This window comes from Ascaphus truei, chromosome 2, assembly GCF_040206685.1.
Source record: "Ascaphus truei isolate aAscTru1 chromosome 2, aAscTru1.hap1, whole genome shotgun sequence".
NCBI classification, from domain to species: domain Eukaryota; kingdom Metazoa; phylum Chordata; class Amphibia; order Anura; family Ascaphidae; genus Ascaphus; species Ascaphus truei.
Genome location: NC_134484.1, coordinates 490,237,307 through 490,301,400, shown reverse-complemented (window position 1 = coordinate 490,301,400; position 64,094 = coordinate 490,237,307). Strand labels below are relative to the sequence as shown.

Sequence of the window (64,094 nt, the reverse complement as noted above, 5' to 3'; positions counted from 1 at the left end):
GGGTTGTCATGTTATCCTCCTCCTCAACGGCATACATGTACACAAATTCTTCTGGTGGAGGGGTGCGCTTGGTGTTGAAAGGTGGTCGAAGGTCCCATTCATCACATCCATGCCACCCTCCTGCTCCGGCGTCAGGGATACAGGGGCATGAACACCGAGCAAATGATGTATGCCCGCTATGTCAGTCTCCATCTTCTCCATCCGTTGATCCATCTTCTGCATCCGTTGATCCATATTTAGCATGGTCTCTAAAAGCAGATCTTTCTTTACCAGCATAGTAGAGTTCCCGGGGATATCGACACTCTGGCTCTTCCATGCAGCACTTGGGCGTCTACCTACTGTTGGCTAGCCTAGTGCAGATCCTCTCCAGAATTCCTGGAGGCGCTGCACCGAGTAAGTGGTTACTCATTAGTATATCATAATTGCCCCAGGTTCCCTTGGCGGAAGCTCAGCCCTCCTGTGAGCCAACAGGTAAAGCACCACACACACTGGTAACACTGTATGTCCTCCGCACCCACACTATAATCTGCGATTGGGTGGGGGAATACCCGTTACATGTTTGAGGCGCTGCTGAGATACCTGTCAACAGGACAGGCTTTTGCTAGGCACACTAGGAAACAGGGAAAGTGTATGCTGCCACTTTGTGCTTTGTTGGGATGGAACTGCAGGGACGACCTGGGAACCTGAGAGGAGTTAGTGGGTCTGGAGAGGGGCTATAGCTGTCCTAGTCACCTTGAGGTAGCGCTAGGGGTAAGATGGCTGAAGGGATAGCCTGTTAACGAGGTCAGGAATTCTGGAGAGGATCTGCACTAGGCTAGCCAACAGTAGGTAGACGCCCAAGTACTGCATGGAAGAGCCAGAGTACTTTAGTCCATTCCAGATCACTTACCGAAGGGAGCACAGACTGGGAGGAAGGAGATACAGCAGACACAGCAAGAGTGAGCCTAGCCTGAGGTAGTGCAAACACGAGTCAGATCTACATTAGGTACACAAGGTGGTGCACATGGCATGTTTGTTGTATCGGTGTGGCAGCTGCCCCACAGAGAGGAGCTCCATATCCAATCAGAACAAACACCGCAACCAAAATGGCGATGGCGTTGGAGTCAGGAGTAATGGCCACTCAGTCCGTTGCGTGTGAAGAGGACATAGGACAGTTGATGAAGTGGTACTACAGTCTTCGTCAGAAAGATGGAGAGAAGCTATCTGATTTCCTCCTGCGCATTAGAAGAGTCTTATGGTCGATGCGGGAAAGGGATTGTATTACGGACACCGAGATGAATGTGTACTGTTGTGATCAATTTCTGAGAGGAGCGATACCTGACCATCCTATTGTAGTCAGGACGAGGTGCTCCTGGATGCGGGGTGAACCCCTTTCCTGGGCGAAGCTAAGGGATGAGATACAGAAACATGAAGTTACCACTGCTGCTAATAGGGGTTGCAGATCGATCCAAAATGGCGGTTCCCACCTCCCTGGGAGACTGCTTGGGCCAGTTGCAGAAAATTCTGCAAATGCTAAAATTGCAGAAAGTTGGCCGGGATTGGCGCCACAAGGAAAACCACACCCTGCGAGGAGGTATGGCGCGAAAGCTGTGGCCGCGCCCTCAGGGACTGTGACGGACTCAGAGCCAATTAGGGGCCATGACGTGAATCTGTGTGACCCTCCCCAAATCTTCACCAGGGGGAGGGGTCCATATCTCGGCCAGGCGGGAGCAGACACAGCCAAGCTGACGGCTGAAGCCTCGCCCTTGGTCAAGCAAGAACCATTGATCCTGGAGAATGGGGATCGCTCCTAATGATTGCAATGGAGCCTCAGGAGAAAGGGGTTGGCAACCGCGGTGAGAACCCGGAACCTCACTGTCGATCCCCTGCAGGAGTGCCCCTTCCCGAGTCGGAGTTCGGCTCCTCGGCCGAGGAGATAGCGACCCCAACGACGGTGGTGATGCGCCTACCGGCGGACCACTACAGCGGTGCTGGAAAAGAACCGGCACTTACCTGTGTAGCGGCGAAGTGGGGTCTCGTGTCGCCGATGCAGAAACAACCTGAGAGGTGGGGTCCCGCGGCCGTGGTGACTGACGGAACAGACGGTGGAGAGGAACCCATCCCGAGCCGACGGAGCGGTGAGATACATCCGTACCCTCTACAGGCGCCAGTGGTGGCAACGGCAGAGAAAGGCCTAGTCCAGGCCCGAACGGAGCGGAGAGCAGAACCATCACTTCCGGCGGTGGACGTCATTCTGGAGGAAGAGGTTCCGGTTGGGAACCCAACGCAAGATGGCGGCGAGTTTCGCGAGATGGCCGCATCCCCGCAACCAAGCAGCTGTACCTGGTCGCCGGGGTCCGGGAAGAGCCGGCAGGCCCTGCGGAAACCTGGGAACAATGACACGGATGAACCGGAGTGCCAGTCCGATGGTACTGGGCAAGGTAGCGAGAAGCTGCGGGTCGTAGCCCCGCGTATGCCGGCAGTGTTTCCCTATGCCCAACCCCCGGCCATAGTTAAAACCCCTGCCCCTGTCACTTTCTCATCTGGGTCCCAGTCTAGCCAAGGGTTGTCTGGGGAGTCCCGAGCCACTTCTGAAGAATGGACTGGGGAAAATCTGGACTGGGGTCACTGTTTTGCCTACGATGAGGGATTGGGGAGGGAAATGGCTATGCAAAGAATGTTATACTGCACTAATGATGACAAGCGTACTGTTAGTGTGGGGTGTGATCCTAAGAGCCATGGGTCAAATTTTGGGTCCCCAGGAATATTGGGAGTTTCATCTGGGAATTTGGGTAATGTTGCTCATATTGTGCCTATTGCCCGGGGAAACCCCTATGTGCCTCCAGTGTCGGCTAGAGTTATTAGGAATCGCCAAAAGTGGTTACTTGATTTTCACCATCCATGGGAGGGCGAAATTACGTTCGAAATGGGGTCCCTTGATGCAGAAAATTGGGATCCTGGCGGGTTAGACGAGAAGTGGTGTAGTCAAGAGGGGATAGGCTACATCTCCAGGAGATGCATTAAGGAAGTGTATGGGCATGATCCTCTCAGTCCATTAGCATCCATGCCAGAATTATGGGCTGATTGTGGGTGTCCAGTATGTCACCCAGAGTGTTACCGCATTGATGCTCTAAGCCCAGTGGACCATGCTGTACGCAAGCCACCTTAAGAGGGTATAGGGGTACCAGTAATGGATACTACAGCAGGGGGTAATTCTGGTTGTTACACATCTACGTTAGGATGTATCTGTTATTATGTTATGATGAAGATATGTACTGTAATGTGTATTGTTGTGTTTTGCAGTGCTACCTGAAGGAAGGTTCCACAAATTTAGATCCCAGCCGGGTCGTTGGGGTTTTACCAGGGGGAGAATGCGAGCCAAGTGTAAGATTGGTGTACATATCTCTTTCTCATGCTGGCAGTAAACCTGGTAAGTATGCAGGATTGCCAGCAACAATCATGAGGTTTGCCCTCAAACCCTGGTGAGGTGTCATATGTCCCCAAAGGAAGTGACAACATGCATTGTGCCCACATTTAGTGGTACAGAGCTGGTTTGTTCTCTGGGGGGTGATATAAGACACAGCACTGCCTAAAGTTAGGAGTTCAGTTTCCTGTTGTTGTGCTGGCTCTGTTCAGTGAGAGGCACGTGAAGGTCTGCAACAGTGTTGCAGTGTCTCAGGCTAGCTGTGAGTCAGTGAGCATACGCAGCAGAGTTAGAGGAGCTGAGAGAGACAAAGCAACTCAAGAGAGGAGCTTACAGCAGCCAGAGAAGCTGGGGAATCTCTCTGAGAGGATAGGTGGAAAGCAGCTCTATTAGGGTAAGGGACCTTCCTAATGGAATGCTGCAAAGAGATGAGTGGCTGAGCTGTTATCTGTGAGGGGCAGCTTGCCCATACCACCATCAATAAAGATGCCCTGTTTGAATATACCTCCACTGTGTGAGTGTGAAGTTACTCAGCAGTGGATGGCACCACCAAGAAGGAGTTCCTCACCAGGACCATCTCCCTGCGGAAGCACAGATCCTGATGAGGTGGAGGCTCTTCACTGGATATAGGTAGGACTCGCACACACTACCTCAGCTGCCTGTCCTGATGACATCCACTAATTCCATCAAGCGGGAGACTCAGGAGTCCTGTTACTTGCAGGTGCACCACCATACACAATCATGTAATGGGGACCATTTAGACCACACGGGCCAATGTGAGATTGGGGGGGTCAGACAAGGGGGGTCCACCCGTTACATATGTATAACTTCGAAATACTGTGATTGTGCATACAAATGCATCATTCACTATTTCACGTACGTGTATTACCATATACACATATATTGATCAATTTTATAGATTGTGAAATATAGTAGTGACAATCCATGTTACAGCAAAACATAGACCATGAGTGTCTGAACATGTCTTGCATGAAATATTGTGCATTCAAATGTGAGCACAAATAATTTACACAAAAACACTGTAATTGCTTTTGAAAAATATATTGCTTCGAATAATATAGTCTCCTTTGTCCATAAATAGGAACATGCACCATATGGTTGTAAATTTGGTTCATTTGTACCTCATTTCATATGTGTATTTCACTTACACTGCCGACACAGTTTATCCGAGTGCGGCTCATTCCGCAAGCCGGGAAATGACCCGGCTTGCGAGCCGCACTCCCTCAGCGTGCCGCGCATCACCGATGCGCGGTCACGCATCATCGGGTGCCAGCGCCCCCTGCACGCGCGTCCAGGGCTCCCCGAGGGAGCCCTGGTGTCCCGCGATCGCAGGACGGCGGCAGGGGGTTCCGGGGGACCCGGCGGACCCGGCAGCGGTAGGGAGAGCGCCCCGATCGGAGGGCGCTCTTCCGCTGCTTCGGTGCGCGCCCGTCACCCTGCGGCGCGCGCCAGAATACTGCTGCGGCCAAGAACGGGCAAATGCTCGAATAAACTTGGCCGCAGCAGTAGGTTACGTTTTAACAAAACTGCTGCAATTAACATGCAATCACACCATATAGGTTAATACAGGGGGGTGGGGTTTTTGGACACAGAGCAAGATCACACGGTCATGGTATGGTCAAGTGCAGTGGTAGTGCTTACAGGTGGTACAAGTTAATCATAGCTCAGGGTGTGGTCACGTCTTGGGGGAGGGACTACAGTTGCTAGAAGCTGACCAGGTTAACACAAGTACATCACATTATTTGTAAATGCTAATTACAATAATACTTTCACCCACAGCTGAACTATATATGTAAACGTACGTTACACATTCGTTCACTCATAGATTCTTAGAACGTTTGTGAAACGCCAACATTATGACACCAGTACCATCTGTGAGCGACACAATGCATGTGTTGCTGAGTGCCAGCCACATAGAGTGCTACACAAGCTTATCTTAAATGTAATGCCACATCTGTGAACACATTCATAAACATTACCACAATTAGGTAATGAATGCTAAGTAGAGTCAACTTTGCTTTCCTGCTAGTGATCTACTAATTTGGATGTAGATTAGTACACAACATATTATGTGTATTTTCAGCATATACATTTGTTTAACTGCGCATTCCTGCATGAACAATGTCTGCTTATTCAACTAAATGTGCTGACTATGTTCACTTATTCATTTATGTTAATGTAACGGGTTTTCCCCCCCCCCAATCTCACATTGGCCCAGGTACTCTAACAACCAACCCCCATTACATGTTCGTGTCTGATGGTGCACCTGTAGGCAACAGAACTCCTGAGTCTCCCGCTTGATGTTAGTAGGGGATGTCATCAGAACAAGCAGCTGAGGTAGTGGGTGCGAGTTCAACTTACATCATGTGCAGTGCATCCACCTCATCAGGGTCTATGCTTCCGCAGGGAGATGGTCCTGGTGAGGAACTCCTTCTTGGTGGAGCCATCCACTGCGGAGTAATTTCACACTCACACAGTGGGGATATCGTTAACAAGGTCATCTTTATTGTAGACGGTGATGTAGCAGACTGCCCCATGCAGCTGCCGGCTCTAGCCGCACATCTCTCCGTGCTGTCCCTTTGCCAGGTACGCCCTCCCATATTGAAGTGGGATCCCCTCTTTTCCTAGGGAGATCCCCTCTGTGCCAGGTCCCTGGACACAGAGTGGCTCAGACAGACTTGATTGGTCAACCTGGACCGCTAGTTACGTCACTAGGGTCACAAAGTGTTCCTACAATCCCTTATGCAGGAAACTACAACTTCCCAACAGCTTTCCACAGCTGCTAGAACACACTGTAACTAGCTGTGTTGTGCCTTATATACTTCAGGAGGCAGGCGCATCCCTGATGTCACTATCCAGGGACTCAGAGCATACAGCCACTCCCCTCCATACATAGGGCACCTCACCATGGTGTGAGGGAAAACCTCCATAACTACAGCTTGCATACTTGTACTTACCAGGACTTACTGCCAACAGAGAGGGAAGCAATATACCATTATTATGCATGGCTATATTAATATTGATTCTATTCAGATTACAATAACAATATTATTGTTATGTTGTTAATTGAAGCGTAATTTCCACGAAATATACTTTATGTATATTATGTTCAAAATACAATTAACATCTTAATTTAATCTTCTATATAGTTGCTGTTGTGTCACCTGGCAAGGAAACAGTCTCATCACCTGGATCATCAAGCTCATCAGCAATGTCATCATCAAGAATGGAAGGTGAGTGTAGGAGGTGAAGGCCATATATTGTGTAAATGTTTGGTAATACAATAGGCATGCTAAATAAATGCATTGTAAATTACCTTAACATCATGTATTGTCACTGAACATGTAATGTTGACTGTCCACATGTTTTGTGTGTTTTGTTAGTATTCTGCTATGATTGTGAATGTTACAACATCCTTTCATTCATTCTTCTTTCACACTGAGTCCACACATAATTGTTAATTAAATCATCATCTTTTAATTAGACAACAAATAATGGACTGATGATATGTGTTACACTATGGTTCCAAAAAAAAAAACATGATCAGAAAGTGAAAGATCCATGCCAGTTCATCGTGTGTTTATTTTATTTTAGAAAAAGATGTTGGCGGACAAGGCCAAATTCAAACAAGTGAACATGAAGATTTGCACACTCCTGCATTAACACCGCAACCACGTCCTCCTGCTCGTGACACGTACGCAGCTCTTGCAGCTTCAAAAGAAATAATCTTGGGTGAAGACAATCGTCGCCATTCTGAATTGATGACAGTGCATGAAAGGAGGATTACACAGAATGAAATGATGATGTCACAGAATGAAAGGATGTTGACACAGAATGAAAGGATGTTGGCACAGAATGAAAGGATGCAGGAAAGGTCAATATCAGAAATGACACAAATTAAACAACTCCTCATCCAACTGCCAAAAGAAATCCAAAATTTAAACAGGACATTAGAAGCATTAGTTCTCAATGTAAGCCAAGCCAATATGTTGCACAGTACAGCAAGAGAACAATTCCACTTTTACCCATCACAGGATGGATCGTTGCATGGTCCAACTTTCTCGCCACAATCATCAGTTCTTCATTCCCCAGTTCATGATGATAACGGTACAGTAGCTGCAACTTCAATCCGTATCCCTGACAACCTTCAACCGCTTACATCTGATCAACAAATAGAGAAAAAACCTACAAATGAGACACAGAAAAGAAAGTTAGGCCAACAAATGCTATTAACCAGCTACTGGAAAAAGAGTAAGAAACAAAAATTGGACATTGGGCCACCATCAATCATGCAATGTTTCTCAAGTGCTTCACATCTTCCACAACCCACACCCCTTGCCCCAGAAGTGCCACAGGCCACACTACTTCCACAACCCACACCCATTGCCCCAGAAGTGCCACAGGCCACACTATTTCCACAACCCACACCCCTTGCCCCAGAAGTGCCACAGGCCACACTACTTCCACAACCCACACCCATTGCCCCAGAAGTGCCACAGGCCACACAACTTCCACAACCCACACACATTGCCCCAGAAGTCACACAGGCTACACAACTTCCACAACCCACACACATTGCCCCAGAAGTTACACAGGCCACACAACTTCCACAACTAACACACATTGCCCCAGAAGTGATACAGGCCACACACAGTGGCCTTGAAGTGCCACAGCCCACACTTACAGGCATTGAAGTGCCACAGGCCACTACAAGTGGTATTGGTAAGGGCAGAGTACTTGGCAGAGGGAGGAAGAAAACACAGCAGCCAACAAGCAGGCCTGTTACTCTGTCTCAGAAGTCTACAGATAAATAAACAAAAACATTATGCAAACTTTTTTTTGTACTGGTGTTTACTGCAGAGTAGATCATGCATAGTGTATGTATGATCGTTTACATATGCTTCTTAAGATTAAAATGTGTCATTGTACACATTAATTTTATTCAAGACTCATTACATTAATTAAGGCATATTGTGAAACATTTAATTATGTACTATTCATAAGTTTAATAATGGAATTACATTATTGCACACTTGTCATGATTACAGAACATGACATTCACTTACCTATTGTTAGAAATGAGATGGCATTGGTCTTTATTTTAAGGTACATACTCATTTCTGGGTAATATGATTGACATTAAAAGTTATATACTTACACATAAATAAATGCATTACAATTGGAATTTTCATTGTTTCTTCAATGTAAGACATCAATGACCTTATTTGTATTGCAAAGTTCATAATGATGGCATCTTAACAGGTATGTTTTTGTTTATGTTACATTATTGTAGGCTTAATTATCAATTTATCAACAGTGTCTCTGTATCTGTATCTATATATGTATACACACACACGGTGTGTGTATCTAAAAAAATATATATATATATATAGATAGAACTTTGAAAAAGTTGGCCGTGACTGACGAAACGCGTCAGGGAGCGTCATTACGTCAGACGCACTGGCATTGAAGTCAACACGAAGCGCTGGAGCGGACCTATGCATGCGCAGGTGCTATAGAGATTTCAATACACGGAACTGATTTCTTGGACTTTTACCAGCACACCAGCCCTGGAAACCTGCGGGGACGTTGATCCTTCACCAACGGAGCCTGGGACTGTCCCAAAGAGCTTGCAGTTTGAACCGGATGGTGGTGATTATTATCACATATGCTTGATTTTATTGTACTTTTGTAAGTGCATTTTTTACCCCCCTTCCCCCCCTTCCCCTCATTAAATATACAATTTTACGCTATGGGCGTGCGCTCTCTCCTCTTTCTTTCCTTATATATATATATATATATATATATATATATATATATATATATATATATATATATATGTAGCGGTCATGTAAAATGCCTACAGTCATCTCTCCTGCTGGCAGTAAGGCCTGGTAAGTATGGGCATGCCAGTATTTATCATGGAGGTTTTCCCTCACACCCTGGTGGGGTGCCCTGTGTATGGCTGGAACTGGTCACATGCTCTGACTCCATGGTTAGTGATGTCAGAGGTGTGTCAGCTTCAGAAGCTTACATAAGGCACAGCACTGTGTTGCAAAGTTAGTTGCTGTCTAGTTCAAGTCCAGTTGAGGAAGAGTTCTGTCAGTTATGATATAGTAACTCCATGGGAGACTGTGTCCAGGGACCTGGCACAGGACAGTGATTCCTGCGGGAATAGTGAATCCCTGATCTAGGTGACATACCTAACTAAAGGGAGCACTGGCGAGATGAGCGGCTGAAGATACTCCTTGTGGAGGGCAGCTGCCCTGCCGTGTCAATAAAGATGAGTTCAGCCAGAAACCCTCTCGTGTATCTATCTGGAATGAGTGTACAGAGAGGAGCACCACGGAGGAGTTCCTCGCCAGGATCATCCCCTTGCGGACGCAGGGACCCTGGTGAGGTGGAGGCGCTGCACCGGAACTAGGTGAGACTCAGCACACTACCTCAGCTGCCTGTCTGACGGGTCCTCCCCACACACCATCATGCGGGCGACTCAGGAGTCCTGTAGCCAACAGGTGCACCATCAGGCATATCTACACTGTAATGGGGTCCGGTTAGACCACAGGGGCCAATGTGATATTGGGTGGGTCAGGCCGGGCCACAAAACCCGTTACATTTGGAGGCGAGCTGCTGAGATCAGATCTGTCATCAGGACAGGCTTTTAGCTAGGTCACTTGGAAACAGGGAGAGTGTCTGCTGCCACTTTGTGCTGCGTAGGGACGGACCTAGGGGTGGTCAGGGGGCTGACGGGATATTGTCAGTTCGCAGGGACAACCTAGGGGCCTGAAGGGAGTGAGGGGTCTGGAGCGGGCTATAGCTGACCGAGTCACCTTGAGGCAGTGCTAGTTGGTAGGATGCCAGAAGGGACAGCCTGTTAACTTGGTCAGGAGTCCTGGAGAGGGTCTGCGCTAGGCTGACCAAGACAGGTAGACGCCCCAAGTACTGCATGGCAGAGCCAGCCAGAGTACCTAGCCATTCCAGACACTCACCGTAGGGAGCACAGACTGGGAGGAAGGAGTCACAGCAGACACTGAGAGAGTGAGCCTAGCCTGAGGTAGTGCAACACTGGGTCACACCTAGATAAGGTACACATGTGGTGGTGCATCTGAGCTAATCTTTATTGTACCGGTGTGGTGGCTGCCCCGCAGAGTGGAGCCTCATGTACGACAACTGTTATGAGAGAGTGGAGGATCCGCGTGGTGCGGAGAACGTAAAATGGCGGACAGAGGCTGATGGGGAGGGCACCCGTGGCGTGCAACCCACTGAAGAGCAGACTGTCGCTGAATTGTCCTTAACGAGTTTGCTCTGGAGCGGAGCAAAGGCCGTGGCTGCCCCATTTTTATCCTGCCTGGGACAGCGAGGGGCCACCTTTGAAGAGTGTGAGGACATTGCAATAATTGGGGGAGAACCCCGTGAGGAGAGCGAACGAATGGACTTTTTGGGCGCCAAAACCAACCAAAATGGCGGTTCCCGCTTGCTAGGGAAACCGCATGGGCCAGGCGCCGGAAAAATGGCTGCTGCAGGACTTGCACAGAGCTGGCCGGGAATGGCGCGAACAGCAGAGCCCCGCCCTGAAGGGGGGCATGGCGCGAAAGCTATGGCTGCGCCGGGATGGACAGTGACTAATTCAGCCCCTGTGCTGAGTCAACCGTTGAGTTTATGGGACCCTCCCCTGATTTCTACCAGGGGGAGTGACTATCAACTATGGCCTGTGGGGATGCACCCACTGGTCCCAGGGACTGATATTCAGATGGCGCCACTACAGAAAGTAGTTCCGGCCGTGGAGGTGATTTGCAAGAAAGAAGGGTACCTTGCGCAAAAAGCGGCTGCCAGAAAAAGGCGGGAACTAGCCGCGGGAAAAGACCCCCATCCTTGTGGGGAAATTGGTGCGAAAACGCTAACCGCGCCCACCAGGACTGAGAGAGGTGCGGCCTTAATTAAGGGGCATGATGTTCCCCTGTGGGACCCGCCCATTATTGCAACCCCTGGGGGCGGGTTCCAGCTCTGTCAGAGAAGGGAGGAGCCGAAGCAGGGAGTGGCGGATCCAGCAACTTCCATCAGTCAGTTGCGAGGAACCACTGAGAAGGAGAGACCTGTACAGGAAGTGGCTCCTGTACAAAGAATGGCCTGCTCCTCCACTGTGGGCACGATGGTCTCTACACATCCCTACTCAGTGCCCGGCGGGGTGCTAGTAGTGAGGGTGGCCAACACCGAGACGGTGGTCGGGCTCTGCCTACAATGCGGGCTGCCCGGAGGAACGGTCAATACGGCGGCACGTTGCCCTCATTGCGGGACTTTATACCTGTGGCCTATGCCCACATTTATTCCTATACAGCCTGCTGACCCCCCGGTGGACGTGACAAGGCGCTCCGCCGAGTCCCCGGGCGCGCTATGGATCAACCGCGCGAGTCCCGGAGACAAGGGACTGGAGCCGGTCAAGTCGGCTGGGTCAGTAGCGATCGAGGCGGCTGAATCAACCCCCGCGTTCGGGGAAAAGAGACTGTCACCCCGCCCGGAGACCCCTAAGTCAGGAAAAGGGGATTACTCAGACGAGGACCTACGTGAGCTGGCGGTGGTAAAAGCGGAGTTGAAAAGGCAGACCGGAAGGACGACACCCCGTGGGGTGAGTGGCAGGACGTCCCTCGCAGATCGGCGACCCGACCGACGGAGTCCCGCCATCCCAGGACCTGGCGGAGACGGGAGAGAGACGCCTACACCCCTGCGGACGGGTAAGCCAAGCAGCCCTATTACTTACCTGGTTACAGCGGACGGCGAAGCGCTGGAGGGGCCGCGCCAGGCCCAAAGCGCACGTGGAGGGACGGCATCACTTCCGGCAACGACGGCGGAGCAATCGGATGTCGTCATAGAGGAAGAGATCCCGCATGGGGGTCCCACGCGAGATGGCGACGCTTCCGGTTCCGGGGAGGACGTCACTTCCGGTGGCGACGGCGGAACCCAGGAAGGGGAAGCAGCGACGCTTCGGCGATTGGGGGAAGGTCCCCGACCGCTCGTATTGCCCAGAAAATGGAGAGACGATCTCAGGACTGAGGAGGGTGAGACATCATCCTTGGACCAGTCTACGGACAGCCAGGAGCGGGTCGTAACCCCGTGGGGTCCCGTCCCATGCCCCTATACCCAACCCCATGGCCTAGCTAATGCCCCTACCCCTATCACACGGTCACCGGGTTCACCGCCCAGCTTGGAACTTGTGGACATACCTTTGGGGGGGGAGGAAAAACGGACTGGGGAGAGGCAGCTCAGTGGAGCTACGGAAGGTGATTCACGGGGAGGAGGAGAATTGAGGGTGGCGGATACAGCACCCCAACCGGCAGTAAAGGCTCCGGGGTCCTCGAGGTGGTTCAACTCGCGATCCACAAGGTCGTCAGGGGTATTTTCATTTGACGACGACCGGGAACCAGGGCCTAATCCCTTTAAGGAGACCCGGTGGTGGGCTCCAGTATTTGAGGGGTACTCCGCATGGATGGACCGTACTCGGTTCCTCATCTGGCGGGAGGACGTGGTAGATTTCTGGTGGAGAGAGGGAGAGTTCACACCCGAGCAGAGGGATAGGGAATTACAGGAGAGGTGGTTCCAACTGGGGCGTAGAGACATAGCGCCCATGGGTCCTGACACACTGTCAGATCCAGTCGATCCTGATGAGCCCCTATCATGGGTGTTACCTGGGAGGGCAGGTAATGCTGATCTGACCAGGGTCAGTAGGGCGGAGAGGGCTATAATAGTCAAGTATAAAAAATCCCATGGGTTGGAGTATCCCTATGTTCCGGAGCCCCTGATGGATGAAATTGAGGATAATAGGGAAACGTGGCTCCAAGAGACTATAGAGCTGTATTTAGTCAATAGGGGGAGCGCCATTGTAGGTAAGAAGGCGGAAGAAAGGATAGACACCCTGATGCGAGTGTGGAGCATAGGGAGAAATGTTCACAAACATAGGGTGACCTATATGCCAGAGAGAGGATCGCCTAGGCATTACTATGTCACGGTCCTGGATATGGGTAACCGGGAAGTGAGGAAACCTGACCCAGATCACTATTATTAAGGGGGTACTGAGACATTACGCGGGTTCGTGGCTGCTGGTCGGGGCGGGCTTGGCGGAATGTACTGAAGTCATGTTTACAATATGCTGAAAATTTGTATGGATGTTAACCTAATTATGTTTCTGTTGCAGTGCTTCCTGGCAAGAGGTATCTAAATTTAGGTCCCAGCGAGGACGATGGGATTCACCAGGGGGAGAATGTAGCGGTCATGTAAAATGCCTACAGTCATCTCTCCTGCTGGCAGTAAGGCCTGGTAAGTATGGGCATGCCAGTATTAATCATGGAGGTTTTCCCTCACACCCTGGTGGGGTGCCCTGTGTATGGCTGGAACTGGTCACATGCTCTGACTCCATGGTTAGTGATGTCAGAGGTGTGTCAGCTTCAGAAGCTTACATAAGGCACAGCACTGTGTTGCAAAGTTAGTTGCTGTCTAGTTCAAGTCCAGTTGAGGAAGAGTTCTGTCAGTTATGATATAGTAACTCCATGGGAGACTGTGTCCAGGGACCTGGCACAGGACAGTGATTCCTGCGGGAATAGTGAATCCCTGATCTAGGTGACATACCTAACTAAAGGGAGCACTGGCGAGATGAGCGGCTGAAGATACTCCTTGTGGAGGGCAGCTGCCCTGCCGTGTCAATAAAGATGAGTTCAGCCAGAAACCCTCTCGTGTATCTATCTGGAATGAGTGTACAGAGAGGAGCACCACGGAGGAGTTCCTCGCCAGGATCATCCCCTTGCGGACGCAGGGACCCTGGTGAGGTGGAGGCGCTGCACCGGAACTAGGTGAGACTCAGCACACTACCTCAGCTGCCTGTCTGACGGGTCCTCCCCACACACCATCATGCGGGAGACTCAGGAGTCCTGTAGCCAACAGGTGCACCATCAGGCATATCTACACTGTAATGGGGTCCGGTTAGACCACAGGGGCCAATGTGATATTGGGTGGGTCAGGCCGGGCCACAAAACCCGTTACATATATATATATATATATGTTATCACAAGAAAAACAGTGAGAGAGAGCAAATACACAGATGAGAAAAAACATTGAAAAAAACAGAGAGTAAAAAATACAACTGCATAATAGTCAGATGTTATGCTTAATTTAACCACAGTATTCTTTGAAATCTAATCATCATACCCCAGGTTTAGATAACACACAAATTGTTTTTTAAAATACATGACTACACTTGTTTTTCTAATTTTAATTGCATGATGGCAAATTGAAGTTTCGATTCCTGAGTAAAGTTTAGTTTAGATAAAGACTTTCAGCCAATTATTGTAACAATTTGGTTGTGGGAGAAAACATAGGCGTATAACAGTTAGTTTGTCTTCTAACCTTGAAAGAAACCACGAAGATAACATTCATGTGTTCATAAAAACACCACACATCCGCCTTCTTTACACTTACACACAAAAGACACTAAGGGAGAAGCAATGGCAGAAGCTTCTACATCTAACACCAAAGCTGGAAAATCATTTAAATATTTAATCTCAGAGGCCATCGAAAAAACAGTCTCAAAGAAGGCAACGGTGGGGGAAATCTATGATTTGATACAAAACAAATATCCATACTTCAAAGAAACAGGCAAGCAAAGAAATTTTAAAACTTCAGTACGTTACACGTTATCCTCAAGTAAATGTTTTGAGCGTGTCCCTGATGGTACCGCTGAACTATACGGTTTCTGGCAGGTTGCACCAGCATTTAAAGTTACCATGGAACATGGAACATATCTTCTGCTAAATAGCATGTATTTCCCTAATACCAGTAACATTGAAGACGCACAGCCTGCTGCGCCTGCTGATATACCTGCACCGCCCATTCAACAACACCAGATCCAAAATGGAGATAACTACTATGATATGTATCAAAACTTATATGGTCAAGACGGATTTGGAGGTGTAAACAACCAACAACTGAACGTACCTCCAGACCTCTTGTTGGAAGAACCCAATGCTGAGCCAGATTACGACATAATGGAGATGTGTGTGATTCAGGATTCAACGGTTGCATCAAGCATGGATGAGTCTGTTGTGTATTCCTGGAGCGAATTGATGCAGCAACATCAGTTTTAACTTCTACAAGAATGGTAAATACACATGTCGTTAGTAGTATACTCAAATAATATATGTGTATATTCATCAAATGCTAATGATTGGATAAAGATTAACATTGCTAACAGGCTTACATGTAGCGTTAACAAATTCATTAGTTCATATGACACAATACGACATGACGAACCATTAGTACACATTGTTGAGGCACACAGAAATACGACATCATTTAAAAAAAAAAAAATTCAACCTGTTGCACTAACTGTAACACACACACACACACACACCTCATTGTTTAGCATTCAACAGGTACAAACAACGTGACGCCCACATATGACGTGGGAACTTGTTAATGTTTCAAGGCATGCTTAAAAACACACGTGTGCGCGTGATTATGTATTGGCTGTTGCCGTAGCTTATTGTAACACTCTGTGCAGTGTGTCATGTGCGCGCGTCGCTGTGGCGGTGCATGCACATCGCTGTAAGCCAATGTTAATTCAATGTTATGTGTGTTTGCGTACAGTTCACGGTGCCTTAACATGACGTCACCAGTATTTAGTGCGCTCATTGGTTGATCGCTCGTTGTATCAGTTTACACACGTCTGTTGACAAAGGTTACATATGTACGTGTTTATAATTAACATTTATTCCCATCTTTAACATAAGTTTCAGCCATGATATGCGTACTTCTAGCAGAACGATGGAGGGACATTTATTCGACGTACAGCGTAAACATCGTTTAGCGCATGCGCTAATACTTTGTCCAAACATTCATTGAACGTAAAGCGTACACATCGTTTAGCGCATGCGCTAATACTTTGTCCAAACATTCATTGAACGTAAAGCGTACACATCGTTTAGCGTATGCGCTAATTCTTTGTCCAAACATTCATTGAACGTAAAGCGTACACATCGTTTCGCGCATGCGCTAATACTTGGTCCACACATTCGTGATGTGCGCGCGCAACACATGTTGTGCGCACATATTATTATGTATACAGGCACCGATAAATAAAATCCAACATAAATGCCACCAACGCTATGTTTGAAATAAGATACATATGTATCTGTAGTTAAATCCTTGCATTTTAATTACATACGTAACTTTGGATACAATAACCAGTATCATATAGAGATGTGTGAAGCGTTGTAATGTTGCAACTTATATAAATGCGGGTTTTTTGAAAAACATGTGTTTGTTGTATTTCACAGATGTCGAGGAAAAATACATCGGACCAATGTATGATGTCAGATGGGAAATCGTTGTATTCGATAATTGAGACGACTAGCGAACAACTATTTGTAAAAATATATAAGAAAGCTTTCACTGATTGATGCGCAGATTAACAATCCCTATAGAATGTTATTTTAATGTAACAATATTTAGTAGGCACTTGTATATCATAATCATGTTTTATTGCACTTCATTTACACCTTAAATGCATTCATTATAATTTTATACTAACCTTATAAGTATTGGAATGTGATATCTGCAAACCACAATATCACTACGCTAACTAATAAGTACAATAAACAAATATTATCACGTGTGACTTGTCAAACAATGTAAAAGCTACTTAAAAACTCGTATACATATTATGTTAACGTAAACAAGACATAAACAAAACAAAATCTATCAAACATATTTCTTATGTCGTCCTCTTTAAACATCCTGCCACTATACCTGTATCGATGTTGGCACATCTTCAGAAATATGTCAATTGAAATAGATAACATGAACGGTCGTTGGAGTGATATTCTTTCCCAAATGAAACATGAATGTTTACAAATCATTTTCATGACATGTTCATTAAGGTAAACAGCACACATTGTTGAAATTTATGTCTGTGATATGTAAGCAAATATAACATATGAAGAATATAATTTTAAAGACACAATAGTGGGCACATCATTGTGACATACATGTCACACTACCAAGTACAAAAAGTATGTTTCAATATTGCATTAGCTATTGAATCTCGACATAGTATAATTATTGTGTATGCATGAACAATACCAAAATGAGCATACAATTTACATGTACGACACCTTTCTTATACACGGACACACAACACATTTTAATGAAATAAAGTATAATCCAACCTGTTGCTGAATGACATACCGGTGCCACATTAAATTGTCCACACAGCAGAGAACATAAAGGTGTTATAGCCATTTTCATCTGTTTCCTAAGTGAAGATTATTTGGACACATGTATTTGTAATAACAAGGAACGAATCCATCTATGTAGTATTATGAAGATCTAGTTTGTTGCTTACATGAAAAATATGTGTTGATGACATTCCTTCGTGTCTCAACACCACTGTCTGTTTGCTCAGTGTCAGCTGGTAAAGTTACGGGATGCTCCTCCTCCAAGGCCTGACTTATGTCTGGTTCGACATTATTGCTGAGTGCCAGATTGTGTAAAATGCAACATGCAATGATAATATCTGACACTTTAGCAGGCTTATATTGAAGTGCCCCACCTGTTCGATCTAAGCACCTAAATCGTGTTTTGAGCAGGCCAAATGTCCTCTCTATGACGGATCGTGTCGAAATATGTGCCACATTATACCTCTCCTCCGCTTCACATTGAGGATTTGCCACCGGGGTCAAAAGCCACGGCCTAATTCCGTATCCTGAGTCACCTAAAATCCATCATGCCAATAAATAATACAAATTGACATTAAATTCGTACATTACATATGAAATCTTCAAAAACTAGTTGTTTGTTAACACATCCTAATATGTACTCACCCAGCAGCCAACCAGGTCCAAAATTGCCTTCTTCGAACGCATGGAAGACTGATGAGTTCCTCAGGATAGAGGAATCGTGACTGGAACCAGGGAATTTGGCTACCACATGCATAATCTTCATCGTGGCATCGCATACTACCTGCACATTCAGGGAATGGTGGTGCTTACGGTTGCGGTAAGCATGCTCACTCTGACTAGGTGGGATCAAGGCAACATGGGTGTAATCGATTGCACCCATCACACATGGTATCCCGGCTATGTTATAAAAGCCAGTCCTCACTTCCAGCCACTCTGTGTGCTCTGCAGGAAAATGAATATAATTCCTAGCGCGTCTATTGAGTGCACATAGAAACTGGGTGAAGGCCCGCGAGAATGTAGATTGCGAGACACCGCCCACTATGCCCACAGTTGTCTGGAATGACGCGGAAGCAAGATAATGTAATGAGCACAACATTTTAACAAGCCCAGGGACTGCACGACCTCTTGCGGTTATAAAATCTAAATCTCCACGTATCTCTTCATATAGAGATAAGATTGCTGCTGAACTCAAACGATAGCGACTTACTATCTCCTCCTCACTCATCCCATCTAACATGGTTCTCTCCCTGTAGACACGAGGACGAGGCACTACTTGTCTCCTCTCTCTTCTCCTCTCATCTCGTTGACCTTGCCCTCTCCCTTGCCCTCTCCCTCTCCTCTCCACGTCTCTGTCCCTTCCTTGGCCTGTGACATCCTGATCCTCAGCTAGGCTCTCGTCCAATATAATCTTCCTCCGTCTCATAAGCAATCGCATCATTTTGTGGTCTGTAGCTGTCATAGCGCAGGTAATTGCCCTCCTTTAAATACCTATGTGATGATGTCAGGTGAGTTGATGAAGTGCAAGGTGTTACATTAACATATCCAAGTAGTTCAATGCAAACGGATATCCAGTACGAAAGAAAAGGATTACACTTATTTTTGTATGTTCAGCAGGTAATCATGATATTTGAGAATGATGTAATGTTACGCATTGTCAACCGTTTATTGAACAACAATTTGTGGAATGTGTAATTCAGGTTCCACTTCTGAACGCAACACACAGTCATCTCATTAGGATACAACCATGAGAAACTAGGTTGCAACATGTCTAATTGGCCATGTTATTGTCACCTATTCACATGAAGTATTAGTACTGGGAATATCCATATTGTAATCCCATCAGGATACTTCCTATTGATTATGTTAAAATAGTGTTAAAGATGAGTAACTTCTGTAGATGTGTGGATACCTTTCGGAAAAGTGATTGTATTGCATCGTGTACTATGTAAACATGCAATGTTATTGTGTGTCCAATTGCGGACGTCATCAAAAGAGGGAGGTCACAAAGTACAGGTAAACATGAAAATAAACAGATACATGTCCAAGTGATAATGCGGCACAAAATCAAAGCATTGTGTATTGTATAGCAACATGACTGTACGCTGAATGTGTTAGATGTGTTAAATCAGTCATATCATATAATATTTTGAAGCCCACTTAATTAAAATGTTGCATATGATGGGAACTGTTCCTTTAAGAGTTTACTCTTGGATTATCCATTGACACATCATAACATGAAGAATAATGTGACACGCAACACATGATCCCATACACAAGTAAAATGTTGTGCCAATAATAAACGTAAGCGAGGACACGATGAAGTGAATGACATCGACACTGTAATGCCAAGCACATTTTAATTCGGACCAATATAACGTAAACATTCCTATAAAGTTATAAGTCTCCGCTCCATTGATGTAGAGATGATTTTTTTTTTCTAAGTGCCGTCCCGGCAAGCTTTCCGATCCTTCTCCCCTCCAACTTGCCAACTTTAGTTGGCGGGACAAATTCCCGATGAAATCTCCATTTTTGAGTGCCGATCAACAACGATAAGCTGATCGGGACTACTAGAATACAGCCGAATTAGTGGCGAAAAGTGGCGAAAAGTGGCGAAAAGTGGCTTATCGGCAGCCGCATGGCGAAAATTTTTAACGGCAAGAAAAAATGCCGATTTTGAGCACTTTTCGGTGCTTACTGAATCGCAAACGCAAATGTGGCGCGAAAATGCCGAAAAATGCCTTATCGACGCTTAGTGCATGAGGCCCTTACACACTGTAACTTACTTCCCATTTATAAGTTGTTTTACCAGGAAGTAATACATTTAGAGTTACTGTTTGTTTTCAAGTATTTCTTGGGCACAGAGTTATGATGACAAATACATGATTACATTAAATGAACAGAGGTTATACATTCACTTTACAGACATTTCATGAAAAGCGTACAGTATTTACAGTAACCTTTACAGACAAGATTAAAATTGTTTAAGAAGAGGTAGGACAGGCCTGTAATGTGTTAGAAGAGGTAGGATAAGCCTGCAATGTGTTAGAAGAGGTAGGATAAACCTGCAATGTGTTAGAAGAGGTAGGATAAGCCTGCAATGTGTTAGAAGAGGTAGGATAAGCCTGCAATGTGTTAGAAGAGGTAGGATTAGCCTGCAATGTGTTAGAAGAGGTAGGAAAAGCCTGCAATGTGTTAGAAGAGGTAGGATAAGCTTGCAATGTGTTAGAAGAGGTAGGATAAGCCTGCAATGTGTTAGAAGAGGTAGGATAAGGCTGCAATGTGTTAGAAGAGGTAGGATAAGCCTGCAATGTGTTAGAAGAGGTAGGATAAGCCTGCAATGTGTTATAAGAGGTAGGACAAGCCTGCAATGTGTTAGAAGAGGTAGGATAAGCCTGCAATGTGTTAGAAGAGGTCCTTCCTCAAGAAGCTTACAATCTATAAGGCCAAGTACGTTGGAAAATTGGGTTCTGGGAATAAAAGGGCTGGTAAGTTTCAGATTGAAATAGCGAAGCTTTAACATCACCAAACATTAGCTAATGGCACCAAAGAGCTCACATCCTTTGGCTGACCTTCAGCTGTGCCAAAGGCTGTCCGCCCTAGGGGCGACGCAGATGTAGACTGAAGGTGTTCAGATTGAATGCAGCTGTGGTTTCAAAGCCCTTTGTCCTTCTGGGTCCTTAACATTCCAGTATATACAGAGACACACAAACTGTAACTTACCTCCCATTATACACGGAGACCTGCACACTGTAACGTACCTTCATCCTGATGAAACCGAGAAGGTGAAACGCGTAGAGTGACGTTGACTAACTGGCCGGAACCTCTGGAAGCGGATGACGTCACTTCCGGTATCGGTGAGACGCATCCGTGACACGCACGCGACAACAGAGGGAAAGCAGAGAAACCACTCATCCGGCTGCTGAGATCCACTGCGTGAGATCTAAATGCTTTTTTACACTTTATATCATGTGAGTTCATTGGATTTTACTTACCTTTTATAAATACTTTAACCAGTCTGCACTATGTACGGTTCTATTTTTCATTAAGGTCCACTGGAGTGTATACTTTTATGGTGACGATCTATATCTTGACCGCATTGCCGACAGAGCATCAGCCAAAGATACCTTTACGTGTCCATATACATCTCACGTTTGTGAGTATTCTGCATATAGACCTGATACTTTAATCTTCACATTATTGTTTTCACAATACTGCACCATCAGAATATCTTTCTGTTTTCACATGTTTGCGCTTCCTGATGATCTACACCTTACCTTTCGGAGGTAACAATAACTTCATGACATCCTGCATTAACTTCGCCATGAAGTTTGTTCCCTGGTCGGTTAACATTACCTGGGGCAGTCCTACCCGAGAGAACAGCTCCAGCAGCCTGTGAGCTACCTGTTTAGCAGTGGCTGATCTCAGAGGGAAGGCCTCAGGATATCTGGTGGCATAATCTACGACAACCAGTATGAATTTGTGTCCCTTTGCAGAGGGTTCTAAAGGTCCTACCATATCTACACCAATCCTCTCGAATGGGACTGATACCAAGGGCAGAGGAACCAAGGGAGCCGGCTTCTGTCCCTTTTGGCTAGTTAACTGGCATTCAGGACATGTCTCACATAGTTTCATGATGTGACCATGTATGCCTGGCCAGTAAAACCGGGACGAGATGTGGTCCGTGGTCTTATCTCTGCCCAGATGACCACCCCATGGGAGAGTATGGGCTAGGGTAAACACTGTTTTAATAAACTCTTTAGGGACTAATATTTGTCGAATGACCTCCCCTGTTTGTGTAACCTTATTCACACGATATTCAATAGTTCAAAATGTGGAAACACCCTTACACCTTGTTCATTCATTATGTTATTGTTGACCCGTACCACCTTCTAATGGGCGCTAATGGCGCTGAACAATGCGCTGAACAATGGAGCAGGCGCGCTGAACAATGGAGCGCCTGCGGCGCCGAAACTAGGGCAGAGAGAAAGAAAACAAGAAGCCCGCGTCTGCCCGCACATTTGAAATTCCCGCGGTTGCGGCCGCAGGATAATAAAGCTGATCGCCACTGTAGACTCGTGTAGCTGGTAAGCAGAGGGCGCTCTGCATATACCGGGTGGGTTGCTGACGTGTCAGTGTAACAGGCCAGAAGGTATATACTGCCACTCTCCCTGAGAGCAGACCTAAAGTGTACTGAAACCCTGTAACCCCAGTCAGGAACAAAGTAGTGCTAATGGCTTAGGGCGCACATCAGTAGCGTAAATTCTTGCTTCATAGAGCCGCGGGTGCAGCAAATATTGCACTTATACTACAGTGTAGTGTATTGATGGCAATTGTCGGATCAATAGCCAATCATAGGTGATATGAACCACACTATGTGAGTGTTGAAAGTGCCAGACCAGGGTTGATGAAATTCACTGCGTTAGAATCTCACACAGATTGCTGGTGACATATCAGCACACTTTGAGTAAAGGGTGAGCACATAGTAGAGATAGTAACGTGAACACTATCCCCTACATCGGTATAGGTCTTGTCTAAATCAATGAGAATATGCTACATTGACACCATCCGTGGTCTGGAGGGGCAGGCCAGATGTGCAGAGGAGTCTGGTAATTGAGAAACCGGGCTAGTGTCTCTAATGGTGAAGGGATGTATTGCCCCTGATGTGAAAGGTTCTCAAATTGGCAGTAACTGTCAGAATCCGGCGTAGGAACAAGAATGCCCTTTCCCTGCATCGGCACAGATCATCTGATTGTATCAGTGCCGATGTCTATAAGAGGAGCGCTTAACATGGGCCGAACAGAACTATATGACAGTCCCGTTATCCACAGAGTACATGGGACACTAGTAATCCCTGTTGTAGTGGCACTCTGTTGTAATAAGGTAGAGTCTGAGTAGTGTATGACCTCAGAATATAGCAGAGTGAGTGGACATTCCCCGCATCAGCACAGATGGTAATAGTATATCAGTGCCGATGTCTCACAGAGGAGTGCTAATTGGAACCGGTACAGTCTAACAGGACTGCCTCTATATATTGGTTCCAATTAGCACTCCTCTATGAGACATCGGTAACTTACCTCCCATTATATACAGAGACCTGAACACTATAACTTACCTCCCATTATACACAGAGACCCGCACACTATAACTTACCTCCCATTATACACAGAGACCCGCATACTATAACTTACCTCCCATTATACACAGAGACCCGCACACTATAACTTACCTCCCATTATACACAGAGACCTGCATACTATAACTTACCTCCCATTATATACAGTGACCTGCACACTATAACTTACCTCCAATTATACACAGAGACAGGTTATAAAGCTGATTGTTACCCGAGAAGAGAAAGATGAAGTCGGTTAGTGTTCTGACCCTCTAGAGCAGGGGGTCTCCAAACTCAGTCCTCAAGGGCTACCAACAGACCAGGTTTTATGGATATCCCTGTTTCAGCACAGGTGGCTCAATCAGTGGCTCAGTTGAAGACTTCGACTGAGCCACTGATTGAGCCCCCTGGGCTGAAGCAGGGATAGCCATAAAAGCTGGCCTTATGGTGACCCTTGAGGACTGAGTTTGGAGACCCCCTGCTCAAGCCCCTTGTAACTAAGAGGTAGGGTCAGGCAGGTTAACTCACTCCCTTAAGATGCACACTAAGTCCTTCTTTCTCTCTGTTCTTTTATTCCAAAAACAAACAATAACAACAGAGGGGAACTGTGGATGAGTGACGTGTGGGGGAGAGGTGAATTAAGAATGCCTTGTATGTGAGGGGCAGTAAGAGATGTGTACTCACAGACTGCTGGATCCAAAAGAGGGAGCACACTTTCCTGTACAGACAGGAATAGGCAGAGGAGTATACCAAATACTAAAACATGGCAGGGGAGTATGGGCAAATCATGTTACCGGGAAAAAAGGGCGTTGCAAAGGCAACTGTCAGAAGATATGGGGAAAAGGCAATGTTTGTAGCAACAATGCTGCAGCTTACACTGAGCAGCAATGGCTGCCTCAGAACAGAGAAATTAAACATGCAGAGAGGATCCAGGAAAGTTAGGGTAAGGTAAACTCCACATTGCCGGCCCTTCCTTCCTCCCATGATTGCCCTATTCTCTGACGCTGGCTTCACAAAAGTGTAACCACTCAAAGTGTCTCATAATGTATACAAATATCAATTACCAAAAAGGGTCCTTTTCTGTAAAACATTAATATTTTTTAGAAATTACAAGACCGTGTGAGTGCCTACACATTTGAGTTTTATGCTAGATACTGATCCTCCTGGATGTCATTGGTCATGCTCCTGTGTATAACACTGCACCATGAGTGCTCCTACCAAAGGACATTATGCCACTGGCATCAGGCATGTCCTCTGTCTCCTGAGGCAAGAGAGGTCTCACGGAGTCATCTATATAACCTACTCAAGACCAGCGTAAGGGTATTTGTCTCTCTTTTAAAACCCCCACCATTCTCATTCCCTCACCCTCTGTTACGCTTGCGCTCACCAAGAACATAACTGGACTCCGGTACTGAGGTGGGAAAGGGTAACACTGCGCACCCACAGAGATGGAGTCACGCCTGGAGGGTGGATAGTCAGCGTAGCCGGGTCTGAGTTGGAGAGATTGGGTTAGTTTAGATACCGGCGTCCATGGGTGGAGCTAGAGGGATGGTCATTGTTCGTTGTGCCGTGGTCAGGGGTAGGAGCCGGGAGAGTTGTAGTGTGTCCGAAAGCCATGATCCGTGATGGAGAGGTGCGAGTAGTCAGAGGCAAGCCGGGGTCGTTATCCAGAGAGGGTCCAATAGTCAAGCCAGGGTCGTTATCCAGAGACGGTCCAATTGTCAAGCCAGGTCGGTACACTTCAAGAAAGCAGAGAGAGAACAAGGCACAAGGCAAGGCAAAGACAACGCAGAAACCCAAGGCTGAACAGCTAAACTTATGGAAAACATGAACCAATGAGACAGGGGCGGAGCAGAGGCGCGGCCTCTGCGGAGGCAAGGATAAGCTGCAGGAGACAAGTGGGCACTAGAACAGCTGACACGCAGCTGGGGAGCGGTGCACATCGTCGCGTGTGCCGCGCTTGACAGACACGCGACGTGACCGGGGTGCGGAGCCAAGTTCCGTTGCACGGAGTGAACAGCTGTGGGCACGAGCACGCTCTGTAAACAGGGTGAGGGAGCGCGCTGCTGCAGGTAAGAAGGGAAAACGCCGCAGAGGACATGTTACCCGATTCCTTATACCCTCTTTCCATTCCTCTCATGCCTGTTAATCCGCTCTTCAACCTCTGTCACCCCCTTCATCCTCTCTCACCCCTCCCCCCAGTTAAAATTCCTTACCTGGCTGAAGAGGTCCTCCCTGGCACTGGAAGTTCTCACTTTCTTCCAGGTCTCCGAGGTTGGAGTGGTGGTGAGTCTTCCTCTGCCAAAGATGCTGCTGCCCTCCTCCTCTGCAGTGCACGTTTCCTCCTCTGCTCTGCGACTGTTCTGCCCCCGCGAGTCACACTGCCGCTATTACTCGCCTCATCCTCTGCCCCCCCCCCCCCCTCACAAAATGTGCCACCTTGGGCTGCCTAGTGGTTGCACCGACCCTGCCTCCTAAATAACTTCTCCCCACATGATCCCCTCCTCTACGCTCTCTCACTCCCTCCCAACACTCTTTATTTTGCCTCCCAGCCCTCTCTCCCCCACCCCTTTTTATCTCTCCCCTCTCTCTCACCCATTCTCTCTCCCACTCCCCTCTCTCACTCCCTCTAACCCCTCACTCTTTATTTTGCCTCTCAACTCTCTCTCCCCCACCCCTTTTTATCTCTCCCCTCTCTCTCACCCATTCTCTCTCCCTCTAACCCCTCTCACTCCCCTTCCCCTCTCTCACCCCACCCCTTTCGCTCTCCCTCACACACCTCACTCCCCTAACCCCTCTCACTCCCCTTCCCCTCTCACCCCATCCCTCTATCTAACCCCCATCCCTTCGTCTCACCTCCATCTCTCTCACCCCCTCTCCCCCTTACCATATCTCTCTCCCCGCTCTCTCGTCCCCCTCTCCTCTCTCACAGCCCCTCCCCTCTCTCTGACCACCTATCCCCTCTCACACCCTCCCCTCTCTCTCTCCCGCCACCCTTCACTCTCACCCCGAGCCCTCACTCACTCGCTGCTCTCTCAGCCCCTCATCTCTAGGTCGTCTAGTGGTTGCATTGGCCATGAACCTACTCTCTCTCTCTCCACACATAGGATCGCTGGTAGCTGTAGGAAGCCATGCTTCTCCTCTGTACCTTCCTCACCCTCTGCCTCAGCGCAGTGCACAGCCAGTTCCCCAGAGTCTGCACCACAGGTGAAGCTATAAGGGACAAGAGCTGCTGCCCGGCCTGGGAGGATGGAAGCCCCTGTGGTTCCCTCTCAGGGAGGGGTATATGTCGGAACCGGGTGGTACCTGTGTCACTTCCATCTGAAAAAGGATCTACCTTTGCAGCTGGTAAAGTCCCCCAGTATGATGATGACCGCCTGGACTGGCCCCTGCACTATTTTACCAAAACATGTGAATGCTTCAGAACCTACAGCGGTTTCAACTGCGGTGACTGCAGATACGGCTTCCATGGAGAGGAATGTGACCTGGAAAAGACTGTGGTTCGGAGAGAGATCCGGGAGCTGTCCTTACTGGAGAGGAAAAGATTCTTTGGTTATTTGGCAATAGCAAAGACCACAAAGAGCAAAGACTTTGTTGTCCTGACCACTGGAGACAGACATCACCGAGACACGTATCGCTTTGTGGATGCTACAATCTATAATGTCTTCTCCTGGATTCATTACTACGCTACGAAGACAATCATGATGAGTAGCTCCTTTGATGACTCACGTAGCTATGCCCATGGAGGTCCTGCTTTTCCTGGCTGGCACCGTCTGGGTCTCCTCTTTTTAGAGAGACAAATCCAGCTCTTGACCGGTGATGAAGACTTTGCTCTTCCATATTATGATTGGCGCGGAGAGAAGAACTGCTCAATCTGTACTAACAACTTCATGGGAGATAACGATGTGCAGGGGAACCTTAACCCATATTCCTACTTTGCTTCCTGGAGGGTGAGTGATGTTTTATTTCTAATTCCCAACTTCAAACAGAAATGGCAAAAGGGCCATCAGAACGGCAAACATTAGAAATAAAGAGATTGCAATTTAAAGTGAAATCAATCCCAAGTTCATGAATACTGAAAGGATTAGAACAGAGGCCCCTTTCAGGGTTCAATCGGCCAGAATATTATTAGTGATAAGGTGAAAGCAGAGATATTAAACCAACGTTTTACCTACGTGTCCCTGAACACCAAACATGAGTCATGTACCTATGTAATTCTATAGTTATACTGTATGTATGGAGAGTCCGGGAACATCTTAGCTGGTCTCATTTTGACAAACTACCTAATTTGTACCCTGCCGCTGAGGTGCACTCAGCCAGTTACATCACCTTCAACCTCATAGGTCACGTACCAGATGATCCTGTATCCTTATCTCTGTTTTCCCTTAATACATGTAGGGCGTTGTACAAAGAGGGACTCGCTGTCTCCTTAAGATTACATTCGCAGCGAGGAGGAAACAGAGGGGGAAACTTCTTGTGTGAAACTGCTTCACTGAGATAAGATTGAGATTGTCAGACACAATAGCCGCATTAACAGCACGGTTCAATGTCAGGGACTTACTGTACCAGGCAGGCAGATTAGCAGCAACATTATATCTTCATTGTAAAAAAATTGAGATTTCAGTCTGACAGTGTCTCTATCTCCCAAATCCTGAGGAAGGGCTATCTCTCTATAAAGATGTAATTACATTTACTGCAAATCAATGCCTGGCATGTTCCTGTGACTTCTTCCTATGCTGGCCCTGTGACTTCTTCCTATGCTGGCACTGTGACTTCTTCCTATGTTGGCCCTGTGACTTCTTCCTATGCTGGCCCTGTGACTTCTTCCTATGCTGGCCCTGGGACTTCTTCCTATGCTGGCCCTGGGACTTCTTCCTATGCTGGCCATGTGACTTCTTCCTATGCTGGCCCTGTGACTTCTTCCTTCGCTGGCCCTGTGACTTCTTCCTATGCTGGCCCTGTGACTTCTTCCTATGCTGGCCCTGTGACTTCTTCCTATGCTGGCCCTGTGACTTCTTCCTATGCTGGCCCTGTGACTACTTCCTATGCTGGCCCTGTGACTTCTTCCTATGCTGGCCATGTGACTTCTTCCTATGCTGGCCCTGTGACTTCTTCCATGCTGGCCATGTGACTACTTCCTATGCTGGCCCTGTGACTTCTTCCTTCGCTGGCCCTGTGACTTCTTCTTATGCTGGCCATGTGACTTCTTCCTATGCTGGCCCTGTGACTTCTTCCTATGCTGGCCCTGTGTCTTCTTCCTATGTTGGCCCTGTGACTTCTTCCTACGCTGGCCCTGTGACTTCTTCCTATGCTGGCCCTGTGACTTCTTCCTACGCTGGCCCTGTGACTACTTCCTATGCTGGCCCTGTGACTTCTTCCTCTGCTGGCCCTGTGAGGGCATTAACATGGAAGTGTCATGGTCTGCAGTATTCAGGGTGTCACGGGAGACCAGTACTTTTAACACTTTTTTCCATTCTGGATCAATTCACTTGGCAGAACAAGGTAATGGAATAATATGAGGTTTATTGGGTAAAACCCGCTGACATACAAATGATACACAAAATACAGGTACAACCCACTAACCTGGGGCTCTGGGGTGAATATTTAGCCTCGACTAGGTGCAGGGTGCCTGCTTCAGGTAGGCTTGCCCTGTCTGACTCACGTCCAGGTACACACGGTACTCTTTTCGGGAGAGCCACAGTGCTTTCCCCACTTCTATCTCCGCTCAGAACTTGGCTGTGACTTTAAAACTTGGTCTCAGCTAGGCAGGCTTCTCCGGCTAAAAACTAAGCTGGTTGCTCTGCTATTCGTAACAGAACAACTTTGAAAAGCCCACCAGCGCCTCACGACCCAAGCCTCAAGATCGTCTGGTTCTCTGATTGGCCAGTGCCCTTACATAGACTTCGGTGTTCTATGTCTAACATGGAGAAGGGGCTGGCGACCAATCAAAGAATGGATTGTAACTCTACCAGCCAATCAGAATGTGGGATCGTCTGGCTGGCTACGGCAGAGTTGGGGGTGTGTTGAGCCGGCTCAAAAAGCCGGGCTAGCAGGAAATATGAATTAACCAATGGGAACTGTGCCTACGAGCAGCAACTTCACCCAGACAGCCCATTGCCTCCCACTGGGCAGGCTCCACCAGGTCTGGCAGACCAAGTGTCTTCCCCACGGGATGCCTTGTTCTCCGGACCTAGTTCTCCACCCTTCCCCACTCACCAAACCATTCAATGCCTCTCTACTTCCCTTCTCCCTGATCTCTATGCAGACATCCTGGCTCCTATTTACATTACCAGGACTGTCTGTATAGAGATTAATATACACTTTATAACTATATTAAACTTATGGGAACATAATACATGTGAGCGAAATGGGACTGGGATACTTGGGGACGAAAACCAGGGTTTTGGGAGAGACTTTGTAGCCCCGGTGGAATTCACTTCACATACCCGCAGAGCCTACCTGCTCGTCGGGTAGAATTACGGGACTACCAATAACTTTGTTCCCCTACACAGGTTCTGAATACATTTTCACCGAAATATCCCCCTTGAAACTCCCACGCCCGAAATCCCAGGTTGATAGTAAAACGGGAAATGTTACAACACAACAGGGCAGGTTAATGACATACACACAGTGACCCCGGCTTATGGTGCTTGTAAGCTACCAAGGAACCCACGGTTTTCAGGGGTAACACGTTTGGCTTCACATTTATAATGAAGACTGGCTACCCCCTACCATCACACTGGGATATAGCAAATAGGCATGACCTATTACCAATTACCATCTCTGTGTCTTCTCCTATTCTCCAGTCCATCTGCAGCGGTTATAGCTACGATGATACCTACTGTCTAGGGGTGGAGAATGAATGTGAGATGGAAAAGCTGCGCAGGAAACCTGGTACCAACCCTCTGGCTGCCAAACTGCCCTCATTCCAAGATGTGGAGGACACACTCAAGTGGAGAGACTTTGACAACCCCCCATATGACAGCACAGCAACACGAAGCTTCCGTAACGCCCTGGAAGGTGAAATACTCATTTTGAATCTTTATATGTGTTAGGATTAAACGATGTTTATGTAAATTGTGCAGATATTTTCTCTTGAACATTTTGGAATATGTGAAAACTCACCAATTTCAATTAATGCTAAAAATGTCTGGATGTGTCATGGATTTTTACTTCCATCTAATGTTTCTACCAGCTCGTACTGTATCTTGATCAATCAGTTTATCCGTTGTATTCCTGTCCCTATATTACCTTCCTTTATAAACCTACTGACAGAAATAGGGAGAGCTGGGATCCAGTAATGATGATGGGATCAGTAAGTTTGGGACATGATACAAACTGGATCTTGATGTGTCTGTGTTCTCTCTTTGCTCAGGTTACCTGCGGGGATCAGATGGGACGACCTTAGAAAGAAACATGCATAATCTAGTCCACGTGTACATGGGAGGGACAATGAGCCAAGTCCCAATATCCAGCAATGACCCAATGTTTGTCCTGCACCATGGTTACATTGACAAGTAAGTTTCAGCACAAATCAACTCTGCTGTTTAAACCCTTTGTAGATAATTTCCCCGGCTGTAGCTGGATGTGTAGAAATGTCCCTCTGCCAGATTTGCCTGTGGGAGGTACAGTTGATGCCATGAGGACAGGAAGAGGAAATGGGTAAATATTAGAGAGGAAAGCATGTTTCATAAAGAGAAGTGCTAGAACAAGAGGTCACTGTGCGGAAGCGGGAGGGTGACAGAGTTAGGGGAAATGTGAGGAGATACAGAAAGGGTGATGGATTTGTGGAATAACCTTTAAACAGAGGAGGTCGAGGAAAATACAGTCAGGGAATTAAAAAATGATTGTGATAGACATAAGATCCTTGAAAGAAAGACAAGGATCTGAAGTCTCGGGTTTAATACCAGGCAGGAAAATGGGCAAATTAGGTAGGTCACGTGGTTCTTTTCTTCTGTCGAATTCTATGTTTGTGTAGCTGTATGAGTGAAGGTCAGGATTAGGAGCAAATTGAGTATGAAAGGCAGGAAGATAGTAGATTGCTGTGACAGAGCGGCCTTGTAGGTATGGTCAAAAAGCAGCTCACACATATAAGGGATCTGTCTGGATACCAAGATGGCTGATGGACCAGGTCATATATTGCATCACCTAAGACAGGAAGTCAGCTTCTCTCTGGTTCTTTCTTGCCTGCAGCTGCTTCTGGCCTTTAAATAGCAGGCAGTTGCTCTCTGTCTTTGCTCGTGCAAAGTACTTTGTTCCCTGTTCCTGCTTGAGCTCTGCTTTTGTTCCTGTATTTGCCTACCTGTGTTTGAACTCCTGCTTAGACCTGACTACCCTTGCCTGTCACATCCAATTGGCAAAACATACATGGTAATAAGTGTAGCCATGCCTGGTTTTTGGCTACCAGTCTGTCCTCCTCCTGGCAGTAAGCCCTAGTAAAAGCAGGCTGCCAGGAGTAATCATGGGTTTTCTCCACTTCTATGCAGCCTCAGTGAGTCATAGAGAAGACGAGTCAACCAGGCCTTGTGTCCAATCAGTGGCACATGGGTGGTTCCTGCTTTGCCTGTACTTAATGAGCTGTACTTCCTTAATTTAGTCAGTTGCCTCTACACCTGAGAGAAGCTGGTCTACCCAACCCAGTTGTGCAGGGCTCTGCCAATCTGAGGCCCTCCCTTGGAGGAGCGGCGGGAGACTGTTCCCCTTACTCTACCAGGGAGTAAGGGAAGAGCTAGGACTGCTCCTGGTGGCCTTTGGCTGAGAGTGAAAGTCCAGTGACATACTGAGGGTGAAGGCCCGTGAGCTCAAGTATCCTGTTGTGGCTGTGTATGCTGTGAAGTGTACCGTACGAATAAAGTGTAAAAGGGGACGATAGACAGTACTCTGATGGTGTTAAATATATGCAATTGCAGGGTGCACGGTACCAAAGGGGACCCTTATTCCCCTGTATAGTACTAACAAATCTACGTAAGTAACAGCACTCACTGTCTAATAGCTAAATGATGAAAACAGTTGTAATGCAGAATAAACATTTAATAATAAAATGAACCAGAAATAAATCAAATGTGTTTGCAGAAACCAGTATCACAAATGGGCATGTCACAAAGTGAGGGGTGGGGGGAAGGGGGGAAAGGAAAAGGGGAAAAAACATGAAACACAAGGAATATACACAAAAAAACGGAGAACGGAAAGTATGCTAGGGGGGCTAGTGTGAAATCTATCAGGGGGGAGAGTAAAGAGTTCTCCTGCAGGGATTTCACACCTCCTCCCTGGGGTCTGCAAGAGATGGAGGCGCTGTCACCGTGAGTACGAATCAGTTAATACTCCAGAAGCCTGTTCTGACATCCCCTACCACCATGAGGGAGACTCAGAACTACTGCGAGCCAGCAGGTATGCACCACCACACACCATGTAACAATGTAATCTCCCGGGGGGGGGGGGGGGGGCATGGGTTACATTTGAAGGCGCTGCTGAGATCATCAGGACAGGCTTTCAGCAAAGCAGAACTGAAAAAAAATATATATGCTTCCAGAGCAAGTGCTAAGGAAGGAGGGAGTCTAGGTGTAGTCAGGAGGAAGGAACCTCGCAAAGCACAACCTAGACTGGCCCTAAAGGGTGAAGTGGTATGGAGACATAAGGCTATTGCTGTTCTAGTGAAACCTGAGGCGGGTAATCGAGATACCAGGAAGGGGGATGTACCTGGGTGTTCCCCAGGAGCCACCGAAGGAAGGATCTGCGAGACACTGGCAGCCAAGAAGGGGAAACGCCCAAGTACTGAAGGGAGAAGCCCAGAGTACTACTAGCCAGTAACCAGACTATGCACCACAGAGCACTTGTATTGGTCTGCAATCATTTGCAGTATGCTGCATAAGGGAGTTTTGCCAAGCCTGGGGTACATTTGACAAAACAAAACATATATGGTAATAAGTATAAAGTGTAAATACTTGCTTGGTTATTTAGTTAAACCCTTTGGCCAAAGCGTCATAAGCCTGCATACCACATCAAGGTATAACCAAATTTGCAGGTCCTAACACTAAACTGTGAACCTTTCCTTTTACCTCTGTATGAGGGGAAACAACCATAATAGGTCCTGTCCATGCAGCAACATGTAAAGTAAGTAATGTAAATGTAAGTATTTACACTTTATACTTAGTACCATATATGTTTTGTCAATGAGATGTAGCATTGACTCCCCTGTCTTTTGTTGTATACATTTGCCACGCTCAGTAGCACTCCTTTTGACATAAATATCTCAAAGAACTGAACATTACTACCCTTGCCTGCCACCTGCCTCAACCCAAGAACTGGACCTGACTACCCCTGCCTGCTGCGAACCCAGAACTCTGATCCCAGGCCAAGGTCGGTATATTACTCCCTATCTCTTGGTATTCGAAACAAAGCTTTATCCTGGATCTCCTCTTACCTCTCCCATCGTACCTTCAGTGTCTCTTCTGCCAACACCTCCTCCTCCTCTATTGATCTCTCTGTGGGGGTACCCCAGGGCTCTGTCCTGTGACCCCTTCTCTTTTCTCTCTACACACTCTCTCTAGGTGACCTAATCACATCTTTTGGGTTTAAATATCACCTCTATGCTGACGACACACAAATTTACCTTTCAACCCCTGACCTTACACCTGCTATACAGACCAAAGTTTCTGAATGCCTCTCTGGAATATCATCCTGGATGGCCATCCGCCGACTGAAACTTAACATGGCAAAAACAGAGCTCCTTATACTACCTCCCAAACCTGGCCCTACTACATCCTTCCACATTGCTATTGGAAATACGATCATTCACCCAGTAGCCCAAGCACGCTGCCTAGGGGTCACACTTGATTCCTCTCTCTCATTCTCCTCTCATATTCAAAACGTTTCTAAAACTTGTCACTTTTTCCTCCGCAATATCACAAAGATACGCCCTTTCCTCTGTTACTCAACTGCTAAAACTGACTCAGGCCCTCATTCTCTCCCGTCTTGATTACTGCAACCTCCTGCTGTCCGGCCTTCCTACCTCTCACCTGTCTCCCCTACAATCTATCCTAAACACTGCTGCCAGAATCACTCTACTCTTTCCTAAATCTGTCTCAGCGTCTCCCCTGCTGAAATCCCTCTCATGGCTTCCGATTAAATCGCGTATCTCACACTCAATTCTACTGCTCACTTTTAAAGCTTTACATTCTTCTGCCCCTCATTACATCTCAGCCCTAATTTCTCGCTATGCACCATCACGACTCTTGCGTTCTACTCAAGGAAGTCTTCTTACTACCCCCTTTGTATCTAAAGCCCTCTCCCGCCTTAAACCTTTCTCACTTTCTGCCCCACACCTCTGGAATGCCCTTCCCCTCAATACCCGACTAGCCCCCTCGCTATCCACCTTTAAGACCCACCTTAAGACACATCTGCTTAAAGAAGCATATGAGTAGCACTGGATAATCATGGACACATGACACAAAGCTTGGCCCCCTGCAGACGCACTTACTAGTATTCCCTCCTACTGTCTCTGTACGTTCTCCCTACCTACCAATTAGATTGTAAGCTCCTCGGAGCAGGGACTCCTTCCTTAATGTTACTTTTACAGTATGTCTGAAGCACTTATTCCCATGATCTGTTATTTATATTTGTTATTTATATGACATGTATTACTACTGTGAAGCGCTATGTACATTTTATGGCGCTATACAAATAAAGACATACATACATACATCTCTGCACTGTGGGTCCGTATCCTGTTAGCAGTCAGCAACATTACACGTTGCACGAGACACACGCCACGTACCCCGCAGAGGTAACGAACGCTGTAACCCATCAGAGCAAGCTCCTGGGAGCCCATGCCACCCGCCTGGCTACTGTATGTTGAATCAAAAACTGGACTCAATAGCCTCTATGTATTTTATTGTTTTGTATGTCTTTATTTATATAGCGCCATTAATGTACATAGCGCTTCACAGTAGTAATACATATAAATAACAGAGCATGGGAATAAGTGCTTCAGATATAAAAGTAACATTAAGGAAGAGGAGTCCCTGCCCCAAGGAGCTTACAGTCTAATTGGTAGGTAGGGAGAACGTACAGAGACAGTAGGAGGGAGTTCTGGTAAGTGCGTCTGCAGGGGGCCAAGCTTTATGTTTCATTTGTTCAGAATATCCACAGTGCTATTCATATGCTTCTTTAAGCAAGTGTGTCTTAAGTTGGGTCTTAAAGGTGGATAGAGAGGGTGCTAGTCGGGTACTGAGGGGAAGGGCATTCCAGAGGTCTGGGGCAGTCAGCGAAAAAGGTTTAAGGTGGGAGAGGGCTTTAGATACAAAGTGGGTAGAAAGAAGACATCATTGAGCAGAATGCAAGAGTCGGGATGGTGCATAACGAGAAATTAGGGATGAGATGTAAGGAGGGGCAGAGGAGTGCAAAGCTTTAAAAGTGAGGAGGAGAATGGAGTGTGAGATGCGGGATTTGATCGGAACCCAGGAGACGGATTTCAGGAGGGGAGATGCGGATACAGATTTAGGAAAGAGTAGAGTGATTCTGTCAGGAGTGTTTAGAATAGATTGTAGAGGAGACAGGTGAGAGGCAGGAAGGCCGGCCTGCAGGAGGTTACAGTAATCAAGACGGGAGAGAACGAGGGCCTGAGTCAGAGTTTCAGCAATCGAGCAACAGAGGAAAGGGCGTATCTTTGTGATATTGTGGAGAAAAAAGCGACAGGTTTTAGAAATGTTTTGAATGTGAGAGGAGAATGTGAGAGAGGAGTCGAGTGTGACTCCTAAGCAGCGTGCTTGGGCTACTGGGTGAATGATCGTGCGTCCAACAGTAATGTGGAAGGAGGTAGTAGGGCCAGGTTTGGGAGGAAGTACAGTATGAGGAGCTCTGTTTTTGCCATGTTCAGTTTAAGGCGGTGGAGGGCCATCCAGGATGATATCGCAGGGACATTCAGAAACTTTGATTTGTACAGCACGTGTAAGTTCTGGGGTTGAAAAGTAAATTTTTGTGTCGTCAGCATAGAGTTGATATTTAAACCCAAGAAATGTGATTAGGTCACCTAGAGAAAGTGTGTACAGAGAAAAGAGGAGAGGTCACAGGACAGAGCCCTGGGGTAACCCCACAGAGAGATCGATAGAGGAGGAGGTGGTGTTTGCAAAAGAGACACTGAAAGTACGATGGGAGAGGTAAGAGGAGATCTAGGAAAGAGCTTTGTTACGAATTCCAAGAGTATGGACAATGTAAAGGAGAAGAGGGTGGTCCACGGTGTCAAATGCTGCAGAGAGGTCGAGTAATATGAGAAGAGTGTAATGACCTCTGTCTTTGGCAGCATGGAGGTCATCAGTTATTTTACTGAGGGCTGTTTCAGTGGAGTGAGCAGTGCGGAAGCCAGATTGTAGAGGGTCTAGGAGAGAATGGGTGTTGAGAAAATGGAGCAAGCGAGAGAATACAAGACGTTCAAGGAGTTTAGAGGCAAAAGGCAGGAGGGAGACAGGTCGATAGTTAGAAAGACAGGTAGAGTCAAGCTTGCTGTTTTTGAGTAAAGTTATAACTGTTGCATACTTGAAGGAGGATGGAAAGGTTCCAGAGTGGAGGGAGGAGTTCAAAATGTGTGTGAGCGTAGAGATTATAGTAGGACCAATAGGTTTTAGGAGATGGGAGGGAATGGGGTCAAGAGGGCAAGTGGTAGAGGGAGAAGAGGAGATCAATAGTGACACATCCTCCTCTGAGAGAGTGGAAAAAGAGTCAAGGAAGGCAGGAGGAGAGTTAGGAAGCGGTGTAGGATGGGAGGAGAAAACAGAGGGGATGTTCTGACGTATGGGTCCCACCTTTTCTTTAAAATAGTCAGTAAAGTCCTGAGGTGAGATGGAGGAAGAAGAAGCAGCTAGGGGTGGTTTGAGTAGAGTGTCAAAGACAGAGAAGTGTCGGCATCGGTTAGACTTGTGCTCGTTGATTAGTGAAGAAAAGTAAGTTTAGCTTGAGAGAGGGCAGAGTTGAAACACGATAGCATACATTTGTAGTGAAGGAGTGTGAGATTTCCACCAAAGGCGATCAGAGGAACGAGTGGAGGAACGCAGCATGCGCGTGTGGGAATTTAGCCAGGGTCTGGGGTTAAAAGGGCGAGGACGGCAGAGGGAAAGCGGGGCATGTAGATCAAGAGAGGAGGATAAGGCTGAATTGTAGTTCCTGACCAGGTTGGCAGTGTCTGTAGCAGAACTGAGAGAGGAGAGAGAGGAGCGTAAAGTGGACTCAAAGGCTGGTAGGTTAATAGAGCACAGGTTTCCGCAGAGCTGAGGGGTAGATGGAGGTGGAGAAGGGGAGAAGCGAGAGAGAGAGAATGAGATGAGGTGATGGTCAGAGAGAGGAAAGGGGGAAATGGAGAAATCAGAAAGAGAAAAGATTTGAGTGAAAACCAGGTCTAGGTAGTGGCCATCCTTGTGGGTGCTGGCTGCAGTCCACTGTTGAAGGCCAAAAGAAGAGGTTAGAGAAAGTGGGAAGCCCAAGGGAGAGAGGGGTCATCGATGTGGCAATTGAAGTCCCCAAGGAGAAGAACAGGGGAGTCTGAGGAGAGAAAGAAAGAGAGCCAGGATTCAAAGTGAGAAAGGCAGAAGCGGGATGAGTAGAGGTAGGTGGGCGATAGATGACCACCATGTGGACCGGGAGAGGAGAGAAGATCTGGACTGTGTGAGCCTCAAAGGAGGGAAAAGCAAGAGAGGGAGGAATAGGAAGGGTTCGGTAATGATAGAGAGAGGAGAGCAGGAGCCCCATGCCTCCACCCCTGCCATCAGGGCGCGGAGTGTGGGAGAAAGAAAGGCCACCATTAGAGAGGGCAGCTTCCAGTGCACAGTCAGACTGAGTGAGCCAGGTCTATGCTACAGACCCTGTGCAGTCACCTCAGTACCCCCAGGGTTGCTCCATCAACGCCCATGCCTTTAGGTGGTGGACCCTTGCAGTGGAGACTGATAGGAACAAGGGGGCTTTGAAGGCTGCTTTTCTGTTAAGGCATTAAGGAGAGGCTGAAGGACGAATTAACTTACCTGCTTCAGACGTCAGGAGCAAGATCGTTCTCACAGATTCCAGTCTTTTCCACTGGCTCCACCACTTCAGGATCCACCCAATGAAGCGTCAGAAGAATCAACGGAGCCCATGCTGTTGGGCAATATGCGTCTCACTGAACAGGAGAAGCAGCACCATTGCTCCTTGAAATTGTGCCTCTACTGTGGTAAAAAAGGTCACATGATACGAGACTGTCATAATAAATCAGGCACCTGCACCTCCTCCCCCACCTCCCAGTCGCCTGATTGTCCTCATCTGTTTATCTTGGCAGGATTATTCAGTTATAACCAAGGTTTTCGTAGATTCTGGAGCTGCCGGTATGTTTGCCGATAGAGCCTTCACTCAGTGTGTCAATATTCCTCTCCAGAGAAAGGACGTGCCCCATGGTATCTCCTCTATTGATGGTAGACCGTTGGTATCTGGTGTCATTTTGCAAGAGATGGATCAACTCAAAGCCACAGTCGGTGTTCTGCAATACGAGTTCTTCCAACTCAACATTATCCATTCCCCAACCATCGATGTTGTCCTTGGGCTTCCTTGGCTAGGTACCCATAACCCCCAGATTGACTGGATCTCAGGATAGATACTAGCTTGGGGGATTGCCTGCCATGGCAAATGTCTTCTACCCTGTCATTCTGTGGTTTCTTTTGTACTACTTGTACTGGTAGACTGACCCGGGCTCCAAGCCTGTTACTCTGATCTCAGGCGGGTCTTCACAAAGGACAGGCTGAGAAACTACCTATGCATCCTCCTTTTGATTGTGCTATCGATTTCCTTCCTGTGATGACTCCTCCTTCTGAATGTGCATATCCTCTTTCTGAACCTGAAACCAAGGCTATGAGGACATACGTTGACAAGAATCTGAAGCGGGATTCATTCAAAAGTCCTGTTACCCTGCTGGTGCAGGTTTCTTCTTTGTGGCAAAGAAGGACAGATGCTTGAGGCCTTGTATTGACTACTGGGGTTTGAACAAGATTACTGTCAAGAACCAGTACCCTCTTCCTCTGATCACCGAACTCTTTGATCGTCTACGTGGGGCAACTGTTTTTTTACTAAACTTGATTTAAGAGGGGCTTAAAACCTTATAAGGATAAAGCAGGTCAACGAGTGGAAAACCACTTTCAACACACACGATGGCCATTATGAGTACCTGGTGATCCCCTTCGGTTTATGCACCGACAGTGTTCCAGTTCTTTGTGAATGAGAGTTTCAAACTGAGATTTGTTAGATTCCTCCGTTATTGTATACCTTGATGATATCCTCATCTACTCAAAACCGTGGAACAACATCATCAGCAGGTGAGGGTGGTCCTTCAGCGGCTCCTGGAAAACAAGTTCTCTGCTAAATTCGAGAAATGTGAATTTGAGAACCCCCTTCCATTCTTTTCTTGGATACATCATCTCTGCCCTGGGTCTAGAGATGGATCATGCAAAGGTTCTGCTGTTCTGGACTGGCTCCTACAAAAGGGATTGAAGGCTATCCAGAGATTTCTTGGCTTCACAAACTATTACAGACGATTTATTCAGGATTTCTCCAAACTCGTTGCACCTATCACAGCCATAACCAAGAAACAGGCAGACAACATAAACTTGTCTCCACAGGCCCAGGTGGCTTTTCTGAACTTAAGAAGCTCTTTCCTTGGCATTAATTGTGAAACACCCCAATCCTTGCAACCTTTTCATCGTTGAAGTTGATGCTTCTGACGTTGTAGCAGGTGCAGTTCTGTCCCAGAGAAACGAGTTTCAGGGTCGATTACACCCGTGTTCTTTCTTTTTTTAAATGCTCTCCTGCGGAACACAACTATGATGAGGGCAATCGTGAACTGCTAGCTGTAAAAAAGGCTCTGGAAGAGTGGAGACACCTTCTTAATGGAACCGCCATGCCAGTCATGAATTTTATGGACCATAAGAACTTAGAATACCTCAAGGGGGCACGCAGGCTAAACACTCATCAGGCAAGATGGGCACTCTTTTTTAGTCACTTTAATTATGTGATCTCCTACCATCCAGATTATAGTATGTGAAGGCGGATGCTCTATCACACCAGTTCTCCCCGGAGAACACCGACTTTAGGGACAAGGGTTCCATCGTTCAACCATCTAAGATAGTGTCCGCAATTACCATGCTCCATCACATTCAGAAAGCCCAAGCCAAGGTGCCCGTTGGAATCCCCGTTCCTCCATCCAAGTTCTTCATTCCTCTTTCTCTATGGCAGGGGTTTCTATGATGGGGACACAAATTCAAACTCACAGGCCACTTGGGGGTTCGGAAAACACTTGAGCTTCTCGAGATTACTTTTTGGTGGCCAGAATTAAAGACCGAGGTAAAGGACGCTGTCTCTGCCTGCAGTGTATGTGCCCAAACTAAGGATCCTTGAATGCTGACTTCTGGACTTCTGCAGCCACTCCTGATACCTTCCCCTGGACGCACCTATCCATGGACTTTATTGTGGAGCTGCCTCCCTCTCATGGTATGGCACCCATTCTTGTTTTCGTCAACTTCTTCTCGAAACAAGCTCACTTCGCACTTAAAGAAACTTCTCTCCTCATCTGAACTCGCAGACATCATCACCAAGAAGGTATTGTCAGGAATCGGCGTTCTCCACGCTCCCCACACAGAGCACTCCCTCCCCGCAGGGAGCCCCATGACACACAAAACAATCCTGCCTTACCGGCCTCCACGGCTCCCCGCCCTTGCCGCCGTCGCGGGATCACTCCCCTTGGCGATTCCTCTGCACAGCACCGCGCGCGCCCACACCCTCCTGCACGCACACCTGCACCAGACACTGGCTCGATTCACGCGCGTACACAAGTTACGGAGCACGCTCAGTCTGCACACTCTCCTTCCCGTCCCCCGGACCTCAGGCTCCGCCCCCGCACACTGCACGAGCATACTCAGGTTACCAACAAGACACCTGGCCTGTTATGCCTGCACCAATCTGCCGTGTCTCCCTGTAGCTCTCCCTGTCCCGCCTCCGTTCCTAATTGGACCTTCCTGCTTTATCTAGCTCCTCTCTGTTCTCAGTCTTTGCTCGACATAGCCTCTGTATGGAAGTACTTCTGGATTCTCTCAGTGTTTTCACAGGTTCTGACGCGGCTTGTACGACTACACCCTCTGGCTCTCGATCTCGGCACTCCTTGGACAACGCTCACTTTGGTAACCCCTTGAACACGGCTTGGACTACGACCTATCTCCACTCTCCACTCCCTAACTTCGGCAAGACATCCTTCACTCTATCTCTACAACCGGTACCGGCAAGTATTGTCTATCTTACTACACCTGGCCTGGCAACGTTTCATACCACACTCCGGACACGCTCCCTTTGCTGCGTGTGCGTGTATTACCACTTCCCCCTTCAGCTCAGGGGACGGGTCTGGTCTGCGGGCAGCACCAGCGTAACAGGTATTTCGTCTGTATGGTCTGTCATTACAAATTCTCTCAGACTGGGGATCTCAGTTCATATAAAAAATTTGGAAGTCATTCGGCAGGCGATTGGGGATTGAACTTCATTTCTCATCTGTATACAATCCATAATCTAATGGGCAAACTGAACGCACCAACCAATCCCTGGACACAATACCTCAGGTGCTACATTAATAAAAGACAGAATGATTGGGCAGAGCTTGACTCTCTGGGCTGTTCGCCCTTCTTCGCAGCATTGGTTTACCATCCCCATACCCTTCCCCTACACTCTCTAGCAGTGGGTGTTCTAGCAGCTGATACCAGGGCACAGAATCTACAGGACCTTTGGAAGGGGAACAAGGCTAATCTTCGCTCGGACACAGAGAAATAAAAAAACTTCAGCGGATAAACACCAGAGGCTACTGCACCCGTACGCCATTAGGGATAATGTATGGCTCTCTGTAAGTGATTAACATCAGCCTTCATCTAAACTCGGACCATGATTCATTGGTCCCTACAGGATCATCTGAATGATTAATGAAGTTGCATTTAAACTGGAGCTCCTTCATCTTTGAAAATTCCTATCACTTTTCATGTGTCCCTCTTGAAAAATGTGGTGAGGAATCGTTATTCAGAGGTTTCTCCCCTTCCTAATCCTGTAACCGGTGAGGGTCAACTTGAATATGAGGTACGGCAGATACTGGATTCTCGTAACTGCAGAGGCTTGCTACAGACTCTAATGGACTGGAAGGGGTTTGGTCCTGAGTAGAAGAGTTGGGTGAAGACTGAGGATCTTCTTGCCCCAACTCTGGTCAATGCATTCCATCATCAACATTCAGATTAACCAGGACCTGGTCGCCCCAGAGTTCCGCCCTGAACGGGGGAATACTATAAGGGATCTTTCTAGATACCAAGATGGCAGACGGAACAGGTCAAATATTGCCTCACCTAAGATGGCTGCTGACAGAAAGTCAGCCTTTCTCTGGTTCTCTATTGCCTGCAGCTGCTTCTGGCCTTTAAATAGCAAGCAGTTGCTCTCTGTCTTTGCTCGTACAAAGTACTCTGTTCCCTGTTCCTGCTTTATTCCTTTGTTTGCCTGTGTTTGAACTCCTGCTTAGACCTGACTTTCCTGGCCTGTCACCTGCCTCGACCCTGTAACCGGAGCTGACTACCCCTGTAACCCAGGCCTCTGATCCCGGGCAAAGTTAGCTGCATTACTCCCTGCCTCTGCCCTGCAGGTCCATATCCTGTTTGCAGTCAGCAACGTTACAACACACCACTTTCTGGCAATAGAGATAGCAGGTTGCAGTATACATCTTGCGAAAATAGAATAGAGCATTCAAAGTAAGTAGCATACAGTAGGTCTGCAAAATAACACACAAGTCCTTTATCTCAGGTACCCAAAATTGAATTCAGGCTCTCCCCAAGACAAGCGCACTGCAACCCGTCTCCTAACAGATTGAGAGCAAAATGAGAGAGAGAGAAAAAATAGGGGGTAGTGACCTGTACTCCAAAGGAAATTCACTTAAATGCACACTACCTATATTTAAAATTTAACCTTTAATATAAAGTCCTTAAAACATATATTACCAACAGAAAAATGTGACAACGTTTAAAAATAAATTAAATAAGATAACTCGTGCAAACAAGCAGTCTCAAGTGTTTAAATGCTCCAGTATATCAATAAAACTGGCGAATAAGAGGCTGCTAGGGTGCAAACAGCCGGAGTGAGCACTTCACTGGTAAGCCTGATAGAGTAATATATATCGTAGTGGCTATCAGTATCATTTATAACTAATATTGGCAGTATAACCTCCTGATCAGGTCTTTAACCTCTCCAGGAATCCTTGCCTCACCACTACCCTAATTTTTATATATATGGCTAATCTAGTGAACGGCTGACAAATACTGTATTAAAATAGCCCCATGAAGGGGGTTGACATCATCAACATGAGAGAGAGCAGGAAGGTTGCTGCCTGCTTTTTAACCCCCCCCCCCCCCCCCCTTTCCAATCAGCTAGCAGGCCTATAAGCTAGGGTGTAGTTTTTCTGGTCTGCTAAAGTGAGTTTTTCGCCTCTTACAGCATGTACTCCCGCACAATTGCAAACAGAGGTTTACATGAGAGTAGAGAAATTGCACTGTAGGTTATATGAAGTTTAGAGAGTTTACATTAGGTTAAAGAATAGAGTAGGAGAGGACATGTGGCTGGTTAAAGTATAGAGTGTTGGTTGGAGAGCAGGTTGGTAGAGATGGTAAGTGGAGAGTGAGTTGGTAGAAAACTGACTGGTACATAGTGGGTTATTGGAGGGTGAGTTGGTGGAGAGTAGGATAGTGGTGGATAGGTTAGTGGAGAACACACTGCTGGAGGGAGGGTTGGTGGAGAGTAGGATAGTGGTGGATAGGTTAGTGGAGAACACACTGCTGGAGGGAGGGTTGGTGGAGAGTTGGTTAGTAGAGAACATTGATTTTATTTGACACATATATTATTCTCACCTTTCTTTTCTTTTACAGGATCTTTGAGTTATGGATAGCCGAACATAATGGAACTTCAAGTACATATCCTGAAAACGATCAGCCGGGACAAGGCGCCGGCGAGTGCTGCACCCCGTTCTTCCCATGTTATAAGAACAAAGATCTCCTCCAGAAGTCAACAGTTTTTGGATACGAATATTCAACATATCAGGAACCTTTAAAAGAGCGACAAGTACAACAGGCAGAGGAAGTACAGCAGGCAGAGGAAGTACAGCAGGCAGAGGAAGTACAGCAGGCAGAGGAAGCACAGCAGCCAGAGGAAGCGCAGCAGCCAGAGGAAGTGCAGCAGCCAGAGGAAGTACAGCAGCCAGAGGAAGTACAGCAGCCAGAGAAGGTACAGCAGCCAGAGGTAGAACATCAGCCAGAGGAAGTACAGCAGCCAGAGGAAGTACAGCAGCCAGAGGAAGAACAGCAGCCAGAGGAAGTACAGCAGCCAGAGGAAGTACAGCAGCCAGAGGAAGAACATCAGCCAGAGGAAGTACAGCAGCCAGAGGAAGTACAGCAACCAGAGGAAGTACAGCAGCCAGAGGAAGTACAGCAGCCAGAGGAAGTACAGCAGCCAGAGGAAGTACAGCAGCCAGAGGAAGTACAGCAGCCAGAGGAAGAACAGCAGGCAGAGGAAGTACAGCAGCCAGAGGAAGAACAGCAGGCAGAGGAAGTACAGCAGCCAGAGGAAGTACAGCAGCCAGAGGAAGAACAGCAGCCAGAGGAAGTACAGCAGCCAGAGGAAGTACAGCAGGCAGAGGAAGAACAGCAGCCAGAGGAAGAACAGCAGGCAGAGGAAGTACAGCAGCCAGAGGAAGTACAGCAGGCAGAGGAAGAACAGCAGCCAGAGGAAGAACAGCAGGCAGAGGAAGTACAGCAGCCAGAGGAAGTACAGCAGGCAGAGGAAGTACAGCAGCGATACTACAGTAGAGTTGAAAGCTAATAAATTGGTCTGCTATTGCACCATCCTCTCTCCCCCCCCCCACCTTCCCCATGTTTTATATGTTATTAATGTGTTCTATTTATAGAATGTGTATGAACTATGTTTTATATGTTCTTCATATTATTATATATGTTTATTACTACACTTGATTATATGGGACACCTGTTTCTGCCATCCTTTAAGGCTGACTTGCTCATAGCTTGTGATACCCCTTCAAACACATTTTGATTGTATATACCAATCGATAAATGTAATATGTCTCTCTAGTATATTTATGCATTGAGGACATAGACAAGAGGGTAATATTCCAAATTCAATCCGCCCCTCTGATAAACAAGCCTGATTGGCTGCGTAGTCATTGAGTTTAAACCAATGACGATTCACCTTAGACCTATAAAGGACCCCTAAACAGGTGCCCCAGATATCGCCTGAAGTTTACTTTGGTAAACGAAACGCGTCGCGACTATTGTGGCTGACTGTTATTCATGCAATTGCTAGTACACATTCAAGTGTATTGTTTGTGATCGTTTCCGATCGTTTTTAACGTTACCTAAACGGACAGGCATCCTAAGGACACTAGCAGAGGGCTTCAATTCCTGCGCATGCGCGCTACGCTTCTCACCACGCTCATACACGTGGAGGATAGGAAGCATAACGGAGACAGCCCCAGCGCGCGGGACTGATCTCTAAGGACTGTGATTGCCCCTGCATACCGTATGTGATGCCCTACCACTGAAGTTATCGTTACGATCGGGGATTATTAAAGATTTTACTCGTGTAAGTGATTACTATTTTTATTTATTGGAAATACATTTTACATCTCTTATCTTGGTGCGCTTTTGTGTTTCTTCTTTCTTGTTGACATTTGGTATCGCCGTCGGAGCCTTCCGGTGGAATCCACTTTTGGAGGTGGGGGAAGACACCTCGAATCACGAGAGCAGCAAAAGAACAGAGAGGAATCAACATTCCAGTATTAAAGAGCCAGAGTGCGGACTGAACTTTTCACATCCTGTAGAGAAGTCTCATTTTCTTCTATCTCCTTTAGCTTTTGGTTCTCACCTGCCTCCTGTTCCCACTTAATCCTGTGCTGGGAAGATAGCAGCGACACGCAGTCTCCGGTCTCGGCAGGCTATGCATTCTGGGTGTGACTTTGCTCTTCTCAGCGGTGACTGACAGTCCTGCTAAACATGCATTGTCCTAAGGAGGGGAGGCGTTAGCATGATATTTACCCTACAAAAAACTTTGATCCCGCTCTGCATTTAATAAAGCTGCAAATATTCCTTTTCATATCGGTTTTCTATAGAATTGTCTTTCTGGATGCTCAGAATAATAAAATATTTCACTCTGCCTTATGTTATGTCTGTATTTGTGACTAAATATATATATATATCTCCTGAATGTTTAATGGTGCACATACAAGGACATGAGATGCACAATGTGTTTTCAGTAAAACGTATTGTTCCATATTTGCTAAGCAGCCTTCTGATATAAGGCCTCTTCCTATTCAAGTCAATGTGCTGTAAGGTGTTTGCCAGCACTGGAAGGGGACTAATGGTAGAACATTGCTTAGTAAATATGGGCCACTGTGCTAAACAATATAATTACGGAGATTTAGAGACAAGTCACTGAGTAACTACACAGGTATTATGTAAGGAAACCTTGAAATATTCCTACAAGTCACAGGAAGACGGCGGAGTTAATAAATAATATAAACAATTAAGGCTTTTTAGAATGTTAGTATGTAGTCAATTGTACCACAAAATCCTAACAAAATAAAGAATATGACCAATAATAAAAAACATTAAATTACCATATTAACATTAAAAAAAAAAAAGACATTATTTTATAAATGACAAAACAAAGTGCTGATAGTGGACAGCCCTGTCCGGTTGTGGGTGGTGGTCACAGATAAACTTCAGTGGAAAATCTGCTTCAGTGATTCTATAGACTATGCACAGAGTGTCTCAGCTCCTCTGAATGGGAAAGAATGGGTTAAATACACTGGGTCCATGTTACGTTTGCACTGACACAGTTGTGTAAAAAATAGAATTTTATTTTTTTTGCCTGAAACGACAAATATTTATCATGGGCATTTCTACTGATTTAGAAATTGGTGCACGCTGAGCTAGTATTTTGCGCTAAAAAACTCGCCATCAAGAAAAGTAACGCAGACCGCATACAGTATTCCTTAATACACAGACCTGCACTGATAAGCAAATGTCACTCCACCCTAACTCTTCCAACTCGCGCCACATAACCCTCATCTCATCGCAGGCAGAAGCACCCGAAAAGGGGACGCAGACACACCCGAAAATAGCGCAACTTGGCTTATTAGAAAGCCATTGAAGACAGTAGAGATAAAAGTTGAACTCTATCTGACATCTATGAGTATATTGTTACAAAGTACCAAATTCTAGAAAACCCACAAAAAGGCTGGAAGAATTCAATTCACCATAACCTAAGCATTATTGATTGCTTTATTAGAGAAACACACCCTGGCAACAGGGGCTGGTACTGGTACTTTGCACTACACACGTTGTGGATGGGTATGTTTGATAATGGCAACTTTCGAAGTAGAAAGAGATTTGTGTGACGGTGAGGGGGTAGCCAGGCTATACAATAAAGGTCAAGCCCACCTGGTTACCCCTGATCGGTGTGTAATGGGCCAAGAGGGTTAGCTCTTGGGTCCAGTAACATGCCACATTGTGTATTTGGGCAGCAATCCACTGGCCAAACTGTAGAAAAAGGTATTTTTTGAGTTTTTCCCCTTTCCGGGCATGTAATCAAGCAAGGATTTTGTGTGCATGAGTTTTAAGGGGGATTTTGCGGAGAAACTGTTGTCAGGCTGTGCATACCAGGTCAGGGACCAAAGTTACCGGTTCTCCGGTAAATGTGTCCGACAATCGGGCATGGTTTGCGGACACATGTATGCAGATTAGCCCGGCAATATCTCCCCTTAAGAACGTAACCGCGACTCACCGCTAGGGTGGCCTGCTTCAGCTTGGCTCGGGAAGGAAAGTGAGCCATGTCAAAATATATTTAGTGTCCTTAGACAATTCACAAAACTCAGCAGCCAATCATTGCGTGGGATCTGAGCACCCTAACTACAAGAACAGAGGCAGTGGAAGCACAAATTAATACCATCTCAATAGCCCACTCCAACACGGAGGATGATATGGCAAGAATGGGGCATGAGATTGCTGCCCTCAAGAACACCATCGAGGACCACGAAAATCGGGACCGTAGGCAGAACCTACGATTCAGAGGAATCCCTGAATACGTCCCGCCAGAAGCCATCCAGCCATATCTTCAAAAGCTCTTCCTAAACCTTGTCCCCGAGTTAACCGAACATGAGCTCCAGCTTGACAGGGCACACAGAGCCCTCGGTCCTAAATCTCCTGACCCTAATCGCCCAAGGGACGTGATCGTGAGATTCCACATCTACACCGCGAAAGAAAAGCTCTCAGCGGCCGTGAGAAGAGCGGGAGACGTCAAGATGGACGACCACACAGTCCAGATATACAGCGACTTATCTAGGTCCACGGTCATGAAGAGAATGGAGATGAAGCCTCTAACGGCTCTCCTTCGGGACCGGGGAGTCTCCTACCGTTGGGGCTTCCCCTTTAAACTGATAGTCCCAAGGAATGGAAGATTCTTCACTTTCTCAGATCCGGAGGACACCAATGACTTTCTAAAAGCCATCGGCATCACCCCCCCCCCCCCCCCACGAGGAGAAGAACGCACCCCCCGGGCAGCACGCTCCGAGCCTGCCAAAACTCCACGAGCCTCAGAAAGACTCGCTAACCAAAGGGTCCACTGAGAATAACATCCCACAACTGTGCCCTGATCAGCCCTATCGCCCCTACGCCCCCGCCGGGCTCCCTCCTCACCAGATATCCCACCCATCCGCACTAATTCCCTCCTGCAATATTCCCTGAGCCATTAAAGAGACGACCCAGCTGGATCTACTCGACTCCCCCCTTACACCCCCCTCCCTCTACCCTTCCCCTCCTCTCCCCCCCCCTCTCCTCTCCCCCCCCTCCCCTCCATCCCCCCTATCCAGCAGGAGGTCACCTCCCCGAACGGCCTCGAGCACATTTCCCCCCCCCTCCCCCCCCTCCTTACCTTTCTCCGTATTTCCCCCTCGCATCTGCTACCACCACGCTTCAGATGACGCCCATCCCTCAGCGCAGTCGAGCCATCCCCGAGGAGCAAGTGACGAGACACGGCGCCGAGGGTCTCTCCTTCCTTCCGCAGGGATAGACCGGGACCAGCAGATGGCAGTCACGCCGATTGACGGACCCGGTTCCCCGGGGGAAGGGGGGGCCTTAAAGGACCAGAGACACGGGACTGCCCAAAACGAGGGGCCTCCCCCCCCCCCCCCGGAGAGCCCAACTTCCCGATCCTCAACAGCCGGGACAGAGCAGCTCCAGAACTCTAGGACTATACGCAGCGGCGCAAACCCGGAAAACTCCGGGTAGACGGCTGTCTCCCCCCACCACCAGCCCCCGGTGAAAGGTCATATAAGCTAAGCTACCCCCCCCCTTTTTCCCTCCCCAACCACCTCCCTTTTTGCCCCTGGGCCTGGTTCAATGCCTCCCCCCCCATACCCTGCTCCGAGCCTGCCCCAAATGCAATGTAAATATCCAATACTGCAAGCTTGGCTGTATTCTCTGTGTACCCCCCCCTCTGTGCTCTAAGACCGAACTCCCCCCCCACAGAAGGAAGACACCTACAAACTACAGATAAAGCGTTGCATCTTCCCCAATGCTAAGCCACCACGAGTATGTCCCCTCTCTCCCCCTTCCCTCTCACCGGCATCCTCCTCTCCCTGTAGCTTCCTCGTCCAAAAAGGGGTGACATCATCCTCTAAATGAGTACCACTTCAGCCAACGCTAGTCCCTTCCCCCCTTCCCCCCCCCCTCCCCCAATGTCCCCCGTATACCCGGACTTCAGAGGTAAACAAAGATGGCCACCGTGGACCTATACGCCTCTCAGGGGCGCTTTGCGCTGAACCTCAGTTTCAAGTTAAGGGAATATAAACTGTTGCATCTCTCTAAGGTTATGTACCAGCGATCCCTCACCACCATTCCCCCTCCCCCTCCCTCTTTCCTCCCAGTCCTCCTCTCCCCCCCAGTTCCCCTCCCCCCTCCCTTATTCCCCCCTCCCCCTTCCCCCCCCTCTTCCCCCCTCCCCCCACTCCCCCTTCCCCCCCCTCTTCCCCCCTCCCCCCCTCTGCCCCCTCCCCTCCCCACTCTTTCCCTCCCCCCTCCCCCCCTTTCCCCCCCTCTCCTCCCCCCTCTGCCCCCTTCCCCCCCACTCTCTTCCCCCCCCTCCCCCTCTTCTCTCCCTCCCACACGTCGGCTGCAAGGCTACTGCAAGTCTGTCGAGGCAGAATTTTGCGCCCCCAGCGCCCACCTGCGCCGAACAGTAGCTGATTATAAGGTGTAAATAAGCTGTGGAAATCGTTAGATGATATTAATGTGTTGAAACGTCCTGTGGATAACCACAGGTCAATATGTTGTATAGATAACCTGTGGTAAATAGGAACCGCTATGAAGGTGATGAAAAAGCACCATACGCTCATAAATGTCGGACCCCCCCTGAGTCCCCCCCCTCACCCGCCCCCCCCCTCCCTCATCCTCCCTCACCCGCCCTCCCCACTCCCACCACACCCGCACGCTGACAAACAGGGTATCCCAGGACTAACATGATAGCGTTTCACTCCTTCCAGACCTACCTGAACCAGTCCAAAATCATTTGTGAAATGTCGAAAATATGCTCCTCCCACGCCAATGTCGTGACCCCCCCTCTGCCCCCCCTCCCCCAATCCCCCATACCGCCCACACTCCAAGGTTAGCAGGGCAATCTGAACCCACCTCTATAGACCTATATGCCCACCCTTAGGTGTACAGAGAATCAAGCTACGAGATCGCCCCCACACAAAGACCCGCTCCCCGGATCCGCACAACAACTTCCCCCCCTCCCCCCCTCCGCCCCCTCTCCTCCCCCCCACACATAGACTACAAGGGCACTGCAAGTCTGTCTAAACAGAATTGGGCGCGCCCAGAGCCAAACAACAATCAAATGGATGATGTAAATAAGCTATGATTTCACTGTGTTGAAAATGTACTACATCTCCATAAATGCCAAATGCCCCCTGAACCCCCCCCCCACCAAGACCCCTTCTCCCCCCCCTCTCCCCCCCTCTCCCCTCCTTCCCCCTCTCACCCTCCAGTGACAAGAACACTGTCAGCTCACAACGGCAAAAACACGCGCCCTCCGGGACTTCCTGTGCTTAACCACAGTCCAATATGCTGTATAGATAACCTGTTGTAACTGGGAGTTGCTACGAAGGTGATGGAAAAAAAAAAAAAACACTATACGCTCATAAAAGACGGATCCCCCTGAGTCCCCCCCCACCCCCCCATCACGCCCTTCCCCCTCACCCGCCCCCCCCCCCTCACCCGCCCTCCTCCCCCCACCACATCCACACGCTGACAAACCGGATATCCCAGGACTTCCATGATAGATTTTCACTCTCTCTGGAACTACCTGAACCAGCCCAAAATCAATTGTGAACTGTCAAAAATGTGCTCCACCGGACTTCCTGTGACGTCACGAGGAATGGCTGCCTGAGAGACTTGCTCCAGGGCCCCTCCAACGAATAAACTAAGATACAGCATTAAAATAAACAAATCCCCCCCCAAACCTCACAGCCCAGAACCCCAAAGACTAGCTGCGCACAGGACTCACCTTTTCCTGACATTTGGAGTGGGCTTGCCGGCGCTCTGAGAGGCCTCCTCGGAGCCCCGACCCCCGGTGGAAGTCTCCCCCTGCCCCACACACAAAATCGGAGGAGCCGTCGGGAGAAGCGGAGCGGGAGGTAGGAGGGGCGGTGGAGCTAAGCTCCGGGTGTCCCGCGGTGTCCGATCTCCCTGTGGTGTTCGGGGAAACCCCCCTCCCCCCGTGAGCGGTGACTGAGGCGCGTCTGCGGCAGCCTCCCATAGCCGCACGAGGAAGCCTGAGCAGCATCGCTCTGCTGCGGTCCCCGCGTGCCCCCCCCCCCGAGACAATCAATAAATTTACCTCCACACCCCATCAGGCGATCCCGGCAGGGGAGAGCACAGGGAGAGTACCCTCTCACTGAAGGTACTGCTGGTCCCACCACGTAGCTGCAGAGGAGGAAGCGGCCATCTTAAAGGAATATCTCCCCTTAAAGGGGTACAAGGCTGCCTGTCCCAATTGCCAAAAATTTGGCCCTACTGCCTGAGCCTCAGAGTGCCACAACCCACCATCCTCCGTGAATGGACGGGTAAAAGGAGAACTCCCGACACCCTCCCCAGAACGCTATTAGAACAGCACTCCAAACCGAACGAATTTCCCCCAAAAGTGTTTAACAGCCTCCCTAAGGTACCCAGGCATGACGGGGAGGAACCAAAGGAAATCGCAGAACCCCGTAACTAAGTTCTTCCACCCAGCACAGAGACAGATGGAGCTGGCAGCAAGCATCCAAGATGGCGACGAAGAACACGAGGACGCCGCGGAGGCGGCCGATATGCCCCAGCACAGTCCTGCACAACAGCAAGAGCTCAACCCGGCTTTCTTTGAAGCCCTACTCCTCAGAATGCGGAAAGGTTTCACTCAAGACCTCGAGAAGGTTTTAAGGGACATTAGAGAGGATGTGAATAAATTGAACTCACGGGCAGACGAAGTGGAGGCGAAAATGGCAACGATAGCAGACTCCCACTCAAACTTGGAGGATGACATGGCGCGAATGGGCCACGAAATTGCCGAGCTAAAATCCACCATTGAAGACCACGAAAATAGGGACAGCAGGCAGAACCTGCGGTTCAGAGGTATCCCCGAGACGGTCCCCCCAGAATCACTACCAACTTACCTCAAAAACGTCTTCTTAAAGCTGGTACCTGACCTCACAGAACACGAGCTCCAACTCGACAGGGCGCACAGAGCCCTTGGCCCTAAATCCAGACCCAAAGCGCCCAAGGGATGTCATTATGAAGTTCCACACATACACGGCGAAAGAAAAGATCTCTGCAGCTGCGAGAAGGGACGGCGGCATCAAAATGGATACTTACACGATTCAAGTATTCAACGACCTCTCCAGATGGACCGTCCTGAAAAGACAAGGGATGAAACCCCTCACGGCAATTCTCAGGGATCGCGGAATCCCCTACCGCTGGGGCTTCCCCTTCAAGCTCGTTGTCCCGAGGAACGGGCGGTTCTTCACCATCACCGATCCTGACGACATCAAGGAGTTCCTCGAGGCGATAGGAGTCCCCAGCCGAAGAGACGGGGAGAGAGAGAGAAGCCCCCCCAGAGCACTACGAGCAGACCCGGCGGAAACACCAAGAGCGTCGGAACGAATCGCCAGCCAAAAGACCCAGGGAGCAACAAAGCCTGCCTCGCAAGAACAAGATGGCTGACCCGCGTGCTTCAACCAAACCTCCATACCACACTGACCTCTCGCCCCACTTAGTCTATCCCTCCAGCACTACCCTCTCTCAACCCTCCTTACCACAAGCACCGGGAATTTCCCCCATCCCCCTCCCCCCCTAGAACCCAGTACCCCCCGCCCCCCCCCACTCTCCCCCCCCCCTCCCCCACTCTCCCCCCCCCAAGCCTCCCCTTCCCCCCACTCCCTATTGCCCTCCCCCCCACCCCTCACTCCCCCCCCTCCCCTATCCTTACCTTGCCCGCCCCGAGCCGAGCCGTCCGGAGCCCCAGCACAAGCCAGCAGATGACGGGCCTATCTCCGCTGAGATAGCAAAGTAGATTCATCCGCCAACGGGCCCACCATGGGACGGGGAGAAGTCGCAAACGTCATCAGCTCCGAGGAACGAGTCCCAAGATCAGGACGACAAGGCCCGCACGTGCGCAATGGCGCAATTCCACCGAGGGGGGGGGGGGAAAGGAGGGGGGGGGGAAAGGAGGGGGGGGGGAAAGGAGGGGGGAAAAAAAAAAAAAAAAAAAAGAAGCCCCCCCCCTACCTCCCCCCCTCATACTATTTCTCCCCCCCGGCCATTCATCCCGAAAGCCAGGAGACCCAGCACCGAGGCGCCCGCGTGGACAGGGCCGCCGGCCCCCTGAACTCCTTTTGGGCAAGGGAATCCTCCCCCTCTCCTCCCTCCCAAGCTGAAACCACCAAGAGACAGGTCGTATGAAAATAACACCCTCACCTCCTCCCCCCCACCCACCCCCCGACAACCCCTAAAGGTACCATGGATGTTCACCCAAGCGCCCCTCCCCCCCCTGTCCGTCCCCCCCCGATACACCTGGGACCCTAGAACTGCTGAGGCCCCGATCAATGGCAAGAACTCAATTAACCCCTCATGGGGTCGCGAACTGCCGCATATAGGAGATGCCTTAACAACGTGATATGCAAACCCAAATGTGTGTCCAGATGTCTCCCCTTGCCCCCTCCCCCCCGCCCCCTGAAAGAACAGAATTCACAACCGATATAATGCCTAGTAATGGGCGACAAAGACCCACAGTTGGTTAAAGAATGAGTAATAAACACTCATAACAAGGGTTTACAGCACTCACAAACGGCCAAAAAGATTTCCCATAAGTTGAAAAATTTACCTACGCCTAGAGAGATAAGCCAGCTCCCCCCCCCCACCTACCCCCCTTCCTTGCCTTTCCCCCCCCCCCCTCCCACTCCCCCCGGTTCCCCTATCAGGATAAGCATTCAGAGCAACGGGCTCTTAAATACAGCATATGCACACCCATACCGGTCAAAATGTATTTCTCAAATATTGTGAGATTGAAGTTCCTCTCTGACAAAAAAAGAGAAATAACGAGGGAATGAGAGTCTGGAGATAAACATGGTTGTGATTTTCCTTTCTGCGCTTACCTGTGTCTAGCAATGTAACCCATTAGTCTGTATAGTGCACTGCAGTGAAATGTGTAGATGAAATGGAACAGGTCACTAAACCCCAAGCTCTCTCCTCCCCCCCCCTCCAACCCCTCCCCCCCACTACCCCCCACCCAGCCCGCCTACTCCACATCCTCTCCCCCCCTCCCTTCTCCCCCTCCCCCCCCACACTCCTCCTCTTCCCCACTACCCCCCATCACCCCCCACCCAGCCTGCCTACTTCACAGCCTTTCCCCCCTCCCTCCACTCCCCCCCCCCTACCCCACCCCCTCCCCTCCCCCCCCTACCCCGCCCCCCCTTTCCCCACCCCCTCCCCTCCCCCCCCCCACCCCGCCCCCCCCTTCCCCCCTCACACACCCCCCCCCTCCGCCCCAACCTCCCATCCCCCTTCCCTCAACCTCCTGCCCCCCCCCCCCGACTAACACACCGAAAAGAGAACCGCTCTCATTAAAGGTACCCATGATCTCCCCTAGCTTACCAAGAGGAATAACGAGGGAATGAATGTCTGGAGATACACACTGCTGGGATTTTCCTTTTTTCTTATGCCTTTGCCTAACAATGTAATCCAGTAATCTGTATATTGTACTGCAATGAAAAGTGTTGATGTAATAAGACGGATCATTAAACCCAAAGCTATCTTCTCCCCCCTTTCCAACCCCTCACTCCCCTCCCCCCCACCATTCCCCACCCAGCCCGCCTACTCCACATCCTCTCCCCCCTCCCTTCTCCCCCTCTCCCCCCCACTCCCCCCCCCGTTATCCCACCCCCTCCCCTCCCCCTTCCCTCCACGCATATACCCTACCCCCCCCCTGTCCCTCCCCCCCCCCTGCCCAGATAAAGCACAGTAGAAAACCTACACACGCGCTTGGTACCCGAAATCTCACTCCATCGTGGCAATGGCTAAGACAGAGTGAAACAGGCGTCTGATAAGCACTTTAAACACAGGTGCCTAGTAATGCAAACCTATAAAGGACATATCATTACGAAGGGAACTGCGAGGAAATCATGGGAGATATCCCTGATCTTCCCTGCACCCTAACGTCCCATTCCCCTGCCCCACCCTTCTCCTTCCCCTCCCCCCCCCCTCACACCCCCCACCCCACTTTCCCCCCACCCTCCCCCTCCCTCCCCCCCAACCGTCTCACCTCCCCCACCCTTCCCTGTCCTCCCCCCCCCCCACCTCCACAAAGCTCCTCAAACTAGAGAACACAAATCTCTTCCCAAGGCTATACCCAACCTCAATACCCCCCTTCCCCCCCCCTCCTCACCCCCACCTGCCAATCTTTAAGTGGAGGGTGCCGGACCTCCAATCCTGGAAGTCTACCACGACCGACGTCACGGAAAGATCTCCCGGGGACTCCCCCCTCAACCCCTGGACACGAAGGTGCCACAGGGAAAAACAAATGGGCCCTCAGAAAGCCCACTTCTTACTTTCCTCTTGTGTGCCCCCCCCTTCCCCCTTTCCTCCCCCCGTCCAACTCCCTCCCACCCAACCCCCCCCCGAGCTCCTCAGGACACAATGACTCACGAACCAAGCTGCGCCCCAACCAACCCCCCCCCCAATAATAAACAAACCAACCCCCGTCATGGGATAAATACGGGGTCCAGGCCTCTCAATCCTGGAAGCACGACCCCACAATAATGTCATCAATTAAAATCACTTCCCTAAATGTTAAAGGACTGAACTCAACTAAAAAACGTAAGTTAGCACTCCAGGAACTTAAAAAACTCCGGAGCGATATCATATGCTTACAAGAGACACATTTCAACTCTAATGATCCCCCAAACACATTCAAGCAGACCTTTCCCCAGGCCTACTACGCCTCCTCCCAGGTTAAAAAAAGAGGAGTAGCCATTCTAATAAGGAACAGTGTTTCATTTGCCCTCTCCAAGATTAACAGAGATCCAGATGGCCGATACCTGCACATTCAAGGTTCCCTCTCTGGAAACCCTATTTCTATAATAAATATATACGCCCCAAACGAAAATCAAGTTCAATTTATCCAGGTCCTGCTAGACTCCCTTGATCAATCAGCTCTAGCTTCGTTGCTCATAGTTGGCGATTTCAACATGGCCCTATCCCCCGATCAGGATAGAACCACCCAACCGTCCACCCAATATGTAGCCCAGACCCAACAAAAAGCGACAAAACTTAGAGAGGTCTTAAAAAGTTTCTCCCTCACAGATATTTGGAGGGCCCAGCACGTCGGCCAGAGGGACTATACGTTCTTCTCGGCCCCGCACCAATCATACTCGCGGATCGACTATTTCGTAGGTTCCACAAATGTCCTCCAGGCGTCCTCCCACTCCAATATAGGACCAATAACGTGGTCTGACCATGCCCCGATAGATTTGACCCTAACTCTCCCGTTTGTGAAACACACCTCCTATAATTGGAAACTTAATGATACCTTACTGAACGACCCCCAAACAGTAGATACGATTCGACACAAACTAAATATGTTCTTTGAACAAAACAAAGGGTCAGTCCCCCTAGCGTCAACACTGTGGGAAGCCCACAAAGCTCAAATCAGAGGGGATCTAATCTCCCTAGCATCTTATAAAAAAAAGCAGAAACTAAAAATGCAAAAAGAGCTAACTGAAAAAATAACTACCTTGGAACACCAGCATAAAAAGTCACCCTCCAAGAAACTACTCAGAATACTTGAAAAAACTAGGACCGAACTAAGACAATCCCAATTAGAGGAGGTGGAGAGAAAACTTAAATGGTCCAACCAGAAGTTTTATGACAAAGGCAACAAAGCTGATAAATTATTAGCATCAAAACTTCGGGGCATAAAAACAAGGGGCCAAATTACTAGAATCCACACTAAAGGAGGCCACACCACTTACATCGGAAAAGAAATAGCCCAAGAATTTGCAAAATATTATACAGATCTCTACAATCTCCACCCCCCCAACCAAGACCCAGTAGACGTAGACTATATCTCGCAATTTTTAGCAAGATGTAATCTACCATCTCTCACGGAAGAGGAACTCAAAGCCCTAAATGGTAAGATCACCCAGGAGGAATTGGCACAAGCCATAAGCACCCTTAAGATAGCCAAAACCCCTGGTCCAGACGGTTTCTCAAACGCCTATTATAAAAAATTTAGCATGCCGCTCTCCCCCTTTCTACTCGATATGTTCAACTCTTTCCTAGAAGGAGCCCCGATCCCAGGCACAATTACAGCTGCCAACCTAGCAATTATACACAAGGAAGGAAGGGACCCGCTGCAATGCGGTAGCTACAGACCAATCTCCCTGCTTAACACAGACCTGAAACTCTTTAGCAAGATCCTAGCAAACCGGTTAAACCCTATTCTCCCCAGACTAATTCATATAGACCAAGTGGGATTTGTGTCAGGAATACAGGCCTCTGACAACACCCGCAAGATTATTAATATCATTGACCACGTGCATCTCAACAAACTTCAAGCCATGATCCTCAGTCTAGACGCCGAGAAGGCCTTTGATCGGACCAAATGGACCTTCCTAGACAAAACTCTGCTCAAATTCGGCTTCTCAGGCCCGTTTCTAGAGGGGGTCAGAGCACTCTACCAGAACCCCACGGCATACTTATAATTACCAGGAGGACAATCCAGTCCGATCCACATTAGAAACGGAACCAGACAGGGCTGCCCCCTATCCCCCTTGCTATTCGCAATATCAATAGAACCTCTGGCGTAACTATAGCTGACAAAAACTACAAAATATCCCTTTTCGCGGACGACGTCATTCTGACCCTAGCTAACCCACATATCTCCCTGCCCAATCTCCACAAATTATTAGATGAATTTAGTCAGGCCTCAGACTACAAGATAAACAGGGACAAATCTGAGGCACTGAATATATCCCTCCCCGAAGCCACATGGAAACTTCTCCAATCAAACTACAAATATAGATGGAACTTGTCCCATATAAAATACCTAGGAATAAAAATCACTAAAAAGTACTCCATGCTATATAAAACAAACTATCCCCCCCTATTTAGTCAAATCAAGAGAGACCTAGAGACATGGAATACATACCAGATCTCCTGGTTCGGCAGAATCGTCTCCGCTAAAATGAATATCCTTCCCCGACTGTTATACTATTTCCAAACCCTCCCAATCCCAATACCGTTAGCCGACCTAAAGGATATTCAAAAGCAAATAATGCAATTTATATGGAAGTATCGGAAACCCCGAGTCCCGAGGTCAGTGCTCTTAGCAGCTAAAACGAGGGGTGGACTAGGGGTACCAGATGTGGTCAGATATTACCACGCGACCCAGCTCAGACAAGCAGTAGTCTGGAACAGCCCCCCGAGTACAACCTGCTGGTTAGAAATGGAGGCTAGCTATATATCCCCTCTCCCCCTCCCTATATTGCTATGGTCCCCAGAATATAAAGGAAAACCTCCCCGGAAATTTGAGTTAGGAGCAATGAAATGCACGAGGTCTATCTGGTCCAAAAACAGAGGGAAATATGGCCTAACTTCTCCCCCCTCCCAACTCACCCCCATACTTGGGAACCCTGAATTCCCTCCGGGATGCACCCAAGCCCAAATCGGTCTATTTCAGGACCTTCATATTAGCACGGTAGCGGATCTGCTGGAGAATAATGAAGCTCTGTCCTTCCAGGAGCTCAAAAACAAATTAGCGGCCCCCCCACCTCCCCATTTTTGCATTCCTACAGCTACGACACTTTCTCAGAGCTCTGTCCGCGTCCTCAAAATTCCCCCCCATAACCAAATTTGAGTCCCTCTGCCAAGTGAGAGAATACCAGAAGGGACTAATTACGTCAATTTACAGAATAATCGAAAATTCCCTCCCCTCGCCCACACATGCCTATATGCAAAAATGGTGTATAGACCTGGGCGTACCCCTAGACCTCGAGGAGTGGGAGGACATCTGGGAGGCAGCCCCCAAAACTTCAATCTGCACAGTAACAAAAGAAAACATATACAAAATACTATTTCAATGGTACCTGACCCCGAGTAGACTGAGCCAGATCTTCCCCGGCGCATCGGACCTGTGCTGGAGGGGATGTGGACAGAAAGGGGACATGGCCCACATATGGTGGACATGCCCCGAAATCCAGAAATTCTGGACTAGAATCCAGAGCTTGCTAGACGAGACCCTGGGCCTGGAGGTCCCGCTGGACCCTCTGACATACGTGCTGGGCAGCCCAATGGAGGACATCCCGGCCCCCGAGGCCAGACTGATGTCGGCCATACTCACGGCCGCGAGATGTACAGTTGCAGCAGCCTGGAAACAACTGAAAGCACCCTCACGAAGGACAGTAGTAAACAGAATAAACCTAGTCATGAGCATGGAAAGGCTAACAGCAATGCTCAGGCAAAAAATGCCACAATTCCACAACACCTGGGAACCATGGATAAGTCTAGGAATCTCGACACCAGACTAGACCCAACTACATAAAATAACCCATCTCCCCTCACTTACCCCCCGGCACTGACAATAAGAGAGGAACTCCCCAACGCCTCCCCCCCCCTCCTCCGACCCTCCCTGAAACTTGCCCCCCCAACCCATCTTTTGTCGTTCCCATCTATCCCCCCCCAACCTGAGTCTCCCCCTACCCATCTCTTTTTTGACATAAAACTGAGAAAAAGCTTTATTGAGACTGTCTCCATAGAACACAACCAAGTCAACTTAATCCTATCCGATTGTTAAATACTGTACTGATTGTAACCCCTGAATGTACCAACTTTTATCTGTCTCCAATAAAGGAAAAAAGACTGGAGGGGATGTGGACAGAAAGGGGACATGGCCCACATATGGTGGACATGCCCCGAAATCCAGAAATTCTGGACTAGAATCCAGAGCTTGCTAGACGAGACCCTGGGCCTGGAGGTCCCGCTGGACCCTCTGACATACGTGCTGGGCAGCCCAATGGAGGACATCCCGGCCCCCGAGGCCAGACTGATGTCGGCCATACTCACGGCCGCGAGATGTACAGTTGCAGCAGCCTGGAAACAACTGAAAGCACCCTCACGAAGGACAGTAGTAAACAGAATAAACCTAGTCATGAGCATGGAAAGGCTAACAGCAATGCTCAGGCAAAAAATGCCACAATTCCACAACACCTGGGAACCATGGATAAGTCTAGGAATCTCGACACCAGACTAGACCCAACTACATAAAATAACCCATCTCCCCTCACTTACCCCCCGGCACTGACAATAAGAGAGGAACTCCCCAACGCCTCCCCCCCCCTCCTCCTCCGACCCTCCCCGAAACTTGCCCCCCCCAACCCATCTTTTGTCGTTCCCATCTATCCCCCCCCAACCTGAGTCTCCCCCTACCCATCTCTTTTTTGACATAAAACTGAGAAAAAGCTTTATTGAGACTGTCTCCATAGAACACAACCAAGTCAACTTAATCCTATCCGATTGTTAAATACTGTACTGATTGTAACCCCTGAATGTACCAACTTTTATCTGTCTCCAATAAAGGAAAAAAGATTGTTAAAAAAAAAAAAAAAAAAAATGTGCTCCACCCATGCCAATGGCGTGAAAACCCTCCCCCCGCCCCCCTCCCTCCGCCCCCTTCCCCCTGCCCCCTCCCCTCGCCCCCCTCCCCCAATCCCCCACACCGCCCACACCCCAAGGTTAACAGGGCAATCGGAGCCCACCTCTATAGATACATATGCCACCAGAGACCCCCTACGCCCAACCTTAGTTGTACAGAGGGCCAAGCCGCGAGGTTGCCCCTAAACCAAGGCCCACTCCCCGAGCCCGCACTTCCCCTTCCCCTCTCCCCCCCCTCCAAGCTACCGCCCTCCCCCCCCACCCCTCTTTCCCCCCTCCCCTCTTCCTCCCCCCCTCTCCCCCTTTTTTCTCCCCCGTCCTTCCCCCCCCAGGCATCTCCCCCCATATCAACCCCCAATTCCAAGGGGTCCAAAAGTTTCTGGGCCCTACGAGCGATCCCCCACCCCTCTACCCCCACATTGTCCCACCGTTGGGAATGTACGTCGTTCTCCTGAGTTATACCCCTCTCCACGGCCACAGGCAGACCCCCCAGTTAACCTACATAGGGAGGGTGTCGGACCTCCCAGCCTGGCAGTGCCCCATGATTGGCGCCCCAGAAGGATCTCCAGGGGCTCTGATCCCCCTTTCCTTGACACAATGGTGCCAAAGGAATTTACTATTGGGCTCCCCGAAAGCCCGCTTCTCTTTCTCTGCATGTGTGTCTTCCCCCCCTCCCCCTCCCAGCCCCCTCCCCCCCCCCCACCTCTCCCCGATCTCTCACATCAGTAAGGATCATGAGGCGGGAAACATAGCCACCTTCTCTCCTCCCCATAAGGAACCTGACCTCCCCCGTCATGGGAAACACACGGGGCCCAGACCTCTCAAATCTGGGAACAACCCCCCTAAATAATGTTGTCAATTAAAATTATCTCCCTCAATGTTAAGGGCCTCAACTCAGTTAAAAAACGCAAATTAGTACAACAGGAACTTAAAAAAAACAAGGGCGACATTATATGTATTCAAGAAACCCACTTTAACTCTAACGACCCCCCTAATACGTTCAAACAGGCCTTCCCTCAGGCCTTTATATGCTTCCTCGCCAATTAAAAAAAGGGGAGTCGCTATACTGATAAAAAAACAATGTCCGCTTTGTCCCCGCTAATATAACTAGAGACCCGAAGGGACGATACCTACTTCTGCAGGGCTCCCTGTCAGGAAACCCCATCTCTATCATCAACGCACACGCCCCCAACGAAAACCAGATACGCTCCATACAGGACCTTCTAGAATCCTTAGATCAATCAATACTCGACTCCCTGCTACTGATCAGAGACCTTAATATGGTCCTCTCACCAGACCAAGACAAGTCTAGCATGCCCTCCACTACACACACAGCCCAGACCCAGCAAAAGGCGAAAAAGTTCAGAGAGATCTTACAGAACTTTTCCCTCATGGACATCTGGAGGGCCCAGCACGTAGGCCAGAGGGACTATACGTTCTTCTCGGCCCCACATCAGTCCTACTCGCGGATCGACTATTTGCTAGGCACCACAAACGTTCTCCAGGCGGCCTCCCACTCCAACATAGGCCCGATCACATGGTCTGACCATGCCCCAGTCGAATTGACCCTCTCTCTACCTTTTGTTAAGAGCTCCTCGTATAAATGGAAACTTAATGACTCCCTCCTCAATGACCCACAAGTTGTGGAATCAATTCAGCGAAAATTAGCCTCATTCTTTGAAATAAATAAAGGGTCAGTCTCTGCAGCAAAGCTACAATCAGAGGAGACCTAATCTCTCTAGCATCCCATAAGAAAAAAACCAAGTTAAAAGTACAGAAAGCACTAACCGACAAAATACTAGCCCTCGAACAACAACACAAAAAGGCCCTCCAAGGGGTTAAAAGCGGGAGCTGAGATAGCAACATCACGAATTGGGCTCCAGGCAGCAGCACCTGCTTTAGGCTTGTTTGCCTGTTTATCGGCCATTACTATTGTGGAGGAGGATCGGAGTGGTCGGACAAAGCCCAGACACAACCGGGAAGGGTCTGTGCGTCATAGCCGGAAGTGACGTCAGACCTGG

The 64,094-nt window shown here is 48.5% G+C and overlaps 1 protein-coding gene across 1 annotated transcript; it reads left to right on the top strand.

The window, feature by feature from the left end:
- Nucleotides 1-26,863: 26,863 nt before the first annotated feature.
- LOC142488322 (uncharacterized) lies at nucleotides 26,864-49,463 on the top strand. The gene is made up of 6 exons (XM_075588688.1): nucleotides 26,864-27,708; nucleotides 30,565-30,778; nucleotides 31,134-31,275; nucleotides 44,695-44,995; nucleotides 45,081-45,626; nucleotides 48,696-49,463. Exons 1-6 carry the CDS (start codon nucleotides 26,890-26,892, stop codon nucleotides 49,461-49,463), a joined length of 2,790 nt encoding a protein of 929 aa, XP_075444803.1. The 5' UTR covers nucleotides 26,864-26,889.
- Nucleotides 49,464-64,094: the final 14,631 nt, after the last annotated feature.

What these genes read in the sequence shown, in the direction of transcription:
- LOC142488322 (XM_075588688.1), top strand. Translation starts at nt 26,890, where the DNA reads ATGCTTCTCCTCTGTACCTTCCTCACCCTCTGCCTCAGCGCAGTGCAC. An exon ending in CTTCCGTAACGCCCTGGAAG is followed by an intron (nt 30,779 to 31,133) that starts GTGAAATACTCA and finishes CTCTTTGCTCAG; the next exon opens with GTTACCTGCGGGGATCAGAT. An exon ending in CACCATGGTTACATTGACAA is followed by an intron (nt 31,276 to 44,694) that starts GTAAGTTTCAGC and finishes TTTCTTTTACAG; the next exon opens with GATCTTTGAGTTATGGATAG.